We start from the raw sequence: 63,325 nt of genomic DNA on the forward strand, positions 1-63,325 counted from the left end.
AATAACCCAGGTGTGAAGCAATGAGGGCTTGCACTAATGGTAGCAGTATTGAGAAGGGGGCGTTTTGGAGAGATTGTTACAAAATAAAATTGGCAAGCCTGGGCAACAGTTTGGATATATGAGAGTGAAAGATAGTGAGGAATCTAGGATGACTCCAAGGTTGCAAGCCAAAGGAAATGGAAGAATAGAGTTACCCTCTATAGTAATAGGGAAGGTAGGAGGGGAGATAGTTTCTGGGGAAAGATAATGAACTCTGTTTTGGACACATTGAGCTTAAGCTGTCTAGTGGATATGAAGTTAGAGTTGCCTGAAAGGCCACTGGGGATGGGAGATTAGAGATCAGCAGAAAGATTGAGGCAAGAAAAGTAGATTTGAGAATCACCAGCATAGAGATGTTAATTCAATCCATGGAAGCTAATGAGATCACCAAGTGAGAATGTACTACTGTACTGGTTAATATTAACAACCAGTTCTCTGGGGGAAATGTAACCAAGACACATTTTTAAGTTTAATTTGTATTAACATTTTCTCCATCACTTCCGTAAGTCAAGATAATCAAATAAATAAAATACACTGATTATTTAGCAATCAGTTCCCTACGTGGTCTGAGCTGGCTCCAGCATACCTTTGAGGGACCTCAGAGGTCATTTAGTCCATTCTATATCTAAGGAGTAATCCTTTTTACAGAATTTCTGATGACCTCCCGCTATTAAAAACCTCCAGTGATGAGAGACCTGATACTAAGATAGTCCATGTTCCTTTGGGTTATTTATGATTGTTATATCAAGATAACAATAATAGCTAGCATGTATAAAATGCTTATAAGATTTTTTAATAGTTTGTCCTCTGTTTAATTTGTTTTATTTTTTTAATAATAGAATTTATTTCCAAGTATCTCAGCTCCTTCCTCCCTCCCCACATCATAAAAAGTATCACCCAGAAAACAGTTTTGTATATATAGATTATGCCTTTTGTGTTTTCATTTTTCAGTTCATTCTCTAGAGATAAACTTTCACAAATTTTTCTTCAAATATTATGTCTGTGGCTGTATATAATGTTCTTTTGATTCTACTCATTTCACTCTTCATTACCTCATGTAGCTTTCCAATTAAAAAAAAAAATAGCCGGCTCATCATTTCTTACAGGGCAGCAGTATTCCATCACAATCATATACATAATTTGTTTAGCCATTCCTCAATTGAAAGAAATCCCTTCAATCTCCAGTTCTTTGCCACCACAAAGAGAGCTGCTATAAATATTTTGGAATATATATATTCTTCTCCCTTTTCCCTGATCTCCTTGGGAAAAAGAATCCTCAATCCTGGGTCCAAGGGCATACATTTTCATAATTCTGGGGGTATAATTGCTCTCCAAAATGGTTGGATCCATTCACAGTTCCACCAACAATGTATTAGTGACCCCATTTTTCCACATTCCCTCCAACATTTGCCATTTTGCCTTTTTGTCATTTTAACCAGCCTGATAAGTCTCAGAATTGTTTTGGTTTGCATTTCTCTAATCAATAGTGATTTAGAGCATTTTTTCACATATCAATATATGGCTTTGATGTCTTCACCTGAAAACTGTTAATATTTTTTTGCTCATTTATCAGTTGGGGAATGGTTTGCTTTTAAGATTTGTAAAACATTTTAACATGCTATATTGTTTGATCCTATAAGATACATGCTATTATTATCCTCATTTTAAAGATGAGGAAACAAAGGCTGAGAAATTGTGACTTGCCCAGTGGTGCACAGCTAGTGAGTGTCTTAAAAAGACTTTAAATCTGCCTCCTTGATTGTGAATCTAATACTCTACTATGCCACTTAGCTGCCTCCAAGACTAAATCTGCCTCTGCAACTTCTCCTTGCTTATTCTGCTCCCTGGGGCTAGATAATCTGTCTGATCTCTCTTCTACAACAGCTCTTCAAGGGCTTGAAAATCGATTATGTTCTCCTGCTTGTTTCTCAGTCTGAGTATTCCATCTCTCACTCTCATGCTTTTGTAAGGGTCAACCATATGCCTCAACTATACTCTTTTCTCAATTCTGTTTCTTAGAATCTTTTAAGGATCCTCTCATATACTTCCTCCTATGAAGGGAGGGGATTTTCTTTTCTAATACACCTAATTATTAATGTTCTTTCCCTTCTCAAATTATCTTTAGTTTACTCATCTATTCAAATATTGTAGATCCCAGTAAAATATTTAAATTGGACTCATAACACCTCAGACCCATGTTCCCCATGTCTCCCTCATCTCTCTCCCTTCCTCTGAGGTTAATTAGAGAATGAGGGGGTGTGGGTATGATCACCTGACCCTGCATCAGCTGCCTCATGGCAGGCATAATTGTTTCCTAAATTGTTCATGACAATAATTTCAAAGATCTTTCCACGGGGGTGGGGAGCTGGGTAAAGAGTAGGTTAGGAGAACTAGTCCCATGAGGACCCAGAGTTCAGCCAAATGCCCTCTAGCACTAACTTGCTCACCCAAGTAGAAACTCAGAGACTTAATACCAGGATCAATAGTCCCACTATGTCAGTCAGTCATGGTCAGGTCAATCAGTAAGAGACCATGTTTATTTCCTTTATCCTGGTAAAAATAAAGAAAGAACAAATCTTCCCAAGACTATAGGGGAACACCCTGTGTGAATTCTCCCAAAGAGTAATAATATGGCCAGTAGTCATTTACTAGAAGGTCTGAGGAAAAAGTCCCTGACACTAGGCAGATACAGTCTGGAGGTGAAAGAACAGTCCCTAACCTCAGGGAGCTCCCCAGTCTGTTAGAACAGGCATAGTTCCTATCCTTAGGGAGCTTCCAGCATGATGGAGGCACAGATACTGTGTTTGGACAACCCCAATCTCACATGGTTCCTTTCCCCAGATAGTTCCTAATTTGACAAAGGAGACACACTCCCTATCATAAGTGGGGAGTGGGGAAGGCAATCTGATAAAGAAAACAAAGTCCTTGACCATGAAAAAATCATAATTTGATGAGGGTGACATAGTCCTTGACCAGAGAAGACCCACATCTAATTGAGGACACAGTCTTTGCCTTCAAGGAATTCCTAGTCTGAGCAAAATGAGGAGAAAAAGATGGGATTTAGAGAGAGATTGAAATCAAAAGAGTGCAAGGATACCAACCCTGAGGGATGAATAAGAATATTGAGAGCAAAGATAGATGAAATTAATAAAGGAGGGATTCTGGATGAGATGAGTGTGATTGAACAGAACCAAGGCTAGCACATAGTAAAGATTTGGTTGCTGATTTTAATATTGAGTTATTCCACTAATGGTGTGAATATGGCCTGAGATCTGGTATAGGAACTTGGATACTGAACACAGGAAAGAAGAGTGTCCAACATACTACTGCTGCCACCACTGCTGCCAAATCTTTTTATTGTAGCTCTTTCTTTTTCAACAAAGAAGTGGACACAAGGAAAATATGAGCTCAGGGTTTTCCAGACAAGTTCACATTTGTTTTATGGTAACAAGTCCTTCACTCTTTGCCCATATCCCCATATCCCACCAATCCTGAAGCCCAAAACTCTAGTCTAGCTGAACCAGTGCCTTCATTCTCTCAGCAACTTCCTTCCCACTTCCCTTTCCCAACCCCAACTCCTACCCTACCTCCAATCACCCCACCCCTTTCTCACTCTTAACACATATGGACAACCTAGTTTAATTCAGACCATTGGAACTAGAGGGCAGGCTGGAAGTCATCCAATACAACTTCATCACTTACCAGACTACCTCCTGTCTCATCATCATTTTTAGAGACATGGAAAACAAAAGCAAGGACAAGTAATTTCATAGGATCATAAATATAGAACTGAAAGGACCTTGAAGGCTTCTGAATTCAATCTCCTCACTTTATAGAAGAGAAAATTGACATATATAGAGGTTGAAGGACTTGCTCAAGGTCACACAGCTAATAGGATGGGAATTGAACTGAGGCCTTTTCTCTTTATTATGCCATGTCATGCTGCCTCTCAACCAAGTTCAAGATCAAATAGTGGTTAGCTACAAAGCTCTGTCCTTCATGTGAAGAGAAGAGAGAATAGAGTGCTAGATCTAAAGACATGAAGACCTGAGTTCAAACACGTATTAGTTGTGTGAACTGAGGCAAGTTATTCAATCTCTTTCTGCCTCCATTTCCTCAAATGTAAAATGAGGGTGATAATAGCATCTGTCTCTCGGGATTGTTGTGATAGTCAAATGAAACAATATGTATTAATAAATGTTTTCCCTCTCCCTACCTTTCTCCTCTGATGAATTAACCCCACCTCTCATCTGTCTGATCCTTCCAAACTGAATTGAAATTTTCATCCCCCCAGGAAGGCATTTCTGACTCAGTCTGATTATTCCTTTATTCTTTAACCACATTAAAACACTGATGAAGTCACATTGCCTTTTGCCCTAAGTACCAATTACTTTGGAAATCTGCCTGAGCAAGTCTACATGACTTGTCACCCCAACTCCATGGAATGTCAGGAGGTTCCAGATCTTCCAGACGCAGATAGGTCCTGCTCATCAGATCCAACTATCCAGGATGAAGAATTAAACAGGAAGCAGCAAGAGGAAGAACTGGCCAGACTATATCAAGGGAAATCAAGGTCTGGTGAATCTGAGACGTAGCACTTGCTAAACACCCAGTCAATGCCTCTCATCTTCAAGTGGGCACCCCCCTCCTTCCTCAAAGCCAGCTATCAAACCAAAAGACTCCAGGTCCATGGTCTGAAGTGTTCTATTCTACTCTATCATGAGAATCAGCACAGAATATTATTAGTTACAAAATCCTTGAACTTGAAGAGATCTCAAAAGTCATCTGATACCTGTGTTGTTATTCATTTTTCAGTCAGATTCAATTTGGGGTTTTATTTGGCAAAGATACTGGAATAGATTTCCATTTGCCATTTCCTTCTCCAGTTCATTTAACAGTTGAAAAAACTAAGGCAAACGGGATAAAGTGACTTGCCCAGAATCACACAACTAGTATGTGTCTGGGGCCAGATTTGTACTCATGAAGATAAGTTTTCCTGATTCCAAGCCCAGTGCTCTATCCACCGCACCACCTAGATTTCCCTATACCTCAATAGAAAGCCTCTCTACCACATCCCTGACAAGGGTCCATCCCACTGTGACTGAAGCTCCTTGGAATGAGAATTCTCCTCAGGTAACCTGTTCCATTTGGAGACGGCTCTAATTTCTAGGAGTTTTTTCTTCACATCAAGCCAAAACCTGCTTACTTGAAACTTCTACCCATTCTGGTTTCTAGTTTTGTCCACTAGGCCCAGTAGAATAAATGAAACACCTCTCTCACATCACAGGTCCTCAAATACTTGAAGACAATCAAAGACAGTTTATCATTTACTATATCCTCCCTGGGCCTTCAATTCAGTTCAACAGGTATTTATTAGTCAATTACTACTCCTCCAACCAGATATTTATTAAGCACTTAAAACAGTATGCTAAGTTCTGTGTTTACCAATGGAAAACCAAGACCATCTTTGCTCTCAAAGGGTTCATATTCTAATGAGGGCAAGGATACATAGGGAAGGTTTAAGGTTTCAGCTGCAAGTCACATGGAAAGATCTCATGGTCACTGGCCTGCAAAGGAGAAGATGAGGTATCTCTTCAAATGCCATTTCTTTTGATAAAATCTGTCCATTTCTGATATTGAATCATTTGACAGTGGGAAGGGCTTTGGTGTCAAGGATGTTCTTTAGTGAATCATCAATAGCTGTGGTTGCAGAGACTATTATGTTGGTTCGGGTATTATGCCCACCATACAAAAATAAAAGTCAAACAGTCCCTGGCCTCAAAGAGCTTACGTTTGACTACTGAGTCTTCTTTAACCTTTTGAAGGAATTGGGGGGAGAGGGGGAGGGGACAGGGTAGGACGGGTTCCAACTCCTAACCATTGGATCAAGCTCAGAAGGGGAATCCTAGGTGTGGAAGAGCCATAATTCAACCTATTTAATGGTGTGGTATTTCCCTGTGGGTCTCAGGCACAATTGAGAAGTAATGAAATGGGGGTCAATGGAGGAAGGGGACTTTCTAGGGGAAAGGGAAGTATCTAAGGCCTGAGGTCTAGACATGGCCCAGAATTTCGGATTTCATCCAGTTCCTGAGGATTTTAGAATCAGAAATATGAAACTGGAAAGACTGTCTATAGCTAATCCTTTCATTTTGCAAACAAGAAAATGGAGGACTGAGATTGTTAAATTACTTACTCAAGATGAGAAGTAGTAAGCATCAGCAAAATTATCTGAATCTAGATCCTCTGACTTTAAACCAGAAATGGGTGTTTTTGTTTGTTTGTTTTTAAGCCCCTACCTTCCATCTTTTTTTTTTAACCCCTACCTTCTGTCTTGGAATCAATACTGTATATTGGTTCCAAGGCAGAAGAGTGGTAAGGGCTAGGTAATAGGAGTTAAGTGACTTGCCCAGGGTCACACAGCTGGGAAGTGTCTGAGGCCAGATTTGAACCCAGGACCTCCCAAATCTAGGATTGGCTCTCTCTCCACTGAGCCACTCAGCTACCCCAAGTCAGGAATGCTTTTACTGGCATGTTCTCAGCAGGAATAATGCTTTAATTTCTTTCATTTCATCACATATCCATCACTTCCTATATCTCAATCTGCTTCTCCTGCTCTTGATTGGTATATTAAAAATACTCCTTAGCTTATTGATCTTTTTTATTATATCAGAAGGTCCAACAGTCTGAGGAAGAAGCAAGGAAGCCTCTTCCACCTGGGTTACAGAGGAAAGTAAGCAAAAATTAAACCCCCTACTGTGTGTAAACCTTAAAATTTCACAGACTTATGAATGTTAAAAATTTTACTCCACATTGAGGAATCCTCTAATTCCCTACTTGAAATAATTCCCTACCAGATAGTGAGAACTCTACTTGAATGTGAAAACTCCTTGCTATGGGAGGATCTCTACCCCATCCCTACTTGGGACTGCTTTAGGGCAGAAAACTCCTTGCTAAACAATGAAAATACTTGAAAACCATACTTATAAAGGAAAGGAGTTCTTTGAGCCATGCCTATTTTTGGAATTGATACAATGGGATGCTAAGTGCCTATAAAGGTGGGGCAACTTTTAAACTACTTAGACCTAAAAGGTGAAAACTTACTCAGAGGTTTTCTCTTAATGAAATTAGTCAACAGAGCAGCATTTTTTTTCTGACTTACTAAAGAGATTAATCTACTCAGCTGTGAATTCAAAATGGGCTGTCTTTTGGAAAACATCTACAGTGATTGGTAGATGGAAGAACTTGGGGGAGGTGACATAGGAGATTTTGCCCTTAAAAATAATAGCTCAGAGAAGAGCTGGAGGTCGCTCTGAAACATTCAGATTGAGGAGGACTCATTTTGAGGAAGACCAATTCTGAAACATTCAGATGGAGGAGGGAGCTGGTGAAAGCAGCTGAGATGATGCTGGCCTGGTGTCATTAGAATCCTTGCTTAGACAGATCTTGTGGTGAGTGTAAAAAAACTGACTGATTTCTCTCTTAAGACTCAGGTCTAGGCCATATTGGCTTGAGGCCCTTCATACTCTATTCCTTTCTTACTCTCTCTCTCTTTCTTTGATTACTCATTGTATTATTCATTAAAATTCTCTATAAAACCCAGTTGACTTGGGCATATTCATAATTGGGAATATATTCCCTGGCGACCACCTTATATTTGATTTAAAACAAGACACTGTAGAAAAACATATTTTGAGTGGTCATAATGCTTTTCCTTGTCTCTCCGCACTTTTAAATGCCACAGTTTAAGGCTACAACTTATTTTAAATCTTACATGTGGTAGAAGCAACATGTACTATTAATCTGTTTGAGATTCTTGGTAATAAGATTTAAAAACTACTAGCTACCAAATCCGCTAGTTTTATTCCTTAAAAAGACAAGTCATCCTAAAGCTATGAACCATCAATGTTACTTCTGAATCACTTGTCATAAAAGCCCAGTACATAAATAGTCATCACTCTCCAGTTTACCATGTGATTTAGCACACCCTTCTGACTAGGCATGCCATTGTGGCAAATGTGGAGTCAAGGGGAGCTGCACCCAACCCAAATCATGCCATGTATTTGCTGAATATCTGTCCCTTGCTGTTGTTGAGTAGATTTCCATTTTTAAAAAGTTATAGAATGTATAAGTCCCTCATTTTGTTCCAACTCCAAGTCCTAACCATTGGATCAAACTGAGTCAGGCTAGGCCCATGTTCTTGGTGTTACTTAATCCACTCACTTTTGGAATTTCAGCTCTTAGGTCTGTGGCATCTTACTTGTGAAAGGAAAATTATCTTATTGCCTTTATATTATTGATCATGAACCAAGTGATCACATGTAATCCTTTAGAGAAGTAACTTCAATTAGAATTTTTAGAATGAGACCCAGTTAATTTATTGCATATAAGATGACAATTATAATAATAGAACATCAACCATAGTATTAGAAAGGATATAGTTTGGTATATTAGACTATTATAGCAACTAAATATGTTAAGAGCTTCTAGTGGAAAAATAAGAACTTCAGGTCTGTGTATTTATCTAGGGAAGCTAAAACCCATGCAGAGGAGCTGGGTTCATTGAGAATGGAGAGTATATAGCTGGCCTGATGAGATCATATGAAAATAACCGTGGCTTGTTCAGGTGTTTGTTGATCCTTTGAAGATTTATGCCACTCCAGGTTCCCCATGGTATTGTGGCCAAGAAAGGTTTCTTTGACCTAAGCAGTAAAATAGTTATCCTTATACTTATATAAATATATATAAACTTTCAGGACTTTGAAGCAAATGTCCCAAACCCTTGCATATTTCTTAACATCCTCTGTACCTTCTTCTGTATTAATGACGTGCTAATTAGATATCAAAAACGTATGAAACATACTATTGAACATCTATATGGGGTGTGGCAAAATCTTCAGCTTTAATTTACCACAATTAAAATCCATACCTTCAGCTCAGAATGATGTTCCAGAGATTTCTTCATTTCTAACATTTAATGAGTATGCCAGCCAAAATTCACATGGTTCACTATATCTATCTGATCTGCACCTTGTTTCAGGTTCTAATCCAATTGTATTCTTGCCACAGGCCATGTTGGCAAACGTATAGCACGCGGGCCAGAGTGTGTCAGAGGGGGCTGCTCCCCTCCACGTCTCACAAGCACTTAAAGACATTTCTCACATCACCTGCCCTTCTGCCCAGCAGCCCAATGGGAACTTCCTCCCTCCCCTGTGTGGGGTAAGGAAGGGAGCTCAAATGAGCTTTGCAGTTTGGTCACTCAGTCTCTAAAAAGTTTGCCATCACTGCTACAGTCATGTAGGTGGCACAATGGATAGACCACCAGGCCTAAAGTCAGGAATATATATATCTTCCTACATTCAGACTTGGCCTCAGACACTTACTAACTCTGTAAACTTGAGCAAATCACTTCACCCTACTTGCCTCAGTTTCTTCATCTGTAAAATGAGCAGGAGAAGGAAATGCCAACCCGTTCCAGTATCTGCCAAGAAAACCCCAAATGGAGTCACAAAGAGTCAAAAGACAGAAACGGCTCAACAATGAAAATTCTTGCCATACAGTCAGCAGTAGCATGTGTACATATCTCCTGAATCCTCTCCATCCTTTCTATCTCTTACTCTAGAAATTTGGAAGTTATAATCAAATCAATACTGTCATTATTACTAGAAAAAGCATTTATCAGTTGATATTCTGTGTCCCTATTTCACCCTCCAAAAAAATTCTCCATAGCTTCCACTCTTGTAATATTTCCACCTTACCCCCATTAAAAATATAAGCTCCTTGAAGATAGGAACTGTTTATTTGGATCTCTGGCTCTAAGCACAATTCTTGACACAAAGTATTTAATAAATGCTTTTTCATTCGTGTGTTGTCATTGTTATTGTTATTATTATTATGGCAACACTTACCTTTTAGTGGTCATGAGGAAACCAAGAAATAACCTATCTAAAGTGCTTTATGAATGTTAAAAATGATATGTAACTTCTAGTTATTTTAGGGGGCTTCTAAATGCAAGCTGCCTAAGGGGAGTGACTGCACCAGTCTGATCTTTATATCACCTTGGATGGTAATTTCCAGAGTGTGATTGGGAGACTGGGACCCCTTACAGTTTTATTTATATTTAAAACTATTTTCATATCTGAATTTATTTAAAACTTTTCATAAATATACTTAATGTGTTTTAATTTCTAATATAGTAAATCTTGATAAATATCATCTACACAAACAAAAGCTCTTTGGGAGAGTTCTCAATATTTTAAAGAATATAAAGGGTTCCTGAGACCAAAAGGTTTGAGAACCACTGTTAATATACCAGTTTTCCTCTCCGTGCTCTCTATGGACCACATAAATTAAAAGAGTTGTCACAGAACTAGACAGACAGGTCCAGTTATAATGTCCCACCCAGACTGCCAGGTTACAGATTCAAACAAATAAAAATACACAGAGTCCCCAGCTAAATGGAAGTAGGATGTAGGAGGTGGGCTAAGGCACTTTGGGGAATGGGAAGAAGCTTGTTCTGTCCTTAGACTCACAAGGCCACAGATATGGTACTAGAATGTAGGGTGGTTTAGAGTTACAGGACCAAAGTTCAAATCCAATCTCTGATGTTTTCTATCTATGTAGCCTTGGAAAAGTCACTTTTCCTCAGTTTCCTCACCTATAAAATGAGGGGATTGGATTAAATGGCTCTTGTAGTTCTAGATTTATGAGACTGAGCCTCCTGTGGGGAGATTGTAGGAGTTTCTGGCCACATCACTGCCCTGTTAAATTAACTCCCGTATTTTTCTATTTTTGTTATTTTTCAGTCACATCTGACTCTTTGTGAGCCCATTAGGGGTTTCTTGTCAGAGACACTGGAGTGATTTGCTATTTCCTTCTACAGATCATTTTATAAATGAGGAAACTGAAATAAACAGGTTTTAGTGACTTGCTAAAGGTCACATAACTAGTAAATGTCTGAGACCAAATTTGAACTCAGATCTTCCTGACTCCAGGTCCAGTCATCTATCCACTGTGCCACCTAGTTACTTGTTTTCCTATTACTTCTAAGATAAAATATTAGCTTCTTCTGCTCACTTTTTTTAAAAATCATCACCTTCCATCTTAAAATCAACAATGTATATCATTTCCAAAGCAGAAGAGCTGTAGAGCTAGGCAATTGGGATTCATTAGAAAGTGTATGAGGCCAGTTTGAAATCAGGATCCCCCTTCTCTGAGCCTGGATCTCAGTCCACTGAGCCACCTATATACCCTCCTCAGCTCAGCTTTTAATTTAAAGCCCTTTACAACTGGCCACAACCTATCTTGTCAGTCTCGTTCTAAACTCTCATTTCTTTACTCTTTAGTCTAGCCAATCTGGCCTTTTTAATGTTTTTCATATGTGATCCATGTCTCCTGTCTCCATGCCCTTGCAAGAGCCATATCCTATGCCTGGAATGCACTTCTTCCTCACCTCTGCCCTGTAGAATCCCTTACTTCCAGTTCTTCACAAAGCCATTCTTGATTACGCCCAGCCTTCCAAACTGCCTTATATTTTACATGCACACACCCCAGGCATTTCTATTTTCATGTGAGATACATAACACACACACATAGCTGTGTTCATGTGTGTAAATATACATTAGGTACAAAATGTATATGTGGCATGATTTGCTGTTTGGGCACATTGTAGGAACATACATGCATGTATTTCACACACATACATACATATTATCTCCCCCAATAAAATGTAAATTCCTTAAGAGCAGCAGCTGTTTCATTCTTTGTCTTTGCGCTCCTAGCACCAAACAGTGCCTGGCCTACAGACTAAAAGATTTCTGTTGTTTAATTGTGTGATTGACAGGCCCTCATCACCTGGGTGATGAAGAACAGGATGGAGGTGTTTGACTTTAGGCAATGGAAGAGGAATCTATTTGCCTTCCTGCTCTTAGAGATCAAAGGCTTTGGCCAAATCCAAGAGCCTGGTGAGCAAGGTTGTTCTAATCCCTCCCTGACTTCCTTCTTTCCATCTGATCTTCTGTATTTTGGAAGGAAGATGGGTTGGGGATCACACATACAGGAAATGCTTGATTTGGGGGTAGTAATTTCTTTATGCCTGCTTGACTGGGACTAAAATTGGAATCTATATAAATAATCTAGAAAATCCCCGTCTTTGTATTTGCTTCACATGCACCAATTGGTATGGCATCTTAGAAAAGTAGAATCATGGCACTGGGAAAGATCTCTTATGTCATCTACTCTATCCCCATATCTCATCTATGAATCTCTTCTATAGTATATCTCGTGGGCAGTAATCTAGCCACTGTTTAAAGAATTCTTGTAAAAAAGAACTGACTTTCAGAGTAATGAATTAGGTGTTAGATTTCAGTTTAAATCCCCACTTAGTCACTTACTAAATAAGCATCTCTAATTTTCTGGAATGGAAAGACAGGTGGTACAATGGATAGAGCGCTGGGCTTGAAATCAGAAAGACTCACCTTCATGAGTTCAAATGTGGCCACAGACACTTATTAAATGTGTGACCCTGGGCAAGTCACTTAACTCTGTTTGCCTCAGTTTCATCATAAGTAAAATGAGCTGGAGAAGAAAATGACAAACCACTCCAGTATCTTTGCCAAGAAAACCCCAAATGAGGTTACAAGGAATTGGACATGACTAAACAATAACTTTCTAGAAGTTTTCTCCTTACATTGAGCCCAAACCTTCCCTTTTGCAATCTCCAATTATTATTCTTAGCTTTGTTACTTACTAAGACCACAATCTAAAAAGATGAAACATTCCTGTTACTGGATATGATGGAGGTTGGGGAATTACTTGAGTTTGGGAGCTCTAAGGTATAGCTGGTCAAAAGCCCATCTGGTAACCTCACTAAAACCAGCACAAATAGAATGAGCCCATAGGCAAAAAAATGTCACCTAGACTGCCCAAAGAGGAATGAATCGGCCCAAGTCGGAAAAATAAAATGGAGCAGGTAAAATTTTCCACAAATTCCAGTATTGGGATTGCATCTAAGAATTGCATCGACCCTTCCACTTTCCTCTTGGGCAAGATAGAGAGACCCATTCTCAACAAACAAAGCTAATTATTTTAATGATTAAATTTAATAAACCTAGGTGTAAAGTCCCTTACTTGGCTTTTAAAAAATGAACTTCACAAGCATTCTTCAAAAAGACTGTCTAGAAAGATGCCTCCACTTTCCTCTCTTCTCAGTCCCTGCTTACTATTCTACCAAAATTGCTCTCTCCAAAGTTACTAATGATTTCTTATTTGCCAAGTCCAGTGGCCTTTTCTCATTCCTCATTTTTCTTGACTCTGCAGCCTTCAGTACTATAGATTGTTCTCTCCTCCTAGATACTCTCTTATCTCTAGGGTCTGGGGACACCACTCTTTCCTAGTGTTTCTCTTCTCTATCTGACTACTCTTTCTAGGCCTCCTTTTTGGGATTCTCCCCCAGATCACATCTCCTTGCCATAAATATCCCTCAGGGTTCTGTCCTGCCCTCTTTCCTGATCCTTCCATATAACTTCATTTAATTATTTCATCAGCTCCTGTGAATTTAACTACCATCTCTATGCTGATGATTCTCAGTTTTACTGCTGACTTTTAATCTTGCATCTCCAATTGCCTCCCAGACAGTTTGAACTGAATATACAATAGACATCTTAAACTCAACATGTCCAAAAAAGAACACATTATCTTTCTCCTAGCCAAGTCTTTTGAATATGTCCCCTTCTCTCTTCTGACAGTTACCACTGCTACAAGTCTCCATAGTTTGCCTCAGGTCTCTCCCCGCCCCAACCCATTCTCCATTCAGTTACAAAAGTGCTTTTTCCGTCATGTCATACCCCTTACTCAATAAACTCTAGTGGCTTCCTGTGATCTCCAGGAGTAAATACAAAATGCTCTCTTTGGCATTCAAGGTCCTTCATAATGTTTCAGCTTTACAGTCTTCTTACACCTTAATCCCCAACACATACTTTTTCAATCCAGTGACACTGACTTCCTGACTGTTCCTCAAACAAGACACTCTATCTCTTAGCTCTGAATATTTTCTTTGGCTGCCCCCATGCCTGAAATATTCTCTGTCATCCACTCTAACCACTATCTTTAAGTCCCAACTAAAATCCTACCTCCTGGAGGGAGCCTTCCCCAATCTTTTAATCCTAGGGTCTTACCTCTATAAATTATTTCCTATTTATCCAGTAAATAGCTTATTTTGTATATGTTTGTTTGCTTGTTGTCTCCTCCATTGGATTGTAAGCTTCATAAGTCTGCTTACTGTCTATTGCCTCATTTTTGTATCCCCAGATCTTAGCACAGTGCCTACATATGGTTGGTGCTTAATAAATATTTCTTGATTCTACACAGAAAGTGAAACATTGTGGAACTATCCAATGTAATGGACTTTACTTTACTATTAGTAGCAATGAACCAGAACACTCCTGAAGGACTTAAGAGAAAAAAACGCTATGCACATTGAGAAAAAGAACTGTCAGAGTAGAAAGGCAAAAGAAAAATGTATGACTTATCACTTAGAACTTGTATATATAGGTTTATGATTTGGGGTTTGGGCTTTAAAAGATCGCTCTATAGCAAAAATGAATAACATGGAAATGGGTATCAAGTGATAACATTTGTACAACCCAGTGGAATTGCTTGTCAGCTCTGGTAGGGGGGAGGGAAGAGGGAAGGGAAAGAAAGGGAATCATGTAAAAGTGGAAAAATATTTTGAAAATAAAAATGTTTAAATGACCTAAAATATGTATAGAAACAAGAGACCATTATATACAGCTAAAGAACTAAGTGTCTAAAGAATAACTTGTGAATGTCTACCTCCAGAGAAATAAATAAGTAGAAACCTAAGAGACACCATCTATCTATCTAACTATCTATCTATATATATATGTGTATATATATATATATATATATATATATGTATAAACTTTTTTTGCCAAATGATGCCTTCTTTAGTACAAAGAGGGAAGAAAAGGATAAAGATACTAGGGAAAATTAACTATAAACAAATTAATTAGCTAAAAATTAAAACTTTCTTGGGCATAAAATGGGGGTACATCTGACTCAGGATGGTTTGTATGAAAATAATCTGAGGAAGGTGGACTGTGAGATCAATATAAATGAAAGAATAATAAAGCAAACATAAAAAGCTAAATGCTAACTTAGGGCTGCAGAGTGACGCACATAGTGTCCAAAACAAGAGGTGTGATCATCCTATCTACTTTGCCATGAGGAATCACACATTTACGGTCCTTTTATTTTTTTTCAGTTTTGTCTAGCCTACTTTTGTAAGTGCAGGACAAGTTGGGAGGTATCTGAGATGGGTAAACAAGATGGCAAAGGGCTTTTTTCTGGGAGAAGAATTAGATTTATTCTGATTGACCTCAGAGAGCAAACAGCAATAATAGTAATGACTAGTGAGTGATTAGAATTTATGAAGAGACAGTTTTAGGCTCCCTGCAAGAAAACCTTCCAAAAGTTAGATCTACTTAATAAAGGTATGAACTGTCTTGGGAACTTGAAGTCTCTCCCCTACCAGAGCCTTTCAGGTGAAGGCTGGATCACCACTTGTTGGAGATTTTGAAGAAAGGCTCAGGCAGAGATTGGACTAGATGGCCCTTTCCAACACTGTGATTCTGTGATCCTCTATTTACTAGCTTTGTGATAGTGGACAAATTATATAACCTTTATGAACCTCATTTTTCTCATTTATAAAATGGACGTGATCATACTTGCAGTGTGAGGCCAGGCTCTGGCTAAGAAAAACTTATTCAGGTTCAACCTCTGAGCACCAGACAACTTCCTAAATCTATAATACACATGAGTGAATGATCTGTGTCTGTGGAGGGAGATTTCACACTAGGAATTCCCTGAAACAGTGAAATAACAGGTCTAAATTCTTCTCTAAACACACACAGAATTGATAGGAGGCAGAGTCAAGATGGCGGCTTAGAGACCGCTAGACCGCAACAGCTCAGACCTCTTCGGCACTGATCAAAAACACAATGCTTCATGGAAATGAAAACCAATCTAACAACACGACAGAGTTAGGGAACCCTCCTCCTGGCCCCAACTTAAAAGGTACACCCTCAAAAAAGCCTGAACTCCAGAACAATTGAGTTTAAGGGGAAGGAAGAAGGAAGGTCCCAGGACCCCTCCCCCACCTACAGTTGAGACTCCAGCAGTGGTTGGAATCTCTGGGCAGGCAAGGGTGATAGTCTGGAGGGAATACTTTTCTGGCAAAGCTGTGCCAGGCTCAAGGTGTAGAGCACAGGCAGCATAGAGGCAACTGGAAGAGAAGTACAGAGCAGGCAACCTAGTCACAGTCAAGAGGCTCCATCTTGCCATCCCCCTTTCTGGAGGTTTTGGCCTCAGGGCACATCCAGCTTTGCAGATCAATTTGTAGCAGAAGCTACAAATTGGGAAAAAATCTTCATAACAAAAACCTCTGACAAAAGTCTAATTGCTCAAATTTATAAAGGGCTAAATAAATCAATTGTACAAAAAAATCAAGCCATTCTCCAATTGATAAATGATCAATTTTCAGATAAAGAAATCAAAACTATTAATAAGTCCATGAAAAAGTGTTCTAAATCTCTTATAATCAGAGAGATGCAAATCTAAACAACTCTGAGGTATCACCTCACACCTAGCAGATTGACTAACATGACAGCAAAAGAAAGTAATGAATGTTGGAGGGGATGTGGCAAAGTTGGGACATTAATGGATTTCTGGTGGAGTTGTGAATTGATCCAACCATTTTGGAGAGCAATTTGGAACTATGCCCAAAGGGCACTAAAAGAATGGCTGCCCTTTGATCCAGCCATAGCTCTGCAGGGTTTGTACCCCAAAGAGATAGTAAGGAAAAATACATGTACAAGAATATTCATAGCTGCACTCTTTGTGGTGACAAAAAGATGGAAAATAAGGGGATGCCCTTCAGTTGGGGAATGGCTGAACAAATTGTGGTATATGTTGGTGATGGAATACTATTGTGCTCAAAGGAATAATAAAGTGGAGGAATTCCAAGTGAACTGGAATGACCTCCAGGAATTGATGCAGAGTGAGAGGAGCAAAACTAGGAGAACATTGTACATAGAGACAAACACACTGTGGTATAATCGAACGTAATGGACTTCTCCATTAGTGGCAATGCAGTGATCCAGAACAACTTGGAGGGATCTATAAGAAAGAACATTATCCACATTCAGAGGAAAAACTGTGGGGAATAGAAACACAGAAGAAAAACAATTGCTTGATTACATGGGTCAATGGGGATATGATTGGGGATGTAGACTCTAAATGATCATCCTACTGCAAACATCAACAACATAAAAATAGGTTTTGATCAAGGACACATGTAAAACCCAGTGGAATTGTGCATCAGCTATGGGATGGGATTTGGGGAGGGGAGAGAAAGAATATGATTCTTGTAACCAAGGGAAAATGTTCTAAATTGACTAATGAAATAAATTTTTCAAAAAATAAAATAAAATAAACACACATACAACACAACAGTTTTAAAAAGAAAGTGTTTTGGGTGCAACTAAATAGCACAGTAGATAAAGTCTCAAGCCTGTAGTCTGGAGGATGTGGATTCAAAACAGACTTCAGACACTTCCTAGGGAGGAAGGAAGGAAGAAAAGAAGAAAAAGAAGAAAGAAAGAAAGAAAGAAAGAAAGAAAGAAAGAAAGAAAGAAAGAAAGAAAGAAAGAAAGAAAGAAAGAAAGAAAGAAAGAAAGAAAGAAAGAAAGAAAGAAAGAAAGAAAGAAAGAAAGAAAGAAAGAAAGAAAGAAAGAAAGAAAGAAAGAAAGAAAGAAAGAAAGAAAGGAAGGAAGGAAGGAAGGAAGGAAGGAAGGAAGGAAGGAAGGAAGGAAGGAAGGAAGGAAGGAAGGAAGGAAGGAAGGAAGGAAGGAAGGAAGGAAGAAGTGTTCTGTAAATTGTAGAGTGCCAAATGTCACTCCATCCTGATAAAAATGTGAATCTTCTCACTGAGACAAAGCCCTACCTCTCCTTCTACCCTTGCCCCTATTCCTTCTCATTTCTTCTAGATTGCCTCCACAGTCATCTCCTACCTTCCAGATTTCTGACTCTCCCTATCTAATGCCTGTTCTACCTTTTATCACCCTCACTTTTCATTGCTTTACAATCTGGTGTCTCCCTCTGGAGTTTTATGACTGCTCTCTCCATAGCTCTCCTTCCTATGTGACTTTGCTCCCTCAGTCTTCCTGGCTCATCACCCATATCCTGCAAGCTGACTCCAAGAGTATTCCAAGACTGTCCTATGTCCTCTTCTTTCTACATTAAGTTTCTTGAACTTTATCCTGTGCTTCCTAGCTCTGATATCTAGGCAATTGGCATTCAGATCAATATACAAATGCCTACTCTCTAGTGAGCTATGACTCAGTTCACAGCTATGGTCAGTTCCACATGACCAACAGCCTCTTGAACATTTCATCCTTGAAATCCTATAGGAATCTCACACTCAATCCTATCAGGTATGACCCTGGCCAAGTTACTTCACCTCTGTTTGCCTAATCCACCAGAAAAGGAAAGAGCAAGTCACTCCAGACAACCCCAAATGGGGTCATAAGGAATTAGACATGATCGGATCTCTACCATCTTTCCAGTTGCCCAGGTGTGCAACTTCAAAATAATTTTTGATTCATCGCTGGCTCAACCTTAATATCTGATCAATTGCCAAATCCACCTTTACAACATCTTTCATAATAATTCCTTTCTCTCTACTCACTCAGACAAACCTATTTCAGATCTTTTTCATCTCTTACCTAGACTATTGCCATCATTTTCCAATTGATCTCCTAGTCTCCAGTCTCTACCCCCTTTAACCCATCTTCCACATAGAAACCAAAGTGATATTCCTAAAGCAAAGGTGTGACCAGATCACTCCCCTGGTTAATAAACTCCAGTGTTCCTCTGGGAACAGTCCATTCTCCAAGGTCTAGAAATATGTCTCCCCATGACAATGGAATTCAGCAAGGGAGGGATTTCATTTCTTTCACCTGAGTTCCCCATCCCTGGTGCCCAGAAATGCCCTCTTCTCACAGGAACAGTGTAGGATATTGACACTGGACTGGGGAAGGTGTTAAGTGGTAATTGATAGGAAGATTGACAGAGTAGGTGCCAAATAACGCATAGCCTATGTTGTCTGACTTTACCTTTAACATTATAACAGACCTGGGACAGCTAGGTGGTACAGTGGATAGAGAGCCAAGCCTGGAGTTGGGAGGACCTGGGTTAAAATCTGGCCTAAGATACTTCCTAGCTGTGTAACCGTGGTTAAGTCATTTAACCTCATTTGACTAACCCTTCCCTTCCTTCACAGGAAGAAAGATTTTTGGAGAAAAGAAAAAAAAATTATACCAGACCTAAGACCCCACAGTAAGCCTCAGGAGGTACCTGAGTTGGGCCCTTTGTTACTATTCAGCTATGTCTGACTATTTGATTCCATGGGTAAAAATTTACTTGACAAAGATAATAGAATGGTTGGCTATTTCCTTCTCCAATATATCCCTATTTTACTGATAAGCAATTGAGGCAGAGGTTTTAAGTGGCTTTCCCAGAGTCATATAGCTAGTAAGTGTCAGAGAGGCCAGATTTGAACTCTGATCTTCCTGACTCTAGGCCCCATCCTAGAGTCTAACCCACCTAACCATCTTGAGTATTGGACCCTTACCTCTTTTCTCCCCAAGGACTTCACACCCTCATCTTCTGCAGATACTTAAGCCAGGTGGAGCTTCAGCCCCACCTACTAAAGCCGGATTGACATCCCTGCCCCTCCCTGGAGCTTCATACCCTTTTTCTCTTCAACAAAAATATCCCATTCTGTCTCAAAGGATTGAACCCTGATCTGAGGCCCAGAACCAAAGGTAGATTCCAAATAGGCTCAGGGTAGAATCGGCCAATATGAATAGGTCTTAGCTTTGACCCTGTTGGTCATGCATCCCCAGGACTCTCTAGGCACACTCTGGACCTTCCTTCACTCACTCTCCCATGCCCAGATCCAGGTCTCCAAAGCAGATTGGCTCTCCTAGAATCTTCAGTGTACAGAACAGAAGTTTTCTCCAATTAGTAGAAAGTGATTCTTTAACACTGGACATTTTCCTTATAGATCAGTTGAGATCTTCACTTTACTGTTTGTTTATTATCTGTGGCTGAGCTGATCGTATTTTAACAAGGAAGGTCCTGGGACCCGATCTCCTAAGAATGACAAGCAAGAGACTCTTCTATCCGGTTTCCTGGTGTCTAGGCAATTCCACTACCAACAGCTAAAAGGAAAGCACAGATGGAATGCTATTCCAAGGATGGCCTTGACCTACTCTCTGACTCAGAAAATCCTTCAGAGGAGGGGAGAGGAAGAGAAAGAAAAAAGGAGGGAAAAAAGAGAAAACTGAAGAGAGACTGAGACAATGCTAACAATCAGAGAGAAGGATCACAATCAGAATAGAAAGAGATCCAAAGGGACAGAGAAAGATAAAGCTACTCAGCTCAAAGGAATATAGATTTAGAACCAGAAGACAATTTAGAGAACACTTAAGCCAATCCCCTAATTTAGCAGAGGGAAACTGAGATCTAGAGAATTGAATAAATAACTTGCCCAAAACCACGTAAATAGGCCAGAATAAACCTGGAATTCAGACCCAGGATTTCTAATTCTGAATCTAGTGATTCTCTACTACAGAAGGCCATCTGATTTTTATGCCTTTTTTGCAATTCCACTCCAAAAGGCTTATGATAGGGGGTAAAGGGTGGTGGGAGGATGGACTACCTATGGCATATATATCTATATTAAGGGAATTTCAGGAAACAGGGTATCTGTTTGCTTTTAAAAAAAAAAACTATCATCAGCTCCTTTGGGTAGAATGACTTCTCTATAAAAGGTACACTTAAACTGGGATTTTGGAGGGACTAAGAATTTGGATAAGGAAAAATATATTAGTGATATAATTGATAAAACTAAACACTTGGAGTCAGGAAGAACTGAGTTCCAATCCCACCTCAGACACTAGCTCTATGACTCTGGGGAAGTTATTTAGCTTCTCTCAGCCTCAGTTTCTTCACCTGTAATATGGGGATAATTATAGCACCTACCTCTCAGGGTTGATGTGAGAATCATATGAGATAATATTTGTAAAGCAATTTGTAAACCTTAAGGTGCTACATAAATGCTAGGCATTATTAGCTATTTTTCCATATAATTAGTTTTCTTTGTAATTCTCTGTATTTTATTTTATACATTTTAAAACATCATTCTGACAAGAATTTCAGACAGCCTAAGAGGTCCAAGACACAGAAATAAGCTAAAAACCTCTGCCCTATGAGGTATAAGGTAAGAAAGGCTAGATCAGTGATGGCAAACCTTTCAGAGACTGAGTGAGTACCCAAACTGCACCCTCACACCACATGTGAGCTTCCCCCTTACTCAAGACAGAGGAGGGAGGAAGTGCTCCCATTGGACGACTGGGCAGATGGATGAGTGATTTGAAAAATGTCCTCAGGTCTGGTAGAGAGAGAGAAGGGACAAGCCCTCTCTGGCACACATGTCATAGGTTCTCCAACACAGTCTTAGATCTTCTTTTAAACCCTGTCTCCCAAGTCCCTTACCTTCTATAGTAGAATTTTTCTGTCTTACAGCCTTTCTCTGAGTTTCTAGGTTTTTTGGTCTCTCCTCATCTCTGCCTCCCTCTCTCCTCCTCTCCTCACTCTCTCTCCTCACTCATCCTCTCTTCTCTCTCTTTTGTCTCTCTTCTCTCTTCCCTTTCCTCTCTTTCTTCTCTTTTTCTCCCTCTCCATCTGTTTGTCTCTCTAATCTCTCTCCCCCTGTGCTTCCTCTCCCCTTCCTTGCTCTTTCTCTACTATTTCTTCATTTACTCTCTGCTCTTCTCTCTCCTTTTTCTCTCCCTTCTCTCTCTTCTTCTTTCTCCTCTCTTCTCTTTCTCTTTGGCTCTGTTTCTTTCTGTCTCTCTCTCATCTCTGCCTTCCTCTCTCTTCCCCTTCACTTTCTTCTCTTCTCTTTCCATCTCTCTCTTCTCTATCTCCTCTCTTCTTTCCCTTTTCTACTCCTCTTTTCCCCTCTCTTTTTCAGTGGTTTTCTTTTTCCTCTGTCTTTGTAGCCCCTCTCAGTCTACTTTGCACCAATACCAAGGAATGTCTTCCCTTCCACTTCCCCATCACCTAAGAGGACTCTAGTCAGAAATCATGTTTAAAGCTTCCTGTTAGCAGGCAGGGCAGGCACTTCACAACATTTCACATGATGCCATCTGGTGGCAGAACAATGGACTTGCCCTTGGCTAATAAGAGATCTTTAGAAACAATCTCTCCCTTTGATACTTACCTTGAAGTGCCAAGTCAAATAATACTCCTTGCTCTCAGGGACTGCAATATTATCTCTGTTGTTGAGAAATATCATTAACATACATGACTAGAGTATTAAACAGTAGCAAAGGCAGAACTTTCAAGACTGGTGTCAAGATACTCCGTATTTTCCCTTTTTTTTTCTTCTGCTTAACAGATTCCTACTTTCCATGCCCTGGAGTCAGGAAGACTCCTCTTCTTGAGTTTAAATCTAGCCTTAAACAGTTACTAGCTGTGTGACTCTGAGCAAGTCACTTAACCCTGTTAGCCTCAATTTCCTCATCTATAAAATCAGCCCAAGAAGGGAATGGCAAACCATTCTAGCGTCTTTGCCAAGAAAATTCCAAATGGGGACATGAGTCTAACACAACTGAAAAGTGACAAAACAACCACCTTATACTCTTCTAATCTCTGAGGCAGAATCATTCTCTATCAAGGTAAAAAGCTGCTTTTCTCCTGCTAACATTCTCATCCTTACCCATCCCCCCTCTTTTTTTTTACTACTGCCCCCTTATTAACTACTTTCAGATGATGTGTTTGGTTGGATTTGCTGAATTGTTGCTTCTTTCTCTTGCTTTTAAATAAATCTCTGTGACAGCCTTGGCTCGTAGAGGAGGGGGAAGCTAACGTTTGGAAGCTAAAGTAATATAGCAACATTAAAAGCATAGATGTTGTTATTGTTGCTGTTCATCCTTTGTTTTCAAAGAGGACCAGTGATATCATGAGATGATCTCTTAACCAGTGAATGAATTGGGTTTAAGTGAGGCAGAGTTGCACAGTCATCGGCCTTACTCTCTCTTCCAGAGTCACCAAAGTTCAATGGCAGAACAAAAGTCAGGATGACTGTTGATGGCCAAGGATGCAGTGGATGAGCTCAGTGTCATGTTATAGCTTCTTAGTGAAAGTTGGGTGAAAGGTGGATGAGCAGCCCTGAAAAGACTGCAGAATCTTCCCTAGACTTTGATTATTTTTCTCTGGGCACATATTATATTCCCCAGAACAGTAAAAGTTCCCAGAGAGCTGGATCATATTTCTTTTGGGGCTTTGTGTCCACATCATCTGGCATAATTTCTGGCACATAGGAAGCCCTTATTAAATGTTTGTTGAACTGAGTCATGTTAAATGATACAATCTTGCTGTACCCTAGTTATCTATAACTAGGATTCTTAACTTGGAATCCATGAATTTGTTTTTTAAATATTTTATAACTAAATTTCAATACAAATTATTTCTTTTGTAATCCTGAATAGCTTATTTCATGTACTTTTTAAAATAATGTTATTGGGGGTAGCTGGGTGGTTCAGTAGATTGAGAGCCAGGCCTAGAGACAGGAGGACCTAGGTTCAAATATGGCCTCAGACAATTCCTAGCTGTGTGACCCTGGGCAATTGCCTAGCCCTTATCACTCTTCTGCTTTAGAACCAATACATAGTATTAATTCTAAGATAGAAGGTAAGGGTTTTTTTTTTAATTGAAAAAAAAAAAAGAAATACTTCATATTCTTATTCTGAATAAAAACTTGCAATGTGTTAAGCCCAGAGAGAATTTAGAAAAGAAAAACAGCCGTAATAAAAATACTTAACTTGACAAAATTATTGCAAAAGAAACCATTTGTGTCAATGATACAAACTTACTTGATTTTAGGACTTCATGACTAGAAGATATTTTTAGAGATCATCTATTACAACCCCCTGTGTCATTTTGGAAAAATTGATCCCAAATAAATTGGGGGACAATAGAAAGATGACTTATTAAAATTGCTTTGTTGTTGTTGCCCAATAGTGTCCAATACTTTGTGATTCTATTTGGGGTTTTCTTGGCAAAGATATGGTAACAGTTTACCATTTACTTCTCCAGCTCATTTTACAGATGAGAAAATTGAGGCAAACACAAGCAAAACTTGTGACTTGCCCAGAGTCACACAGCTAGTGTCTGAGGCCAGATTTGAACTCAAGATGTGGGTGAAGATAGTTTTTATCATCCTTGATTTGTTGTTCAGTGTTCCAGTCATGTATGATATTTTGTGTCCCCATTTGGGGTTTTCTTGGCAGAGATACTGGAGTGGTTGACCATTGCCTCCTCCAGTACATTTTTACAAATGAGGAAACTGAGGAAAATAGGGTTATGTGATTTGTCCAGGGTCACATAGCTACTAAGTGTCTGAGGCCAGATCTAAACTCAAGAGATGACTCTCTATCTGCTATGTTGCCTGGCTATCCCTACCTTATTGCTAGATTTTGGCAAAGAAGAGCCCAAGAATGAGAATTCCTCAGTTCTGACTTGGGGCTTTCCCCCCCAGTACCAAGGGGTATGGTGTGAGGGAGAAGAGGTGGAAGCAGGGGGAGGAGGAAGTATGAAATCGACTTCTTTGTCTATTGTGTTCTCTTGTCTACTACACATTAACAGGACTCTTCAGTCCTGCTTAGTCAACTTTCCTTTCCATGACAATTCTACTACACAGTGCTACCCCCTGCACACATCACCACCAATTACTCTTCAAACAAGAATTTACATGCTCTCTCCTTGCTCTGATGCCTAATTCTTCCTTCTGCCTTGATAAGAATCACTATTCCTACTCAATAAATCACTTCTCTTCCCTTCTCTCAGAGAAACTCTCACTCTCATACAAATTACCACTTCCCCAATCTAGAACACCTTCCTCTACTTCCCTTCCCCTAATCCATTCTGATACTTCTTCCCAACTCTTTTGTCTAGGTGCTAAACTATACTAGTCCCACAACCCTAAAGAAGAAGAGGAGGAGGAGGAAGACAACGAAAAAAGGGGGACTTGATGATGCTGATGATGGTAGTGGTGGTGGTAGTAGTGAGAGTTCATGCTTTGCAGAGTTCTTTTCTCATAATAACCCTAAAGGTAAATAGAATACGTGTTACTGTTCTCATTTTACATTTGAGGAAACTGAGACTTTCTAGGGAATAAAGTAGGGTGCACAGGGCCACAGTTATTAAATGTCATTAGAAATGGAACCCCACATTTTCTCATTTGAAGACCAGTGTCCATTCCCCAACAGCATGCTATGTCCCTTATCTATGCTTCATCATCCAACTTTGTATCTTGTCTCTGTCATTGTTTCTGACTCTGTCTATAATTAGGCTTTTTTTAAAAACCTTTGCCTTCCAACTTATAATAAATACCAAACATTGGTTCTAAGGCAGAAGAATGGTAAGGGCTAAGTAATGGAGATTAAATAAATTGACCAGGATTACACTGCTAGGAAGTGTCTGAGAAGATTTGAACCCAGGATATCCCATCTCTAGGCCTGCTTCTCCATCCACTGAGCTGCCCCTCCCCCCATAAGTTAGCTCTTATTCTGTTAGCTTTTGAATAGGCAAAGTGAGGATGGAGGATCCCTTCTTTGTCTCCCTCTTAAGATTAGAAGTTCCTTAGAGATCAGAATTAGTTCCCCTCTATCAGACTATGTGCCCTCTCAGAATAAAAACTGTTTTTTCTCTCAGATTGTTTCCTGGAAATCTATACTATTCTTTTAACATGGGGAAGCAAAAGAAAGCAAGGAAATATGCAAGCATGAAGCAAATGCTTAATTTATGAGATGAGAGATTAAAAGAAAAAGATTGATTAAAACCAAAAAAGAAAGAGAAGAAAGATCCCAACTCACTCAAAGAAAGAGAAGTCCCTCAACACCTGTCCTGCTTGTTCTTCCAATATGACACGCAGTTGTGACCCTCTTACTACATCCTGGTTGACACCAACTTTATCAATTTCTCCATCAAAGCCATGCTGAACTTAGTGAAATCAGTGATGGATTGTCTGTATGCCAAATGTATTCCTTGCATAACTGACTGTGTAATGGCTGAAACAGAAAAACTGAGACAGAAATACCAAGTAGCCCTGAGGATTGCCAAGGACCAGCGATTTGGACAATTGCCATGCTCACACAAAGGAACATGTGCAGATGATTGCTTAGTCCAGAGAGTCACTCAGCATAATTGTTATATTGTGGCTACAGTTAATCCAGACCGTAAGTAAAGAATCCAGAATATCCCTGGAGTTCCCATCATGTACATTTCCAATCACAGATATAACATTGAAAGAATGTCAGATGGTTATGGAGCCCCTTGATTTTAATTTCAAGAGACTGTGTTTCCTGTGATGCCAGACTACAAAATAACCAGTTAACAGAAAAGCACCACTGTAGACCCTTACTTGGTCCTCTTGTGTAAAATGGGGTTACAGGAACTTATTTTTTGTTCTATTCTGAAGTGACTTTTGTATCTTCATGAAAAACTCATTGAACTCATTTATATACCTAAATCAATTTTGTTCAGATATTTCTATTGACTGAGTTATTCTGATTCTCTTATTCTTCTTCACTACTGGATAATGGCCTTTAAACATGTAATTCCATCGCCTTTCTTCCTTTGTCTCTACCCTTATTGTAAAAGCTGCTGCTATGTACAACTTTATTATATTGGGAATAAACATATAAATGGGGGAAGAAATCTGTACTATTTTATCCACATCGTTTTGATAGTTCTCTGGGGGAAATGGCTGTATTCTCCCTTCCTCCATGAGGCTGAGTATTCCTTGAGAGTAGGATCTGTGTCTCCCCCATGGCAGGTGCTTGTCTTTTCCTTTCCACAGGAGTCTTTAGTTTAATCACTCTGACTATTCTCTACTTTAATTGCCATCATTCAAAGTCTTTCCAGACATGCACCTAGAAACTTAGCTTAGCCCACTTTATTTTTCCTGTAATTTTCCTTATAGTAAATCTTCATAACTGCAATATATGCAACTTTAATCAAAGGGGAGGGTTCAATGTGGGAGAAAAGTTTTTCTTTTCTTTTACAGTCCTCTTAAACAAAAGAATAGGTACAGGTGCAAACTATTGACAAGTAAGAAAGAATGAAAAAGAAATAGAGAACTAGACCAAGTTTGCCTCATATTGGACACAAATCTCACTGACTTGCCTTAGTTCGGATACCTCTGTCCCAGTTTCCTCAATCCAGTTTATTTTCTGTCTAAGATCTTTGAAATGTTTCTGTCTTCCCTCTGTGGGCTGGGGCTGATCTTTGAAATCTCTTAGCTCTTCCAAAATCTGTCCTCTTTAGCCTCTTCTGTATTAAACAGATGTCTGGTTCCTAGAAATCCATTCCTATCCTATGCTGTGGGATAGGAGAGATGGTCATTGTGAGGCAATTCACTCTCCTCATACACTAAGGAAAAAGTCTCAAACTTCTGTATCCTGTGAATTCCATTGGGTCCTTCCAGTACCTCCTTTATGGCTGCAATTTTTTTTTCTCTATATTGCAGTTATTTCCACTCTCACCCACTCCTAGATTGACTCCTCTCTTAAAAAGGATAATTAAGCAAAGAACTCCAATACAACTCTGTATCTGATGAGATGGACAATATTCTATTCATCATCCTTTCTAGTATTTCTTTCTGCTGTGAGAGCTGAGATATTCTGAATCATCTGTTCCCTAAGATATTTGCTGTCTTTTCAACTAGCCAGAATTTGACTTCCCTACAAATGTTCAAATGTCCTGGTACATTGTTGCAGGCAACACATTCATTGTTTTGGTTCTGTCTGTATTGTCCAAGATTGGTTCAAACAAATCTTCTTGTGTTTTTCTGAATTCCTCGAGTTCATCATTTCTTTTTTCATTTAAACCCTTACCTTCTATTTTGGAATCAAAACTGAGTATTGGTTCCAAGGAAGAAGAGCAGTAAGGACTAAGAAATTGGTGTTAAGTGACTTGTCCAGGGTCACACAGCTAGGAAGTCTCTGAGGCCAAATTCAAACCCAGGGCCTCCCATCTCCAGGCCTGGTGCTCTATTCACCAAGCCACCTAGTGGCTCCAAAGTTCATCTTTTCTTCCAGCTTCATAGTATTCTATTCTATTAATGCACCCTAGTGGTTTGTTTGGATTTTAAGCAGTTCTACCAGTCAATGGGCACCCACTTCATTTCCAGTTCTAGTTACCACAAAAAGTATTGCTATAAATATTTTGTTACATATTGGGCATTTATTTCCATCCTTTACTTTCTTGAGTCCTGTGTCCAATATTTAGATCTCTAGATCAAAAGGTATAGTTTAGTCATTTTTTCCTTGTATAATTAAAAACTGATATCCACAATGGCTCAATGGCTTCATAACTTGACCAATAAATAATACATTGGTACTATCAGTAATCTTTCAAAATTCCTTTAATTGGACAATTTCAATGTTTTGTAATATTTGACAATTTTTATGATATGACATGAAAATTCAAAAACGTTTTAATTTGTCTTTATCTTTTGGTGATTTGATTTTTTCAGTTCATTTTTATGTTTACTCATTTGCAGTGTGTCTTTTGACAGCTCTACATACTCTTGGACCATTTACTAATGAATGACCTTTGATGTCAAATACTGCACTAATTCCCCACATACTTTGGGGATTTTTCTCAAAGATATTTACTGAAACTACTTTTATCTTGCCATTTCCTTTCCAATTCTATATTTTATTTCTGCAGAAGCTCTTCCATCTTACATATTCTTCTCTTTTTCTTCTTTAAGTAAGTCTTTTCCTAATAGCCTTAACTATAAAGGTACCAGATTTGGTTCTTTTCTATTTATTTTTATGGGATGACATTTTATATTAAAGTAGAATATACATTTGAAATATATTTTTGGTACATGGTACTAAATTTTTAGTACTTGGCCCAAATTTAATTTCTTTCAAACTGCTTTACAATAATTCTTTCTAAAAAAAGAGATTTTTTTCCCCTCAAGAGTTTATAATCTTAGGTTAATTTTTTATATTTTTTAATTGCATCAGTTCCTGGCTTATCAAGGCTGCTCCACTGAGCTACTTTTCTCCCTTTTTTTTTCTTTAGCCAGTAGCAAATAATTTTTTATGATCTCTAGGATAGATTACTGAGAGCTCTGGGCCTAGAGTCAGGAAGATTCATTTTCATGTGTTCAAATCCAGCCTCAGATACTTATTAGCTGTGTGACCCTGGACAAGTCACTTAACCCTATGTGCCTCAATTTCCTCATCTGTAAAATGCTCTGGAGAAGGAATCTTTTCCATAAAAGTCCCAAATGAATATGGAAATAGGTTTTGTGTGATAATACATGTATAACCCAGTGGAATTGCTTGTTGGCTCCAGAAAGTGGGAGGGAAGAGAGGAGGGAGAGAATATGAATCATGTAACCATGGAAAAATATTTAAAACAAAAATTATATTTTAAAAAATCTCAAATGGGGTTATAAAGAATTAGACACAACTGAAAAACAACTAAAATTTCTTATATTTTATTTCTACCAATGAATTCTATTATCTAACCATATGAGTCTATTTTCTGTTCTGCACACAGGATATCTTTGTGTTTTTTTATTAGCTGTTCCCTATGCCTGGATTGCACTCCCTCCACACCTCTGCCTCTCAAAGTCCCTGGTTTCCTTCAAAACTTAGCATAAGAGCCACCTATTATATGAAGTAAGGTCTTTCCAGAACCTCTTAACCACTAGAGCTTTCCTTCCCCAAACTACCTTATATTCATTTTGCATAAGTTCTGCCTTTGCTAATATGAATGAATGAATGAAAAGACACTTATTAAGCACTTGCTACATACCAGGCTGCATGCTTAGTAGTGGGAACTGTAAGGGTAAATTTAGTGTTGAGACTGAATATAAATTTAATTGGTTGCCAGGGATTAATTCAAATCCCAAAAACAAAATACAGAAGTCCGTTTTGGAAATTTTATGGTGGTTTAATTAATATAGAGGGAAGGAAATAAGAAAAGAGAGAGAAAAGAGTATAGGGTTTCTCTGGCCTAACCTGAGCCAAGGGGAGTTCAGAGACCTTCCAGTCACAAGGCCTCCTCTACAATGAGGGGCCTCCTAGGAGGATGGCATTTTTACAAGGTAAAGGAAAAAGGAAGAATCAGCCAAAATTCCGAGAGAGCTCAGAGAAGATGCCTCACCTGAACTAGGCTACTAAGTTTCTCCCAGTATTGCATCCAGGACTCTCACCACCAAACCCGGACAATAGTTGCAGCCACGCCAAGATGCCAAGATGTTTAGCACACTGCCACCAGCCACCTCTCTGCCACAAGAGCCAGAGCCACCTCTCTGAGAAAAAAAGCCCCAGAGAGAGGAAGTGACGTGAAATATGTAGACTGTTTTTACATCACTTCCTGCGTCTCACATGTACCAATGGTAGCTTAAGCTTGACTTAGGACAGACCAGGGGGTTTGTCAGTTGTTTCTGATTTGTCATTTGCTAGCACATTTCTGTCATAGGCCATCCTCCTCAACACCTAATCCTTAAGTAGGGGTGTAGACATTCCTGTTTTGTTAGACTAAGCAGGGTGGAGTAAATCTGAAATTCACAGAGCACAAACAGAAAAGGCAAGAACAGCTCCTGCCTTGCAGGAACTTTGCTTCTAATATGGAAAGACAACATACCTACAGGAGTGGTGGATAGGGCTGGGTGTCTTAATCAGGGAAATCCTGGGGCTGGTGAGTGGAGTCACAAATTAACTGATTAATGAGTCCTTTCTCCTTGTATGTAATGGCAATATTCCCAGAACTAGAGATAGAAAAGATAGAATAACAGAAAGAGTAGCGTACTTAAACAGTAACATGGTGTGAAAATGTCTTATAGTGTAAGGACCTAGACAGCTTCAGCGGAGTGAAGGAGTAGAAATGGAATCTAGAGCCCAGAAGTGTGAACTGGGAGTATGGTCTCAACTAGAAAAATGGTGAAGCATTTCTATTTTATTGTTCAGTCATTTTGATCATATCCAACTCTTCATGACCCTATATGGAGTTTTCTTGTCACAGATAATGGTTTGCTGATTTTCCCAGGGTCACATAGCTAGTAAGTGTCTGAGACCAGGTTTGAACTCAGGAAGATGAGTTTTCCTGATTCCAAACCCAACACTCTATCCACTATGCCTCCTAGCTGCCCCTGAAGCATTTATATACATTACTAATAAAAATAAGAGATAAAGGACAAAAAAGGGAAATAATACCAAAATTAATCAATAAACTTATTAAGTTCCAACTATGTGCTCATTTTGCCAAATAACAGTTATGCCATAAAATACCTGGGAGTTAGCCTACCTATAAATATATAAAATATTTAAATAATACAAATTTACAGACTATATATGTATATATGTTTATACATATGTATATAATATGTATACAAATAATGCAAATAAAAAACTCTCTTTACAGAATGAAGAGAGACAAATGAAAAACTGTTTACTCTCCTATGATCAGGATGTACCAATATAAATAATAATTTTGTATTATATGACTTAAATTATAGACTTCCTGCTATACTCATCAAATTACTGGGAACATATTTTATAGAACTACATAAAGGAATGGCCAATTTATAATCTCAAGAGAAATAGGTCTCAATTATTGTGAAAAATTGTGTATCTGTAAAGTAGTTGCATGTATTCAAATTAGCATTATTCCAAGTTATAATTATGTAAATTATGGTAATTGGTTCCAGTCCAATGAAAACATGCCATGCAAATTTGAATAATGCAATCACTTCACAACAAATGACTCACAAGATTCATTTTTCATACTAATCAAGACCTAGATGTAATGGAAAAAGAATGAATGAAGGTAGCATAGCATTACCCTATCTTATCTCAAACTATTTATTAGTAAGTGTTTATTAAATGTCTATTCTTGTGTCAAGAACTGTGCCAAGTACCTGGGAAACAAAGACAACAGTGAAATCCTTTGTTCTGAAGCCCTTCCATAAGAAACTTACCTTGAAATGGGAGAGACAACACACATACATATAAGACTCCCTCAGTAGATGGGTACTCCACCAAATTGCCCTGGGTATGTTGACTTCTGATTGATGAACTTTCCCATTTACAACCCAACTTAGACTTCCTTGCTGCTCTTCTCCTTCCATTTTTTCAGGGGGTGGGGGGCCCGCAGGGGGGAGAAAGCATATGACTTGATAGAGGAGAAAGATAAAGAGTCAGAGGACTAGATCATAGACAAGAAGTTGATCTGACTTTTTGGCAAAAAGCTTTTGAGAGTACTGTGGACCAGGACTCAGAATCCTATCCCTACAAATTTAGAATGTGCAGGGAAGCTGACAGCAATGGCTCTGGGGCTCTACTGGTACAGATCATCTTGGAATCTAAAAAGGAGAAAATAATAGGAAGGATGAATGAAACTCATGTCTTCAATGTGACTGGTTCAAGCTGACCTATAAAAGTACAACAATCATGGTGGCAAGGAGCAGCAAAGAGGAGGATAATGATTTCCTGTAAAAGAAAGACTGTTGTGGATCAAGAAAGGGGCAAAGTTCAAAAGAGTGTGCACCTATTTGAAAAGGACAATAGTCTGACTTGCCCACCTGAAGCAAGCATCAGAGGGCTCCTTGACTAGCATCTTGGGTTACACAGAGGATCAGATTGTACCTTGTGACTTTAATTTTTTTTTGAACCCTTGTCTTCTGTCTTAGAATTGATACTAAATTTCATTTCCAACACAGAAGAGCAAGAAAGGCTGGGCAACTGGGGTTAAGTGACCTGTCCAAATTCACACAACTAGGAAGTATATGATATCAGATTTGAACTCAGGTCCTCCTGACTCCAGGTCTGGCATTCTATCCACTGTGCTACCTAGTTGCCCCTTATCCTATGACTTTAACAGTAATATTTACTGTTCTTTTAATGCTGGAGCTGGTATTGCCCTCAATGATCATTTTGTCAAGCTCATTTCCTAGTATAGCAATAAGTACATTTTATGTACTTGTAGTAGTACATGTAGTAGATCTCATGGTCTACATGGTCTCCAAGGAGTAAAGTGAAAAGCCATGGATCTTTACCCCTAGGGGAAAAAAGAGGGAGTTCCACCAGTGGGGAGTCCACATCCCTAACCTTTGTCCCTATACTGAGGATGCCATGCCCCATTTGCATCTTTGTCCCAAACTACCCAGAGGTAGAGGAGAGAAGCATAGAGTCTTATATCGGGTACCATTAATAAAATTACCATATTCGGTGCAAAAAAAACAACAACAAAGCTAAACCCTGGGGATATAAATGGAAGCAAGTCAGACCATCTATGCCATCAACAAACTGATATTCTAATTTGGGAAAAATAATATTTGTAAAGCACTTAACACAGGGCATTGCACACAGTAGGCATTTAATAAATGTCTGTTGCCATCCCTTCCCCACTTAAGGAGACAAAATCAAAAGTAAAAGTGGAAATTGGCCAGGGTACAACCACAGGGGCATGGTTAAGGCTTCATTCAGAGACTATAAATGGAGGGAGGTGTATAGGAAACATGACCTAGAAGCAGTGGCCAGGAAAGTTCCCCACTTAAATATTGTGGATGAAGAAAAACAGGACCCTGAATGTTGTCCCAAGATTTTGACTCTCCTGGGGCAGAGATCTTAACTCCCCTATGAAGATGCAGCCTAAAGACATCAACATCCTAGGGATCTCCCAGAAACCTGTTTTAGCTAATCTCTCTGGAACAGTTGGAAGAGAAGAGTGAGGAGTTAAGCTCCCATCATTTTAGGACAAGGAGGAACTAATATCCTAGAACTAGCTGTGGACAGCCACACTCTGCCTTCCACAGACCCACCATCAGAGATTCCCAGCTGTGGCTGTGATGATTCCCAGAAGATAACAGCAATATTTAACTTGCCTTCTTTCCAGGAGCCATCAAAGACCACACTGTTTGACATGGTCCATGTGAAAACCAGGGACTACAAAGCAGCCCCCAAGAAGGATGGAAACACCCACTGAAACCCCACTAAGTGACTTTCCTTATTAACATCCCTTTATTATTGGAATTGCTAGGATTATTATTCTTACTTAGCCCCAGGAAAAATAAATGAGAGCAACATGCTTGCAAGGTTAATACAGATGTACCACTCTGTCCCCCTAGGATATTACCAAGAGAGCCCACTTACAAAATTAAACCTAAGGATTCTTATATGCCCACTTAGATAGGACCCTCTTTTCTAGGCATAAAAACTTCTGGCAAATCTCTCTGAATTCCCTAACCTATATCTGGGTCATGTTGATTCTACCCTCTGATCCTGCACTTAGCAACAATGTTTCCTTGACTATCTCCCTAGGCTTCCTGTCTGTTGTTAGGTTCCATGGAAACATGTATGTTTAGAATGAAACTGTGTGCCAAGTAGATGTGTAATCCTGAGGTTATAAAATAAAGCCAGACCTCAGCCAAGGTGGAGCAGTTTATCCTGTGAAACCTGTGCTGTGGGTCGAATGCGAAAGCTGTGTCCCATCCATCATTCTGCCAACACCGTTCCACCTCCAAGACCCCATCCCCTGTGGGAGGCTGCTCCCCCCACCCCCCATAGCAACTTCTGAGTCTGTTCTCTCTTAGTAATCCCAAAGAACCAGAGGCAGAACTAGTGGCTGAAGAATAAATGGGAATAAAAGTCAAGAAACTACTCATTTGGGGCAGTTAGATAGCCCAATAGGATCTGGCCTCAAATTTGGCTCATATACTTCTTAGCTGTGTGACCCTGGGCAAGTAACTGAACCCCAGTTTCCTAACCCTTGCTGCTCTTCTGTCTTAGAACTGGTACCAGGAAAGAAAGAAAGAAACTACTGATTCCTTCTGGGAGCATTGAATTTTATTGTTATTCAGAAAGAAAGAGCTGAGAGCTGAGATAATCTCAGAGTCCAGGCCTCCTTGACACAGGTTTGCAGAGCCAAGATTAAGAGATGTCAGGTCAAAATGCAAACAGATACATGTTGCTGGGGAAACTTGGGGATCTCTAGGATAGATAAAGCTTAAAGCCTTCCCTGGAACATCTCAGCAGCTCCAGCCCCAGGAGGAGTGAAGTAGGAAGGAAAGCTGCAGGCTGGGGCAGGGTACTGGCCTTTGGTTCTTCCATGGTGAAGGTTCTGCCAAGATGGTTCTTCCAACCTCTTGGAGAGACAAGGGAAAAGGTTAGCAGCAGCCCCCAGAGCCTGGCTGATTGCCTCCACTCCCACAGCAATCACTGCTGGATCTCAGATTCCAGAATCGGTAGGATCTCCATGGCCGATGGGGAAACAGGGAAAAACCACCTCCTGTCCCAGCACCAGAATTACAGCAACCTCCAGAGGTAGATGCACAACAGGCCCCAGAGCCTGTCACACAGCAGCAACCTGAGCTTGGTTCACAGCAGGAAGATTCTGGGGGTGGGCATGGAGCAAGGGTTGGTGCAGAGACCTGGGGAGGACATTTTGGGTTCTGGCATTTGGGAGGGGCCTGGCACTGCTGCTGGCTCTGCTGGCAACTCATCTTTGCTGGGGCTCAGGAAACCTAAAAGAAAATGTGAAAGTCTTAATGTTCAATAATAAAACTTCATTTTCCTTTTTAAAAATATGAACCCAGGGAGTCATCATATGCCTCTCTGAATCCAGAAACCCCAGACAAATAATGGCAGAAGAGTCAAACTCTCTGGGATGAACAGAATTCAAGCTAATTGAATTAAAGTCTTGATATAAACAAGAGGCTCAATGTGATATCGTGGATAAAGAGCCTATCCGAAGTCAAAAAGTATGAGTTCTATTCTTGCCTCTGACATATACTAGAATGAGACTCTGAACAATCACTTAATCTCTTGGTGTTCTAGGTAACTCATTAAAATTTCAAATTGCAGAGAATAGATTTTCTTCACCAGGAAGTTACAGCGAAATCAGAAGTCTAATCCCTAGTGCTATGCAAATAGAAATCCATAAGCTACTCTCTTCAAATCCTTCCCCTCCCATGTTCTACTGCAGTTCTTGGCTTCAAGGAAGCATCCCAAGCACCCAAGGTAATGTATAACATTTGGCCTCATGCTACCTACATAGGAGAGCGTCCAGGTCAGGACCCTCTCTGATTTCTGCTTCCTGTTCCCCAGAAGGTCAGACTTGGGACCAGAGACTCCACAGACTATAATAGCTGCTCTCTCTTCTTACCTCATTATTCCAGAATAAAGCTCCCCATCCTCAATTCTACAGGGTGGGAAAATGACCTATTTTTCTTCAGAGGGGTGATTAAGAGAGGCATATCAACCTATAACTAATGACTTGCCTGCTGAACAGGACATAATGTCCAGAAGGTCCCCTTCTAGTAGTTTCTAACCAGCTGAATAAATCTTGTTTCCCCCATCTCTGAGCTACACTTCTGTAAATTATCCTACATTATCAGAGAAGTTTCAATGCAGCATCTCCATAATGGAGAGATTTGGTCCTGATCTGAATTTATGATGCAAGCTCCTCCTGATTCTAAGACCTCTAATTCCTTATCTTCTGTTATTCTTTCTCTCCTTGTGAAGACCAGTATTATCAGCTCCAGAAGCTCAAAATCTCAGTTGGAAGGGCTCTCAGAAGTAGTTGAGGCAAACTGGCTTCAAGAACCCCTTCTGTAAGGACCCTGACAAATTGTTATCTTTCCTTCTCCATGAAGATCCTCATTGATGTGGAATTCTCCTTCTCCCAGACCTCTCCTTAACATTCTCACCCCTGTCCTCATTCTACAATGCCCTCTACTTCAAAAGAGAGCTAAATATCCAAAAGAGAACTTGTAGCTTAAGGTCAACTCTATCTAGGAAGCCTCTCCAGTCCACTCCTACCTTTCCTAGCCACACAAAGCTTCCTAGAAAATCAGGCCTTTCGAGGTTTGTAAAGGAATGCCAATGTCCTCCAATCTAAAATGTCCAGCCATCACCCTATGGAGTCCTAGAAACTAGAGCAAATGTCTAGAGAAGACTATCATCCTGAAGATAACTCACCTCTTTCCTCTAAATGGATCCAAGGACTGAGAAACTGTAGACTAAAAAGCAGCTTGTAGGGAGAGCTTTTATACAGATCCCACCTTATAGGGATGAGGCATGCATGATGGGATAGCCCTTGGCCAACCCCACAAGGCACTGGTGACATCTTGAACTCTAGAGATATCATCCCTTTGTTACTTGCTGTCATGGGTTGTCACTGTATGAGTACTCTCTTATGCATCTCTTCCTTCAATAAAACAGAATAATGCTTCCTAAAAGTTAAGGATAGAGTGTGGCTTATAATGGAATAGCCTGGGGATTGGATTTGGTGTTCCTGAAGGAATGACAGGAATGTAAGGGACCAGAAGATCCCAAACCCACAAGTCTTGGGATCGATAAAATTAAGGATTTCCCCATATTTTTATAGAGTAGAGCAAATATTTTTACAAGAATCCACAGCAACATTAATAAAGAGTTTTTCATACCTGCTGAACACCCCCACAGTTGCCTAAAACAGTCAGTGGACTATATTTAATGGGCGTTATCTAATGACCTTTCTATACTCTTTTAAAGATCCCTGGAGCTTAAGGCAGTTTGTGAATTTTAAAGGGTTTGATTTTAGAAATTCTAGGGAGCTGATTTCTAACTCTGGTATGAGAAACTCAGTGTATTGGTCAACCAGCCTAAAGTATTTATTAAGTATATTCTATATGTAAGAGCACTGTGCTAGGTGCAAGAGGTAAAAATACAAAAATGAGACTGCTCTGGTCTTTAAGGAGCTCATAGTGTATCAAAGAGATGTATGGGGTGTTCAGAGAAATTAGTACCTTTGGTATGAAAGTTTGCCCAGCCCTTTTCAGGGTTTCTCATCCACCTTTGGTGTTCACCTTTCACCCAACTTTTATGGCTCCAGGAAACTGTAGCTTGCACAGTGGCCATACTCCAGGAAAACTGTCTGTCCCAGCAGATGGGAACAGTTTGTACCAACAACCATGAAGGTGCCTGAAGCAGGTGCTGTGACATTCTTAGAGTTTGGTCAGACATCAAAGATGCAAATGGTTCATCACCAGTCATCCTACCTTTGTCTTGCCACTGGACTTGAATGATTCTAGAAGAGACAGTAAGGACAATGATTTTGTGCAATTCCACCTTTCTTAAATCCAATCTAGACATCACCCCATGGTGTCATTGATCCTCTTTGTAAGCAGGTAAACAAAATATTTGTACATATTCTCTCATCCAGCTAGATAGTAAGGTTCTTAAGGGCAAAAAATGTTTCCACTTATATCTTTATGTCCCCACTTAACACAGTGTCTGGTACATAATAGATAATTAATGCGTGCTTGTTGTTGAATTGCTTAGAAGTTGACCTGAATCCTAGAATAGAACAAGGAGCTTAGATAAGATTAGAGGAAGGAAATTTGCTTTCTCTGCTGAGGTGAAAAGAACAAAGGTCTATTCTATCTTATCCTATCCTCTGTCTTATGCTATCCTGTGCTATACTATTCTCTTTTGATATGCTGTGCTGTGCTATCCTATCCTATGCTATTTTGCACAAAGTTTTCCTATTCTGTGTTATCCAATCCTATCCTATGCTATGCTATCCTATCTTCTGTCCCATACTATCCTATCCTAAGTTATCCTATCCTTTCCTTTCCTATCCTATCTTCTGTCCTAAACTATCCTATTCTGAGGTGTCCTATCCTATTTGACAAACATCTTTTAGACTCTGAGGTACCAGCTCACACTTATTAGATTGGCCAATTTGACAGAAAATGAAAATGATAAATGTTTGGGGAGATGTGGAAAAATTGGGACACTAATACACCATTGGTAGAATTGTGATCTAATCAAACCATTCTGAAAAGCAACTTGGAACTGCACTCAAAGGACTCTAAAACTGTGCATACCCTTTGATCCATCAACACATTACTAGGTCTGTATCCCAAAGAGACCTTAAAAAGGAAGGAAAGACCTATCTGTGGAAGAATAGCTCTTTTGTAGTAGAAAAGAATTGGAAATTGAGGAGTTGCCCATCAATTGGGGAATAGCTGAACAAGTTGTGAGCTATAATTGTGATAGAATATTATTGTACTAGAAGAAATGGCAAGCAGGATGATTTTGGAAAAATCTGGAAAGACTTACATGAACTGAAACAAAGTGAAGTGAGAGAACCAGAAGAAGTCTGTACACAGTAAAAATATTTTTAATGAACAAATGTGAATGGCCTAGTTATTGGACAATGCAGCAATCCAAAACAATCCCAGAGATTCGTAAGGAAAAATGCCATCTGCCCTCAAAGAAAGAACGGAATCTGAATGCGGACTGAAACATACTGTATGTCACTTTCTACTTTTTTTGTTTGAGATCTCATCCACAAAATGACTAATAAGGAAAAAATATTTTGTGTGATTGTACATGTAAAATCTACATCAAATTGCTTACCATCTCAGGAGGAGGGATGGGTGAGAGACAGTGAGGGAGGGAGGGTGGGAAGGAGAGAAAGAATTTGAAAATCAAAACTTTGTTTAAATGAATGTTAAAATTTTGTTTTTACATGTCATTGAGGGGGTGAAATAAAATATTTTTAAAATCTGTTAGATGCCTGTTATGTATGCAAAACATTGACCTTTAAATGAAGAGATAAAAGGATGAGTAGCCTAAGAGCAATCTCTGCCCCAGTGGAGCTTACAACTGAGTATATTGTTGTTTGTCCTTGGTTTTCAAGAACCAAAGACTTGATGTAAGTGAGGCAGAGTTGCACAAAGTCATCAGCCTCACTCTCTCTCTTCCAGAGTCATCAAGTCCAATGACAAAAGTCTGAACAGCTAGTGATAGCCTTGGTGTCTTTGATGTCCTGATCAAGTTCTAAGTGTTCCACAGAGCCTGCTTCAAGACACCTTCCTGGCCTTTGGAACAAATTGTTCTCATCTACTCGTTCTACCAGAGAAAGTCTTCATATGTTTGGGATAGATACCCCCTAACTCACCATCAGGTTTGTGACCCATCAGTTTCTCTCAGCCTGGTTTAGCCTATTTACTGAAATGGTTTTACCAGGGTGTAGCTGCTGCACATGTTACAACTTCTTGGAGTTGAGTGCCAGGTGGACAACAAAGGGGCTTGGCAAGTCTTCATACTAGAGGGAAACACCCATACACCCCAAAACTGAGTATAGAGATAAGACAGATAGTTATGAAATTCAATGAAACATAACAATTGCATTAAATAGTTGCAAAACAAAGTTCTATATGGGGCTTGAAGCAGGATCAGGGATGACTTCCTGGAAGAAATGGCATTTGAATTGAATTTTAAAGACTAGTTTAAGAATTCAAGAAGGTGAGTCAGGAAGATAGGACATTCGGTCATAGAGAAGAGAGTGAGCAAAAGTTTGGAGGAGAGAAAAGCTCTGGGTATGTTTGGTGAATAGAAAGAGTAGTTTAACTGTCTGATGCCCAGAGTCCTTTAGGGAAGGAATATACAATAGGACTAGAAAAAAGACTGATGCCAGCTCAGGTAGACCACTGAATACTTTTTTTTTTTTTTGAGACTGAAGTTCACCTGGTTAACAATAGGAGAAGAATGCTAAATGTTAGTTCACATTTAGGTACAGTACTTTAAGATTTACAAAGCTCTTTCCTCGCCCACTTTACAGCTGAAGGAACTGAGACTCAGTGATTTTTAAGGATATGTCTATGGACATACAACTGGTTGCTTATAGGAATGGGATTCCAATCCAAGTTGTAGGTTCAGGGGCTTTAGATGTGCATCTAAAAAAAAAAGCTTTAGAGGTCTCCTCGTCCAATATCTTCATTTTACAAATAAAGAACCTGAGGCCCAGAGAGGGGAAGTGACTTGCCCAAGACTGACTATACCAACAGAGGACTCTTGAATTAATCATTCATAAGATATTTGTTGTTGGTAGCACTCATAAAGTTCCACCTTGGTTCCTGCCCTCCTCACCTCTCACCTAGAATAATGCAATAGCCTCCTAACTGGTCTCCTTGCATCACACCTTTCCTCCTATGGTCCATCTTTCACACTGCCACCAGTGAGATATCCTTAAGTATGGATCTGATTATAACATTCTCATTCTCAATAAATTTCAACAATTCCCTATTGCAACTAGGATCAAATATTAAACTCTCTGCTTAGCTCTTCATAACTTTACAACTTAACCCATTGTACCCCCAAAGAGATAATAAAAAGGGTTGTACAAAAATATTCATAGTCATGCTCTTTGTGGTGGTAAAAAATTGGGAAGTGAGTGGGTGTGCCTTGATTTGGGGAATGACTGAACAAATTGTGGTATATGATTGATGGTGATGGAATACTATTGTACTCTAAGGAATGAAACTGCTTGATTTCTATATGAACCAGAAAGACCTCCATGAAATGATGCAGAGTGAAATGAGTAGAACCAGGAGATCATTATACACAGAAACTGAAACATTATGGAACCATCAAATATAATTGACTTTGCTACTTTTAGCAATGCAATGATCCAGGACAATCCCGAGGGACTTATGAGAAAGAATGCTATCCACATTGAGAGAAAGAACTGTGGGAGTAGAAATACAGAAGAAAACATATGATTTATCATTTGTTTATGTGAGTATAGGTTTTAGGGTTTTGGTTTTACAAAAATGAATAATATGGAAATAGGCATCAAGTGATAACACATATATAATCCAGTGGAATTGCTTGTCAGCTCTGGGAGGGGGGTGGAAAGAGGAAAGAGAGAGCAAATGAATCATGTAACTATGGGGAAATATTTTAAAATAAATTTTTTAAAAACCAACAACTTAATCCATATTACCAGGAAGGGCAGCTAGGTGGTAAAGCAGACAAAGTTTGGGCCCTGGAGTCTTCAAATATGGCCTCAGACATTTACTGGCTCTGGGATTCTGGTCAAGTCATGTGACCCCTGTGCAGGTGGAAAATTTGCCACACCTGAGCTACATTCCCAGCATTCTTTGAAGTTACATCCTCATTTTATATAAGGATGCTTGGGAGATAAATTTGGCTGAGACCCACACTGTGGGGCTCTTTTTTTTGGAGCTTGTGCTTTTGGTAAAGTGCTGCAGGTGTGAGTATCTGGCTCTTTTGCTCTGCTCACTTGACTAAAAGAACCTTTTTTTCCTCTCTATTTTAATTTATTATTAAAATTCCTATATATTTTTCAATACTAGGAATATTTATTTATTTTTACTTCTATACCCCATTTGCCTCAGTTTCGTATCTGTAAAATGATCTGGAGAAGTAAGTGACAAACCACTCTAGTATCTTTGCCAAGAAAAAGCCAAATGGGGTCATGAAGAGCTCAACACAACTGAAAAAGACTGAAATATTACCAACTTGGGACTCTGCAATCCATGAGATCACCAAACAATTGTTCCTCTGCTCCACACCCACAACACTCCATTTCCCATTTCTATGTCTTTGCATTGGCCATTCTTTGTGGCTGAAATATTTTTAACATCCATCTTTCTAAATTTTGAATTCTAAATTCCCTCCCTTCTTCACCCTCTCCCCACCCATTCAGATAGCAAGCAATATGATAACAACTACATATAAAATATATTCTCTCTTTACTGTTGTCTTATAGAATTTCTCTTTTCCTTCAAGACTCAGCTCAAACACCACCTTCTTCTATAGGAAACTTTTCCTGATTCCCTTCAACTGCTACTGCCTACACTCCTAAACTACCTTGTACTTAATGACTTTTCTTTTTTATTCTCTTTATATTATATCTATACTTGTTGTCTACTCCAATAGAATATAAGTTCCTAGTGAAGCTAAGATGGAGGATTAGGGGTAATCACTTGCTGAACTCTACCAACATTTCCCTCCAGACAATTTTGTTCATTTTTATTGTCATGCAAAACACTTCCATAATGGTCATTGTTGTAAGAGCAAAGTCTTACATTACCAAAACCCCTAAATAAAACCAAAAATACACTGATGTGAAAGATGACTGCAACAGTTCTTTCTCATTCCAGACAATTTTAAAATAAATCTTCAAATCAGATCTTGGAGCAGCTGAGGCAAAAAAAGATCAGAATGAAACATTTTTCCAGCCTAAAAAAACCTAACAGGTCAGCTGAAGAAGTCTGTGACATCTGAGTGGAAGCCTATCCAGAGCCCACACAAGGTGGCAGCAATAGTGGCCATAGCAACCATTAGTGTCAGGATCTCTCAGTCCAGAGAAAAGGGTCAGACAACTGGTCTGAAAGAGATTGCGGGAGATCCTTTGCTGATACTTGGGACAGCAATTCTTTGCCCATGCACAGTTCTGGGTCACAGTTCCAGGGTGGAAAAGAGTACTAATGGTAAGTCACAAGGGAGCAGGGGCCCTAATCTCATTCCCAAAGCAGAGGTGGAAAATTTAACACTAGCCACCTTTGGATTTTAAAGGGGGAAAAAAGCTTCATCTTGAGATTGAAGTTACAACTTGCTTCTTCCCCTGACATTCTGAATAATGGTAGAAACAAGTTTTTTGTTTATCTGTAAACAAGTCTCTTAAGATAGAGCGGTAAAGAAAAGTGGGCATGCACACTGTGTAGCCATTATAAAAGTTTGTGACTTCTGGCATCTGGAAGACCTACTTCTTCCAGAGTCCAGTGTGAGGTCAGAGTGCTCCTATCAGAGAGGCTTGGGAAAGGAGCATCACGAAGAGCATAAACTGGAGTACCAGAAGAGAAATGGAACTTATTTCCTTGGAATCAGAATGAGTAGGTAGGCGATCTGGAGCCAGCTCTCAGAAGGGAAGGCAGCTATCCACATGTGGCTGATGGATTTTTTTTTTAGCTCTGGCCCTCTTTTTGTTATGTAATAAATAATTATAAATAAAGAGATAGTCACCAGATAATTTTAATTATGACAGAAGAATGCTAGTACTTGTGACCGCAGGATCCTAGAAGCCCTGCCTGGGTAAAAACCAAAGTATATGTTCTCAGCAATACAATGATCCAAAACAATAGCAAAGCAATCATGATTTTAATAAAAAGTTCCACCTGCTTTCAGAGAAAGAATTGATAAAGTCTGAATCTGTACCAAAGCAAACTTTTTTCACTTTCTTTCTTTCTTTTTTTGGTTCAAGTTTCCTTCCACTAAAATATTAATATGAAAAAAATGTTTTACATGATTGCAAATGTAAAGCCTATGAGACTACTTACCATTTCAGGGAGTGAGGGAGGAAGAAATAGAAATTGAGATCTAAATTCTTTTTTAAATATTAGAAACTGTTTTTATATGTAATCAGGGGGCAGAGTAGGAATTAAATTAAATTAAAAAAAAAAAAAGCAGAACATAGACTAGACAACAGTGACTATACCTCTCCCAGTATCACACAACCTTGGAAGCACCAACAACTTGCAATCTCCCAGAACTAGTTCTGAAAATAGCAGAACAAAAAAGACAAAAGCTTGGCATAGTGCCTCCTCATCCCTAGATGAGCAGATCTCAACTTTAACATAAAGTTCAAAGTCAAAAAATGGGCTAGAAAAATGAGCAAATATTAAAAAACAGAATTTTGCTATTAAAAAAAAGCTACTCTAGTGACAGGGAAGACCAAAACATAAACTCAGAAAAAGAAAACAATATGAAAACAACTACCAAAAAAGTCTCAATGCTGATTGGACCAATCCCAACAAAAATTACTGGAAGAGTTAAGAAAGCAATAAGAGGAGACAGTTAGGTGGATTAAGAGCCAGGACTAGAGATAAAAGGTCCTAGGTTCAAATCTGGCTTCAGACACTTCCTAACTGTGTGACCCTGGGCAAGTCTCTTAACTCCCACTGCCTAGCCCTTACTGCTCTTCTGCCTTGGGACCAATACACAGCATTGATTCTAAGACAGAAGGTAAAAGTTTAAAAAAGAAGAAAGCAATAGAATGATAGAGGGAAAATTGAGAAAATAAATGATTATGAAAAGAGAATTAACAGTGTGATAATGGAGGTGTGAAAAAATCTGAATACTGAAATGGGGGAAGAATAAAACCTCACTAAAAAATTCCTTAAAAATTAGAATTGGGCAACTGGAAGCTAATGATTCCATAAGAAATCAAGAAACAATAAAATAAAGTCAAAAGAATGAAAAAATATAAGACAATGAGAAGTATCTCATTGGAAAAATAACTGACCTGGAAAACAGATCCAGAAGAGATAATTTAAGAATTATAGAACTACCTGAAAATCATAATCAAATAAACAATCTAGACTTAATACACATTTCAAGAAATTTTCAAGGAAAACTACCCTGATGCCTTAGATCCAGAGGATAAAATAGAAATTGAAAGGATCTATAGATTACCTCCTAAAAGAAATCCTAAAGTGCAAAATCCCAAACCTAACCTTAACCTTAAATCCCAGAAGCCCACAGTCCCACAGCTAGTGAATGTCTGAGATCAAATTTGAACTCGGATCTTCCTGACTCCAGGTCCAGCACTGTCTCCATTAAGCCACCTAGCTGCTTCAAAAAAAAAAATGGCTAAGTGACTTACCCAGGATTACATAGCTAATAGGTACCTAAATCTAGATTTGAACTGAAGTCTTCTTGATTCTATCCATTGCACCACCTAGCAGTCTCAATCCTAAACTACATAAACACTAAAGTGGCTACAATAGGAAGAGATGGTTCTTCCTATGGATGGAACTCAGCCTTCTGAACCTATTACATTCCTATCCACCCTGATTTCCAGTTTCTTGCCTCACCTTCAGGTGCTTTCATCATTTCTTCTCCTTGGCTATTTGGTGAAGGGATGTTCCACATTCCTGCCTCCATAGGTATGTCTGTAATAAATAGAAGGGTGGGGTGTCAATAGGCACCAGCAGGTGTTGATGAGATTCTTATCAAATTAATATCCACCTTATTATCTAGAGCAGTGATGAAAGGCAAGCATGGCCCTTCTTTCTACCTCTCTGGTTAAGTTTCAGAATAGTTCTTTTTCATGAATTTCACCAGAAAGTAAGGAGGGCATAACTCAACCTGGAGTCCACAATGTTAATTCAATTCCACAGATATAAGTGGAATTCTAATATGTGTTTACAATGGATCCAGACCTATCAACCATGAAAAAGAAGGAAGGAAGGAAGGAAGGAAGGAAGGAAGGAAGGAAGGAAGGAAGGAAGGAAGGAAGGAAGGAAGGAAGGAAGGAAGGAAGGAAGGAAGGAAGGAAGGAAGGAAGGAAGGAAGGAAGGAAGGAAGGAAGGAAGGAAGGAAGGAAGGAAGGAAGGAAGGAACATTAAGAATCCAATAATCTCTATTTGTAAGATGTCTTCGTTTTTATGTCATCTATGGCCTGTTAACTTAGTTGATAAGAGCTTTGTGCTAATGATGCCATGGCCACAAATTCACCTAGTCATCTGTGGCTCCATGAAGCTGTGGCATGCACAAAGACTACATTTCAGTAAATGTCTAAGCAGTGGACTAAAAACTAAGTTGAGGGTAGTTGACAGGCTTCAAACTGTTGGTTGGTTAGGGAAGCATCTACCCCAGGCCTGTGAAGGCATCAGAATCCGGTGTTGTGGAGCACTTAAAACTTGGTTAAACGTTGAAGAAGTCAAGGTCATCCAATGCATCCTGAGCCTCCACTAATCATCATTTTGTCTTGCCACTGGACTTCAGTGACTCTGGAAGAGAGAGTGAGCTGATGACTTTGTACAACTCTGCCCCACTTACATCCAATTTATATTCAAATAAAAAAAACTAATGATGTTATTTTTGTTCTCTTCAAGTACAAAAGACAACAAACAACCAAACAGCAACATGTCTCTGAACAAATCACTTAACCTAACTTGGGTCTCAGTTTCCTCATCTGAAAAATGAGAGGTTAGGACTCAATGACCTGTAAGATCCCTTCCAGATTTATATCTATGACCTTGCAATCCTATAAGAGACAAAAGTATAAAATATGACCTCCACCCTTGAAAAATTTGTGATCTAGTTGGAAAGATTCACCATGGAAAAGAGTAATGGAAAAACCTCCAAGAATCAAATGAATATAGACATAATTACTAGAAAGATAGACATTAGGATTGATTTGGAACTAGAGGATCTTACCTGGTACACCTTAAAGAACAAGGTGAAGACATCTGCCTACAAAACTATCTATTTCTGTCTGTGTTTAGGCTATCCTAGAAATCTAGTGATCCCAGGGAACCATACTGTAATATTAGCAGCAAATTTATAGGATTATTGAATCTTAGTCATAAAATCACAGAATAATCAACAGATCCACGATCATAGAATCTTTGCTTTATACTGTTTCAGTATTCAAAGATTTGTCAAACCTTAGACTCATAAAATCTTAAAACCAGAAGAAATAGAATTCAGCTAGTCCAGCATCCTAATCTCTCCAGGAACCAGTTGGTAGCATTCTTGATATATTGCCATTCAATTCCTCCTTGAACATTCCTAGTGACAGAGAGCTCACTACTTTATGTGTCATCGCATTCTATTTTTAGACAGCTTTAATTGTTAGGAAGCTTTTCCTTATATCCAGTTAAAATATGACTCCCTATAATTTCCACCCTTTGGTCCTAATTTTAGAGCTGTGCATGTCTACACCCTTGCTCACATGACAGCCCTTTGAATATTTGAGGACAGATATCATGCCCCTTCCAAGATTTCTAGCACAACCTCCCTGGGCTCATTTCCTTATCTATAAAATGGGGGGGGGTGAATTACATGACCTCTGAAATGCATAACTTTAGCTTGAAAGTTGAGCCTGCATTCTGAAGTTCTCTTTTCTAGGTTAGATATCCTAATTCCTTCAATCATTTGTATTCAGTGGTGACTTCAAGTTTCTTCATTCTCTTCACCATTCTGGTTATACCTCAATTTTTCAGTGCTATTCTTGAATTATCTACCCCTTTCTGAAAAAAAAAAGGGCAGCTAGGTGGTTCAGTGGATAGAGCAATAGAGCACTAGACCTGCAGTCAAAAAGATTCATCTTCCTGAGTTCAAATTAATCCTCAAGACACTTAATATGTGATCCTGGGCAAGTCACCTAGCTGCTGTTTTCTCAGTTTCTTCACCTGTAAAATGGGGATAAAAATAACAGCACCCATCAAGGATCAAATGAGAAAATAATTGTAAAGTGCTCACATAGTGCCTAACACATAATAAGTACTGTATAAATGTTAGCTATAATCATCATCATCATGGTATTATAACTATTCAGCACTGGTGCTTCAAAACAATTTCAACTTCCTCAACTGTCTCCCCCATTTCCCAACAAAATAATATCAAACAATTTATGTGATCTATTATTACTAGAACCAAAATAGTTTTCAACCAATAAAAAGTTGTTTTAGAGGATATTACATCAATACAAAAGGACAATATCTTCCAACCATTTTTCTATTAAAATGTTTTATATTCATTTTCTTTTTTATATCAGTATAGCTTTCTAATTGCTTTTTTTCCCACTCCAGAAAATCCATCCTATTAACAAATAAGTAAGGTCAAATAAAACAAATAACTACACATGCCTTCTCTGAAAATGTCTGCCTCATTCCACACATATAGTCCACCATCCCTCTGCTAAGAAACAGGAGATCATTGGCTCCCCAAAATCAATATTGCTCACTGCATGAATCAGAATTCTAAAGTTTTCCCCTATTGTTTTCTTTTATATTACATCATGTAAATTGCACTGGTTCTGCTTTCTTTGCCTTTATTCAGTCATTTCCAACTTTTCATAACTCTGGAGTTTTTCTCAGCAAAGATATTGGAGTGGTTGTCCATTTCCTTCTCTAGTTCATTGGGCAGATAAGGAAACTGAGGCAAAGAGGGTTAACTGGCTTGTCCATGGTCACATATATGATAAGATACTGAGGCTAGATTTGAATTTATGAAGATATCTTCCTGCCCAATGCTCTATCCACTGCACCACCTAACTGCCACTCTACTTATTTTGCCTTGCACCAATTCATAGAAATCTCCCCCAGGTCCTCTGAATTGTTCCAGGTCATCATTTCTTATGATATTATAATATTCCATTACTTTAATACTACACAATTTATTCACTCATTCTCCAATATATAGGTAACCAATTTCCTTATACTTCTTTGCTACTGCAAAAAGCAAATGGCTTCTGAGATCCCTACAATAATCCAGATTCTGTGGTCATCTCATATTAACTTCAGGATCAAATACAATTTTTATATTCATGAATTTTCCCTCTCTCTTTAATCTCCTTGAGAGAATGTGCCAGGTAATGGTCAAAGGACATTCACAGTTAAAAATTTTTATTATTATGATTGTTTTTCAAAGTGTAATTTTCCAACATTTTTTCAAGACTCTTGGTTCTGATTGCCAAAGTCACCTTGCCACCCCTTGCCTCCACACAGCTCTGCATAAGCCACAAACTGGTCTGGATTTATTGGCTCCTTGTCAAATTATCTCATGCTTTTTTGGCTTGGGGGAACAATCTCCCACATTTTTCTGAAAAGGAGATACTTTTGACATCCTTAAAGTCTTTTTCTTAATCATTACCTTCTATCTTAGAATCAATACCAAGTATAGATTCTAAGGCAGAAGAGTGAAAAGGGATAGACATTTGGAGTTAAATTACTTGCCTAGGGTATCACAGGCAGGAAGCTTCTGGGGCCAGATTTGAACCCAGGTCTTCCCAACTTCAAGCCTACTGCTCTATCCACTGTGCTACCTAACTGCCTCATCCTTGAAGTCTTAATGTCACCCACAGCAAGAGATGCTAAGAGCATGGGTCTTATTGAACACAACTGACTCTGGGAATGCCAAGGAATCATGGGCAGTCAGCAGGGAGTGTCAGCAGCAATTGGTCTAAGAAACCAAGTAGTAAATTTTTCAATAAGGTAGCTGATTAGTTGGAGAACCCTGGACTAGATAGGGTATTGAAGTAATAGAGACCACATAAAGATACATAAAGAGACTGAGGCTAGATGAGAGTGAGAAAGAGGTTTCAATTCCAGCCTGGAAACTTTAGAGGCAAGTACAGAGATCACTTATGACCCCTTAGTAGACTCTCTAGAAGTATTACAGTAAGGCCAAGGCATACTGAGATGGAGCCAAGTATAAGAAATAAATGAGTTCTAGACTGGCTATTGAAATCTGAAGGAAGTGAGCAAGGTGGCAGTGAGGGCATCCAGGAACAGAATCCTGCCACAGGCTAGAAATAGTAAGTGCCCATAAATTCATAATATTGGTCTGGGTTTTTATGGTTGGTTAGCTCAGTTGATAAATCCTAGCATGTGCTGATTAAAATTCTCTCCATTGCCCCAGAGGTGATCAGGGCCCTGGTCACAAGCATGACCATGTAGTTTAAAGTGAGTAGTTTAAAGGTCTCCAGGAACAAGACCAGGCTTGTATAAATATGATACCCAATACAATTAATGAGAGCTTTAACTAGTGAATATAGGATGACTATAGTTAGGAATCCATTTATACTTGTATATTCAGGACCTTGTAGTGTCAGAGTCACTGAAAAATCACCCAAGGTCTCTATAGGCATATCAAGGACAAGATAGCTTCCTACAAGAGATAGCAATGTATGGTAGGGGCAGCACAGTGGATAGAGTACTGGGCCTGGAATCAAAAAGACATATCTTCCTGATTTCAAATCAGATAGTTACTAGCTGTGTGACTTTGGACAAGTCACTTATCTCTGTTTGCCTTGGTTTCTTTATTTATAAGATGAGCTGGAAAAGAAAATTGAAAACCACTTCAGTATCTTTGCTAAGCAAACTCCAAATGGGATCATGAAGAGTTGGATACAGTTCAAATATCTAAATAAAATTACAGAAGGAATCGGTTAGGATGTGCCAAGGGCTGAGGTCCAGCCCCGCTCATGGCTCCAGGGGGTTCTCAGTAGGTGGAGCAGATAGGTGGAAATGAGAGATGGAAGGCAGCTCTGTATATATGTTTCTGCCAGGGGCATACTCTGCATGAAGTGGCTGCTTTGCCTTGCCCAGGTTTAGCCTTTATTTTTTTACCCATTTTCTTGGCACACAGTTGCATTATTCAACATACATGTTTGAGTAAAGATAAATGAATAAGTGATACATTAACTTTTAACAAATTGTTTGATTAACATTCTGAGATCATTCTATATATTTGTATGGTAACTATTGATTCTGACAGGAAACACAAAGGTTCTGCACAAGATAAATGATTTTGTCACAAGTGGCTTAATTTTCTCATTAAACTGTGAGGAGCTTACAGATAATCAAGGAAAATCACTTATTACCTTTAATGAAAATACATAATCAATCGGAAATTCTAGAGAAAATTCAACAATCATAGCAGTGAGGTTGAGAGATCAGAGAGGTACTGAGAACACAATTCAGATTTAATATCAGGCTGATCATTTTTCAGAGTTTGTTAGGAAGTTTTTCAAGGAGGGTTCTGGCTGGTAGAATCAAGTCACTGAGGCTTGATGAAGCATGGTATACCAAAGCATTTTGAACAGGTCTTTATGATTTATTTATGTACTGGCTTTAGGAGAATAAGCTTCTGTACAGGGGGTAGGGGATTTTCTGGGCTTGGCTTATGGGCACAGCTTTTGCTAGGAATTATATACGTAAGTAAAAGTTAACCCGTGATGGTCTCTTGGGTTTGGATTTGAGAGTCTGATCTTATGGTGATATTTTGGGGAATTAATGTGCAAACATTTTGCTCTTATATTACTTTTCTGAGACTAGGCAGAGGACAACAATCATGTCATACAGAGGGGGATAAGTGGGCAAGTCCATCCTGCCAAAGAGCCACTTTGTGACCTCTTGACTTCCATGAGTGACCTTGTCAAGACATTGTGGCCTGATGGCTCCCAGCAAGGATGGATGACATATTAAGTTTCCCTCTAGCTCTAAATCTATGAGTCTGTCTCATTGACCCAATGATATATAGTGGGTGTTCAAGATCTAGACTCCCTAAGCTTAGAGAGGCTAATCACCAGATTGGTCACAGGTTAATTAATCATTCAGACCATAGAAAAGCAGTTCTCTCAAGACCACCAACTATGTACAAGAGCAGGAGGTGCCATCTGTGATGGGAGAAGGAGCATCTCCAATGAAGTACTAGACTATTGAAGGGTTGAAAGAGGTCTATACCAACTTCATTGATTATGATTGTAAGGAAAGTGCTTTGTAAACCTCAAAGTACTAACTTGAGGTGATTTCTAGTAAGAGTTAGAATCAAGTCAGACAATTTGGGTTCAAATCTCAGCTCTGCCAATAACTACCTCTGTGACCGTATGTGCCCAACTATACATCATAGATCTAGAGCTATGTATCTCTAAAACCATTTAAAACAACTCCATCATTTTACAGATGAGGAAACTAAGATCTCCAGAGGTTGTGTTTTGCCACAGATTACACAGGTAGGAAGTGGAGAGCCAAGATTTGAACTCAGGTTCTCTGGGTCTATAGTTAATGCTCTCATCACTATGTCATGAGAACATTCTAGCCTGTTTCATCAAGAGGGCAGTTACGGGGCACAATGGACAGAGCCCTGGGCTTCAAGTCAGGAAGACTCCTTTTCCTGAGTTCAAATCTGACCTCAGACACTTACAAGTTTTATGACCCTGGGCAAGTCACTTAGCCCTGCTTGCCTTGGTTTCCTCATTGGTAAAAAGAACCTGAGAAAGAAATGGCAAACCAGCCCAATACCTTTGCCAAGGAAATCCCAAATGGGGTCACAAAGAGCCAGACACAACTGAAAAACAACTGAACAAACAAGAAAAAAAGAACAACGAGGAGGATGGACAAGATGATCCATAAGACTCCCTCTACTTTTAAATCCTATGAGCCCCAAAGAAATAGTGAACTGGAAAAATTCCATGTGAACTGGAATGACCTCCAGGAATTAATGCAGAGTGAAAGGAGTAGAACCAGGAGAACATTATACACAGAAACTGATACACTGTGGTACAATTGAATGTAATGAACTTCTCTACTAGCAGCAATGCAATGATCCAGGACAATTCTGAGGGGCTTATGAGAAAGACCACTATCCACATTCAGAGGAAGAACTCTGGGAACAGAAATGTAGAAGAAAAACAACTGTTTGATCACATGGATCAATGGGGATATGATTGAGGATGTAGACTCTAAGCAAACACCCTGATACAATTATCAATAATAGGGAAATAAGTCTTGATCAATGATATATGTAAAACCCAGTGGAATTGCATGCTGGCTATGGGGTTGGGGAGAGGGGAGTGAAAGAACATGAATCATGGAACCATGGAAAAATATTTTAAATTAATTAAATAAATTTTTTTTATTAAAAAAAAATAAATAATTCTTTTGAGCCCGCTGATTTACTGCCTCTTAAAAACATGTGAGATTCCCCTAGGACAAAGCAACTGAGTGAAGTTGGTGTGATTATAGAGAAAGTATAGAAATGAAGACCACAAGAATGCCCTGGAGGCCAATGAGTTCATAACAGAAAAAATTTATTTTTATTTAGCCAGAGGAAAAGGAAGAGAAAGTCAGATGAACTTCTGTATCCAGTTCTCCTCGTTACGGACCTTGCAATGAGGGTTGCTCCTTTACTAAAAGAAGAAAACCAATGGCTTTGTGGCATCTTTTTCTTTAATTATCATCTAACTTCTTTAAAGGAGCCAGTAGAGGAATCCTGACTATCCACTACTGTTCAACACACCTCTCCCTCACACCCCAGTCCTGGTACCTGGGTCCCTCCACATAGGACCACTGACACCTAGCACTCCTCCTCTTTGCAGTGATAGTAAGTTTCCCCTTGGAGGCATCGGGGCCTCCTAGGTGTGGCCCTATGGGGTTGTCCTTGACTTCCCCTGCAGCAGGAGCTCTGTGTCCTGGGCCTTGGGTGTGTGAGACAGCAACCTCCTGACCTAGAATCTGAGCAGATAGCCGGGCATGGAGGTGGGCAAGGAGAAGTGGAGCACTTGGGAAAGGACTCCTGTTGATGCTGCTGAGACATCACTAATGCTTATGAAATGAACCTGGAAGAGAACAGACAGAAGGTCAAGGCTATAGGTTCCTGCCCCTTATCCCTCAAGGAAAGACTCTGAAAAATGAACAAGCAGAAGTTTTTTAATTGATACTTCCCAATAAAAATTCTACCTCCATTCTGTGATGGAGGGGATAGGGAGGACTGACAATATTCAGAAATCACGAATAAATGTTGAATTATTATTTACTTGATAAATCATTCATAATTCATCATTCTATGGCTGGGAAGGAATTGAGAAGCCATCTAGACAACCTTCTCATTTTACAGATATGGAAACTGAGGCTGTGGAAAAATGTGACATTTGTGAACTCTAGATATTAAAAATATATAAGAAGTATCACTATATAAAATTTAATTGTAATGAAATGGAATGCAACTCTCAAGGAATGTGTCACATCCCTGCAGGGGCAGAGGCCTGTGGTTTTTGTTGAGAATCTAACAATTCCAATAAGAACCATTTTCTAGCAAATCCTGACTAGATAAACTCTGAATTCAATATTTTGTGTTGATAACATTTGAACCCCAATCTCCACTCTGTTAAATTCTGAACTCCAGACCTTCTCCACTGAAGATTTGGCAAACAAGCCAGGCCAAGTGTTTAGACCAAATTCTGCTGACTATTCCAAAGTGGCACTGTATAAAAGAAAGCTTTGTAACTTAGAATCATGCCTTGCTCCTTCAGCAGGGTCTTGCCTTTACTGCTCAATTTCTCACTATGCTCTATCTTAATTAAATGTTCAGATTTCCTGTGATATTTTATGTGTAGGCCTATGATTCTTTTTAAACCCCTACCTTCCATCTTGGAATCAATACTGTGTATTGGTTCCAAGGCAGAAGAGGGGTAAGGGCTAGGCAATAGGGGTTAAGTGACTTGCCCAGGGTCACACAGCTGGGAAATGTCTAAGGGAAGATTTGAACCCAGGACTTCCTTTCTCTAGGCCTGGCTGTCAATCCACTGAGCTACCCAGCTGCCCCCTAGGCCTATGGTTTTTTAACAGGAAATGAATTATTAATATTTTCTACAGGGCCGAAGAGTAATAACTTGTCTAAGATCACACAAGTAGTAAGAGTCAGCTAGGATTTGATCCCAGATCAAGTCAAAGGGGTAGCCAGGTGGTACAGTGTATAAAGCATTGGTCCTAGAGTCAGGAAGACCTGAATTCAAATCTAGATTCAGATACTTACTAGCTGTGTGACCCTTGATAAGTCACTTTACCCTGTTTGCCTCAGTTTCTTAACTTATAAAATGATTTGGAGGAGGAAATGACAAACCACTCCGGTATCTTTGACAAGAAAACCCCAAATGGGATCATGATGAATTGGACATAACTGAAACAATGGAATAACAACAACCTCAAGTCAGAGGTTGAAAATATAGACATTTTGATGGAAAACACAAATAATTTTCCATTTTTATAATCTAACATTTTTCAATTGAAAGGAAGAAAAGATGTTTTCATCTCAGGCATCTGGACCCAATAATAATCACATTATCTGACTAAATTCTATTGTCATTTAGACTTATCTTCATTTACATTATTTTTGTCTTTTTGTGTATTGCTTTGGTTTTTGGTTTTTGGTTTGGGGGAGGGTTAGTATTCTGCATAGAAATTAAGAGGTTGCTCTCAGTCCCAAGGGAAAAGCTGATTGCTAAGATTTTGGTAACAAATGATGCCTATAATTTCTAGAGTTGATCCCATTTACCAGCTTAAAAAGACTCATTGCCTTATCCTCCAAAGGGAAAACCATGGCTTTCCCAGCATGGTCTGACCAATTTCACCAACTGAAGCAACACCCTTCTCTTAAAGCCACCATTAACAAAAAACAGCCAAAAGAGAGAATGTTGACAACCCGCCCATTCCAAAGCCATTGATAACAAAAACACTTATGTATATGTGCACATGCATATACATACACATATGTTATTTTATAGTCTGGATTTGAACCTAATTTATGGATATTGAAATATATATGCTATGTTCAAAAATAAAATATATATATATATATATAAATACATATACATATATCCACATATTTTATAGGCTATAGTTGAACTTAGATTATAGATATCTAAATACATATATATACTAATTTCAAATATAAAATATATATATATATACATACACACATACATACATATATACACATATCTGTATACATACATTTTATAGACTGGATTTTAACTCAGTTTAGCATATATGCTACATATAAAATGAGTTCAAATATAAAACATTTGTGTTTGTATATATATATAATACAGATATAATTTTAAGCTTTGCTAAGTTTGGAACACCTTGGTAATGAAGTGGCTAGATGATGGACCTGAAGTCAGGAAGACTAGAGTTCAAATCCAGCCTCAGACATTTACCAGCTACTTAACTTTGGGCAAGTCACTTAATCTCTGTTTGTCTAATAATTATAAAGTACTCAGTACAGTGTCTGGAGAGTAGTAGTATGTAAATGTTCATTATTATTGAGTATTTTACAACTATTTTTTCATCTTCACAAGAACCCTGGGAGATAGGTACTCTAATTATTCTCATTTTACAGAAGAGGAAACCAAGGCAGACAATGATTAAGTGACTTACTAAGGGTCATATAGCTAAAAGTCAGATTTAAGCTATGTCTTCCTGATTTCAGGTCAAGGACTCTATACACTGTTGTACCTGTCTCTAGAGAGCAAAGAGATCAAAAGCTCAGATTTAGGGGAAGAGCTCGATCTGCCTAAGCTGATTCTACTCCCTTTCTCAATTCTAGCCCATTTGGGACCACTCATGCCATTGTTGTCCTTTGTTTCTCTTGCTATTCTCCCTCACTTTCAACAATGTGACCTCGCTCCTGTGCCCTAAAGGACAAGTTCTGCCTTCTCTTTTCTCCTTTCTCCCTTCCTCTTGTTTTACCAGAATCTAGTCAGGGACAAAGAAGAGAATGACCTTGTGCCCAGGGCCCTTTGGGCAGAGCTAAAAATCAGGGAAGCATCTCTGAGAGTGGGGAGAGAAAGGAGGGAAAGAAACAATTTGGATTTTATAATTTCTGAAAATGTACATTGAGAACTGTCATTACATATAATTGGGAAAATAAAATATCTTTGAGGAAAATAGAAAGACAATCAGAGAAGCCCAGAGATCTTTCCTTACCAGGTCAGTTGTACAGGAAAGAGTGTGAAGCCAAGGAGTCAGAGCCTTTGTGAGACCTGGAGGGATGGGGAGTCTTTTATAGATTGCTTTAAATGAAGCCTCAGGGCTCCCAGAATAGCTGTGGTTGTTGTACGGAAGCCAGGAAACAACAATGTGTGTGATTGATCCGGATATTTCATAAGCCTGCTATGCGATGTCCTCTTGTGACATTCCTAGAAATGAATTCTTCAGACTTGTGCAAGCAAGCAAGAGTTGCAGACATAGGAAGATGCCCATCTGAATGTGTGGCAAGATTTCTACAAGGAATTATGAGGAAGGTAGGGCCAATGATCAAGTGTGATAGCCTTTGGTAGGGTTGAATTGGTATGGGGGCCAGTTTGGGGGACAAGGAACCAAAGCTCAAGAAAAATACGAGCAGGAAAGACTATGGGTCCCTCCCCTCTCCAAATCATCAACTACACAGTTGTCAAAGTATTCAGTCATTTCAGGGATCAGCTGGGTAGCTCAATGGATTGAGAGTCAAGCTTAGAGATGGGAGGTCCTAGGTTCAAATCTGGTCTCAGACACTTTCTAGCTGTATGACTCTGGGCAAGTCACTTAACCCCCATTGCCTAACCCTTACCACTCTTCTGCCTTGGAGCCAATACACAGTATTAATCCTAAGGTAGAAAGTAAGGATTTAAAAAAAGAAAGAAAGAAAGAAAGAAAAATGTTCTTCTCCAGTTCATTTGACAGAGGAGGAGAGTGAGGCAAACAGGGTTAAATCGTTTGCCCAAGAGAGCACAGCTAGTAAGTGTCTTGGGCCAGATTTGAACTCAGGAAGATGAGTCTTTACTTCAAATCTAGCTGCCCATCAAAGTCTTAAACCATAGGTCTGACCATGTCACTCTGTTGTTGATGTCTTCTAGAGTTCATCTCATTTTTACCTCTAGAATCAAATGCAAATTCCTGTTTGGCATTTAAAACTTTTCACAATCTGCTTCCAACTTATCTTTCCAGGCTGTTCCTCCATTATTTCCATTCATACTTCCATTTCTTAGAAGTCTTGCTTTTGAATTTTCCATTAATTCTAGTAACTCCATGGCTTGTCCTTCATAATTCTTCTTTATCTAATCCATGCCAGGTAAATATAAAATTAGGGCAAACTTCTTTTCTAAAAGATTTCTGGCTTTTCTTTATATGTTTCAAGATTCAGAAAGACAGTTGCCTTCTTCACTTGCACTTTGGAAGAAGGGAATTGATTTCCCAATACCTAAGCTTCTTGATAGGATGCTCTCCTTAAAAATTCTTCTGTGTATTTTCCATCCAGTCAATGTCTTCCCCGGGTCAGTAGGCAGGTTCAACTCAAATTGCACCTCCCACATGAAGTTTTTCTTAATCTGCACTTCTCTCCCCAGCTACTAGTCCCACCTTCACCAAATGTCTTTGTATTCATTTTGTATCTACTAAAATGCGATCATTTCAGGGGCAACTAGATGGCCCAGTGGATAGAGAGTCAGGCCTGGAGCTGGAAGGTCCTGTGTTCAAATTTGGTCTCAGACACTTTCTAGCTGTGCCTTTCTGCCTTGGAACCAATACTCACTTAGTATTGATTCTAATACAGGTCAGGGTTTAAAAATATATATATATAACTATGTCAGCCCGAATAGAAGGTAAGCTCCATGAGGACCTGCTTTCTTTCTATTTTATCTTTGTATCTTCGGCCCCAGCACAGTGCATGGAATATAATAGATGCCTAATAAATACTTATTAACTAACTAATTGGTGGGTGTGCTCCTAAACCCAGCTTGTAACTGATTGAGGAAAAAGGAATCAAGGTGAGAGGCAAACTAAATGCAGTCATCAAATGGTTGTTCCCTTTCTATTACCCTTCCAATCAACTTCCTCCCTACATCCAATTTATCTCATTAAAACATATTTTTCTTCTTGTATTCTTTTTTTTCTGGGTAAAAATGTGTTATCATGAAGAATATATTTCCATATTGGTCAAGAGAATACTCAGATAAAACCATAAATAAACTAATGTGCTTTGCTCTGCATCCAACTCCAACCGTTCTTTCTGTGGAGGTGGAGAGCATTCTTTGTCATAAGTCCTTCAAAACTGCCCTGGATCATTGGGTTGCTGAGAATAGCTGGGTTGATCATCCTACAATATTGCTGGTGCAGTGTACAATGTTCTCCTGGTTCTGTTTATTTCACTAGGCATCTCATCTAGTATTCTTTAGGGTAGAGGAACTGGTATAGACACAATTCCTGCTCCTTAGGGCCTTACGGTCTCATTCAGATAAACTCACATGAACAAATAAGTCACAGAAAGTGAGATCATCATTATAGCTGACATAGTGCCTTTAGGTTACCAAGAGCTGACTTTACAATATCTCTGAGAAGCAGGTGAGACAAGAGTCATTAACCCCTTTTTACAGGTGAGGAAACTAAGGATCAGAAAGGTTTATCCAAAGTCACAAAGCTTAGCAAATCCAAGCAATAGATTAATATCAAAGCAGACAGTACTTATTTAATATCAAAGGATCACATAGGATCCCAGATTGAGAGTGAAAAGGGACCTAAGTGGATATATGAAATATAGATCAAGAGTAAATGTTATTTTTTTTTTAATAAAACCCTTACCTTCCGTCTTGGAGTCAATACTATGTATTGGCTCCAAGGCAGAAGAGTGGTAAGGGCTAGGCAATGGGGGTCAAGTGACTTGCCCAGGGTCACACAGCTGGGAAGTGGCTGAGGCCGGATAATGTTATTTTTTTAAAGTATAGAATTAGAGCATGGACTTGCAGCATAACGAGAGGAAGAGCTGTGGGAGCACTTAGTTCTGAGACGGTAGGGTATGACATTTATTTGATTGATCAGGGAAGACTTAGAAAAAAGTTTAGAGAAACAGTTTAGATAAAGGGAGAAAAAACATGAGAGCAAGTAAAATGAATAGGCAACATGGGACTCCATCTGTGTCTTCCCCACCCTTAATACAATGACATTGGTAACCCCTAGGGGAGAAGAACAAAAGAAGATGGAATGAAGGAGAGGGAAAATCAGGTTTTAATTATATTGATATAATTAAGTAATTATATTATATATCTCTTATATTGCCATCACCTCTATATAGAGATTAAGAACATAAAATTTAAACTTTGAAGTAACATGAGATTAACTAGTCCAATCCCCTGGTTTTATAAATGAGGGAGCTTAAACCCTAGAATGAATGAGCAACAACAAAAGCTCAAACCCATGGAAGTTGTGTCCTTTTTGAGGAGCAGTAAGGGAGAGAAAAAGATTAACTTAGACTGTTACCCTCTCCCAAGCCATTCAATAAAACCATTCTACCACACTGCCCTTATTCGTGTGCTTTGTTTTATTTAGCCATTTCCCAATTAAAAGATACTGCTTCAGTTTCCAGTTCTATGTCATTATAAAAAGAGCTGATATAAATATTTCTGTTTAACTAAGTAGATTCTTTTCTTCTTTCTTGATTTTTCTCTGGGATTTAGGCCTAGTGGCAGTATTGCTGAGTCAAAAGGTATACACAGACCAGTAAGTTTTTGGAATAGTACCAAATTACTGTTCAGAATGCCTAGACCAATCCAAAATTCCACAATGCATTAAGATGATTGCTATAGTAATAGCATTTACCTCCCAGATAATATGAGAATTAAATGAGATAATATTTATAAAGCACTTTGTAAACCTTATGTTGACTATAGTTATTATTATTGCTTTCCCACCACCTTTCTAATATGTGTCATTTTCCTTTTTTTTTGTCAACCTTGCCAAATCTGATAGGTATGAGTAGAACCTTGGGATTCCTTAAATTTGCATAGTGATTTAAAGCATTTTAAAATATAAAACTATTGATCACTTGGATTTCCTTCCTCAATAACTGTTCCTATCAACTGGCCGATACCTCGTAGTATAAATTTGAAGAAACTTGTGTACACTTCCTGAGACTTTAAACAATACATTTATATCCCCTGAGACCTCACACAAGATGTAGCCACTCTTTTGGGCCCTTCCCAAACTCCTGATTGCCTGGCCTTTGTTACCAACACCCAAGGGCTTAGATTTTCACACTAATGACAATATATGACCCTAAGAAATCTTCTAAGCTCTAGTCCTTTGCAGTCTTTCCTTAAAGTAAATTTGTATTTCTTTTTCCCTTTTAAAATGGATATTCCATAATGAATGCTGGAGGGGATGTGGCAAAGTTGGGACATTAATTCATTGCTGGTGGAGTTGTGAATTGATCCAACCATTCTGGAGGGCAATTTGGAACTATGCCCAAAGGGCGATAAAAGACTGTCTGCCCTTTGATCCAGCCATAGCACTGCTGGGTCTGTACCCCAAAGAGATTATAAGGAAAAAGACTTGTACAAGAATATTCATAGCTGCACTCTTTATGGTGGTAAAGAATTAGAGAATGAGGGGATTCCCTTCGATTGGGGAATGGCTGGACAAATTGTGGTATATGTTGGTGATGGAATACTATTGTGCTAAAAGGAATAATGAAGTGGAGGAATTCCACGGAGACTGGAACAACCTCTAGGAAGTGATGCAGAGTGAGAGGAGCAGAACCAGGAGAACAATGTACACAGAGACTGATACACTGTGGTACAATTGAATATAATAGACTTCTCCATTAGTGGCAATGCAGTGATCCTGAACAACTTGGAGGGATCTACAAGAAAGAATATTATCCACATTCAGAGGAAAAACTGTGGGAGTAGAAACACAGAAGAAAAGCAACTGCCTGATTACATGGGTGAAGGGGATATGATTGGGAATGTAGACTCTAAATAAACATCTTAGTGCAAACACCAACAACACATAAATAGGTTTTGATCAAGGACACATGTAATACCCAGTGGAATTGCATGTCAGCTACGGGAAGGGTGGAAGGAGGGAAGGGAGGGAAAGAATATGATTCTTGTAACCAAGAAATAATGTTCTAAATTGACTAAATAAATAAATTTAATTAAAAATGTTTTTAATGGATATTCTCTTACTTACATGGCTTTGGGATCATGTGGAAACAAATCAAGTCTAGGTTGTCAATTACAATGACATGGACCAGACATAGGGACTTACTGGCTTCATCACATATCTAACTGGTTTTCCTCAATTCCCTTCAAATTCTGCTATCCAGTCCAAACCCTAGATTGGTCCCCAAGAAAGCCTCTACTCTCTACTTCCAGTTTTGAGCTATTTTTTATTCCTCATTTAGGTTGAATCTCCTCTACTTGACCATCAAAGAACTCCCTTCTCATCTCAAGTATCTTATTGTTGTTGTTCAGTCATTCAGTTGTGTCCAACTCTTGGTGACCCTAAGGTCCATATTGTCCATGGGGTTTTCTTGGGACAGATCCTGGAGTTGTTTACCATTCCCTTTTGAAGTGGATTGCAGAAAACAGAGTTTATGTAACTTGACCAAGGTCATACAGCTGGTAAGGGTCTAAGGCCAGATTTAAACTCAGGTCTTCCTGACTCTAAGCTCAGCCTTCTATCCACTAAGCCACCTAGCTGCCTCCTATCCCAAGTCTACTCCTGGCTGTATAATCAAACAATACACCCTGAAGCCCAAGCTCTTCCAAACTCTTCTAATTGTCCACTCCTTCCAAGGCAATAAATAAACAAGTATTTTTCACTAAATACAAGGCACTATGCTAAGTATGGGGAGAAAATCAAAAGATATAGCCAGCCATCAAGGAGTTAATATTCTACTGGGGAGTATAACTTGTAAGCAAATATATATGTGTGTATGTATACATGTGTGTATAATTCATGAATGCTTGTGTATATACATGTAAATATTTATCTATACACCGATTCATACCATACATACTAGTACATACATCATTATTTGAGAAGGGAAAGGTTACTATTTATACAACGGGATAAGGTAAAGTTTTCCCAAAGGAAATGACGCATGAGTTGAGTTCCTAAGAGGTAAATGAGAGTAGGAAATACATTCCAGGGATGTACAAAGGACCACAGGTGGGAGGTGGAATGACAGGTATGGGGAACCGCAAGTAG

The 63,325-nt window shown here is 39.0% G+C and overlaps 1 protein-coding gene, 1 long non-coding RNA gene and 1 pseudogene across 2 annotated transcripts; 1 reads left to right on the top strand and 2 right to left on the bottom strand.

The window, feature by feature from the left end:
* Nucleotides 1-25,933: 25,933 nt before the first annotated feature.
* LOC100619268 (rRNA-processing protein FCF1 homolog) lies at nt 25,934-26,548 on the top strand (annotated as a pseudogene).
* Nucleotides 26,549-35,377: 8,829 nt separating this feature from the next.
* Nucleotides 35,378-35,713, bottom strand: LOC130456908 (late cornified envelope protein 1F-like). The gene has a single exon (XM_056814652.1). It carries the CDS (start codon nt 35,711-35,713, stop codon nt 35,378-35,380), a length of 336 nt encoding a protein of 111 aa, XP_056670630.1.
* A 17,880-nt stretch (nt 35,714-53,593) lies between these two features.
* LOC103095504 (uncharacterized) lies at nt 53,594-57,436 on the bottom strand. Its single transcript, XR_461999.2, has 2 exons — nt 57,287-57,436; nt 53,594-54,138 (listed from the first exon to the last, which is right to left on the bottom strand). It is a non-coding gene; the product is annotated as an uncharacterized LOC103095504 (long non-coding RNA).
* Nucleotides 57,437-63,325: the final 5,889 nt, after the last annotated feature.

The sequence above is a fragment of the Monodelphis domestica genome, chromosome 2 (assembly GCF_027887165.1).
Source record: "Monodelphis domestica isolate mMonDom1 chromosome 2, mMonDom1.pri, whole genome shotgun sequence".
Classification (NCBI taxonomy): domain Eukaryota; kingdom Metazoa; phylum Chordata; class Mammalia; order Didelphimorphia; family Didelphidae; genus Monodelphis; species Monodelphis domestica.

Coding starts and splice junctions, on each gene's coding strand:
- LOC130456908 (XM_056814652.1), bottom strand. CDS start 35,713: ATGAGTTGCCAGCAGAGCCAGCAGCAGTGCCAGGCCCCTCCCAAATGC.